This window comes from Eupeodes corollae, chromosome 2 (assembly GCF_945859685.1).
Source record: "Eupeodes corollae chromosome 2, idEupCoro1.1, whole genome shotgun sequence".
Classification (NCBI taxonomy): domain Eukaryota; kingdom Metazoa; phylum Arthropoda; class Insecta; order Diptera; family Syrphidae; genus Eupeodes; species Eupeodes corollae.
Genome location: NC_079148.1, coordinates 131495111 through 131565003, shown reverse-complemented (window position 1 = coordinate 131565003; position 69893 = coordinate 131495111). Strand labels below are relative to the sequence as shown.

The window sequence follows — 69893 nt, the reverse complement described above, 5'->3', positions numbered from 1 at the left end:
TTATGCGAGTGTCATCTTACCAATGAAACAGTCACTTTTTAATTCAAATTCTGAGCCATCGGTTTTCAATTTTTAGCAATTTTCGCTTACCATATGTATATGTTCCTACCACAACTTTCATAGTTCCTCCTGCTTATTATGCAGAATTATTATAACATTGAATATGCAAATTATTTGTAAGCGGTTATGATCGATCTAAAAAAGAACACATTTATAAAATTAGCATATTTCCAAAATTATATTTCAATTTATAAACCTTCTACCCACAGAGTGTGCCTCAATGCACTTGGCGTGAAGTTCGATTACATTATGTGCAACTTTGCGAACTCGTCGATGTTGTGGACGGGAAAATTTCCTGGATTATTTTACTCTCATCAGTGAACAATTTATACTTCATTTGCTACCAAATTTTGAATATTTTTAAGTAAGTCCTCAAAAAGAATTCGTCCTTACTTATTTCATAAAATAGATAAAATTGCACTCTATTTTGTTGTTTCATCTTTTTATGTTTTTATTTTTAGTAAATTACACTGGCCAATCAACTATGTATACTTTTGGTATTCCTTTTTATACCTATTAGGAAGGACAGCCTTTGTATTCCTGTGTGCATCTAAAATCCATGATGAATCTAAGGTTCCATTACTGGCATTGAGATCAGTGCCATCTGCTGGTTGGGGTGATGAGGTTGAAAAAAAATATGAAGAATTTTCCTTTTAGAAAATAAAATTTAATTTTACATAATTTTTTTTCTCTTTGTATTCCTAAATTTACATAGGTTGAAAGGTTTAGTATTCAAATATCAAGTGAATGTGTAGCACTATCAGGACGAAAATTGTTTTTTATCACACGAAAGCTTTTATTTGGGGTAAAATATTTGATTTTTTTTTGTTGTCTTTAACTTAATTTTTAAGTGACAAGTGACCTATTTTGTTGTTTCTTTTTTTCTTTCCTAGATGGCGGCTACAATTGTGACATATGAGTTGGTTCTTTTACAACTCGATGATTTAACTATGGGCCATAATCTAGGACCTTTGTGCGGATGAAACTAAAATTAAATTAATATTTATTTGCTTTAGTTTTTTAATAATCCCTATACAAATAAAAACATCAGAGAAATCTAAAAAACAAGCAACTACATGTTATTCATTGGACCAGATTGGGATTACAAGTCGTTTACGTTTACATTCGAAAAAAGTGTTGACCCGTTTTTGATACATGGAATATGAAAAAAAATTTGACATTTTTGATCATGAAATATTATTTAAACAATATAAGAGCTTGATCAAATTATAGACATGTGCATTCAAGAGGACACAACCGTCCACAGGTTTTTCTCAATACCCACCTCTGTCTATCAACTACTACCCTCACCTCCCCGCGGTGAACATCGAATGCCTAGTAACTCAACTGAAGATTGGGTTCCAACCCCAGTGGAAAGTTGTTGTGGGCAGCAAACGAGAGAGAGGATAAGGAGAGGCTCCTTGCCTTGATGGCAGCGGACGAATTCTCGAGATGGAATCAACGGTGGCGTCTACAGTTCCAGTACGGTTGAACTACTTAGTGAACACCTTATAGGGCTTCTACGACTTATTTGGAGCCCAGGCCTATAAGGAGCGGTTTTATCCGGCTCTCTTTGGAGTTACACTAAGGATCTGGCCCTCCAGGTTGGTGGTTGTGCCTTCGGGTTGACTTTTTGAGCACGTAAAAACTTCATAGTTGCGAAGTAGTAACAAGCCTCGGAAATGGACGGATTTACTGTTGACAACCCAAGCAAACGAAATAAGGACAACGAATTTTGGATCTGTACGTGGAATGTTACGTACCTTAACAGACCACGTGCAGCCGAACAATTAGCGGAAGCCCTAACCTGGACCGAGCAAACGCAAACTAAAAGACTACGGCAACTGCTTCCGAGAACAAAGAGAGCGTCTATTTTTTTGTTATTGGAACATGACTCAGGCAAAAAGTCTTGAGTTTCAACAGAGTGAGCGAGCGCATCACGACAATCCGCATCAAGGTTAAATTCGCCTAATATGTGCGCATGCCTCAACAGAGAAGAAAGATGAAGACACCAAAGACATATTCTAAAAGCTCTTGGACAAGACTTATGAGCAGTGCCCTGGCTATGACATTAAAATTATCTTAGGAGATTTCAACGCTAAGCTAGGAAGAGAAGACATCTTTGGTGGCACAATGGGGAGATACAGCCTGCACGACACCACCTCTGACAACGGATTCAGGCTGATCGATTTCACTGCGGGGCGAGACGTTCTGGTAGATAGTACGCAGTTCATACAGCCAGCAATCGCACGCAGCGAAACAAGAGGCATACAAAACGGGGCTGCACGGAAGGACCAGAACTGCCCGCGAGCTCTACGAGCAGAAGAGGAGAGAGGAACACCTGCTTCTTAGATGGAAAAAATGAGAGCACGAGAAGCGCGAACGAGGAGATAGAGGGATGTCACAACAGGAATGAGGTTCGTAAATTTTACCAAAAGGTAAAAAAAAAACTCTCAAGGACACCAATCACGAACCGAAGCCTGTAAAGACGATCAGTTGAACATCATAGTAGAACCGCAGTCCAAATTATATAACGGCGATGACGAACCGAATTCCGCCGTAAGGGAGATAAGACCACTCAACCTAGGCGACGCAGGTAAACAATTCCGACGACCCTACCTATACGAAGTGAAGATAGCAATATCTTAACCTTAGTCAAACAAAGCTGCTGGAGCTGACGGCTGCCAAACTAATCGATACCCACCATCTCTTTATCGATTTTAAAGCCGTGTATGACAGCTCTACAGAGCAATATCTAGTTTTGGCATCCCTGTCAAACTTATCCGTTTGTGCAGAATGACAATAGAGAATGCACAAACTCAACACTAGAGGCACAATCTTTCAAAGGTCCATCCAACTACTCGGATACGCAGATTTTATTGACATAATTGGAAGATCAAAGCGTGATGTAAGTGGAGCGTTTTTGAGCATTGCGACGGACAGCTATAACTTTGAGGTAGTTAAGAGGACTTTGTCTACCTAGGCACCGCTATTAACACAGACAACGACACCAGCGCTGAAATCAAACGAAGAATAACTCTTACAAATCGCTGCTTCTTTGGCAATTGAGAAGTAAAGTCCTCTCTTGAGCATCTAAAATCACCATCTATAAGACACTCGTCATCCCGGTTCTCATATATGGCGCTGAGGCCTGGACCCTATCAAAGAAAGATGAGAGCGTCTTAGGATGCTTCGAGAGAAAAATTCTTCGGGTTATTTTTGGTCCCGCATGCATAGATGGGGAATTGAGGAAAAAATATAACGTACAGCGACACTGACCTAGTAAACAGAATAAAAGTCCAACGGATTAGATGGCTAGGTCATGTAGAGCGAATGGACATCAACGTTCCAGCCCATAAGGTCTTCGAATCCAATCCCAAGGGACGGCGCAGTAGAGGTAGCGACACAGGTAGCGCACGCAGGCAAAATGTAATAATGAATAGTGAATTGTGTTTATATTTCATTCTTCTGCTCAGCCATCTGTCTGAGAAAATTTTCAGAAATCATAGAAATATAAACTGACAAATAATTTAACGAATACAAAAAGCATGCTTTTTGAATTGAGCTACTTTATCCATCTGGATAATGTGATACAATATTTGGTTATCCTTTTGCATAAATAAAATTCAGATCCATGTATGTCTACCATAATTTCTTTACTCTTTATTTGTATATTTTGTAATCTTGGCATCACTCATTACAAGCAGTTTGAGAAGCTTTGTTCAACTGACAGCCGCTTAAAGTGACATTTGTCACAAGCCGAAAAATAAAAAGAAAACAAATGTTCTTCATTCTTTAGAATAATTTCATTAGTTTTTCCGATTTAGTTTATTTTAAAACTTAAAACTAAAATGGATTTAACATCCGAAGAAAACTACATTATAACACAAGCTCAAAAAGTACGCGCAACTGATCCTTGTGCAGCGAAAGCGTGGATTATAACCGCCAAAACATTATTTCCCAATAATTTTAATGTTCAGGTAAACAAAACAAAACAAAATAAATTTTACGTTTCCACAAAAATTGACAAATAAATTGATTAAACTCGCAGTTCGAAGCTTATAAACTTGAAAAAGAAGCAAATAACTACGAAGAAGCTGCCAAATGTTTTAGTTATATGTAAGTTAAATAATTTGAAAATAAACAAAAAAGAAAACTTCGTCAAAACTTAAGAAACAACAAACAAAAGAACCCTTACATTCCAGAATCAAAGTGTCGACCTATGGAACGAGGTTGCGGAGCTAACTGCAGCTCTACGGGCTCCAGAAAATGAAATCACACCCGAACAAGAATTCTATGTGAAAATGTTCCAACATGTTTCCTATGATGTTCAACACAAGATTCTTTTACTCACTGTCAATCATACCGAAAACAATCTGGAGCAATGCAAGTTGCAGTTGTTGATTCTTAAGCGATTACCCGAAGCTGCTGTAACTCATTCAGTATGTAACCACTTAATATATAAACCTTTTTGAATAGAGTTATGATTTTTCTAAATACACTTAAATAGCCACGTCTCCTTGAAATGATAGCCGAAGGAATGAATTTAAATCCCCAGAAATATCAAGAAATGCTTGTAGAAGAAGCTCTTCCCTTGATATACCACAAGACACCAGATCTTCCAAGTCATCTTGTGTGCAGAATCTTTACGATTTCTTTAGAATATTACATCAGACAGATAATCGAAGAGGAGAATAAATGTGACGCCAGCGAGATTTGGAAAAAAATCTTCCAAGTACTCGGATTATGTGGGAAAATACTTCGTTGGGAAACTTTTCTGCCTTTCAATAAGACTTGGTTCGTAATATAAAAGAATTTGTAAATTTGATAAAATTGAAGATCCTGATTTTGTAGGAGTAAAAATGTCTATTGGGAAAAACTAATTGAGATAGCTTCTACAAGTCCTCCAGGAAGCAATCAGATTCTCTTCTATACTACCACCCTCTTTATTTACTCCCTGCAAGAGTACATAAAGAACTGCAGTGCTCGAGCTGAAGACAATGACGTTGACTATGTCCTTGTTGAAGGATATCGAGGTTAGTATTTGGGGTGTCCCATGATTTGAACAAACAACTTAATTGTTTGCTTTAGAATTGAAGTTAGACCGATCGAATGAACCACAAACAATGGATCCACCTCAGATTTCTGTAACTTCCAATCATAGTAAAGAAATTTCGAAAGCGTTTGTAAATGCTGCCCAGTGTTGGCAATTACTGAACACCGAACAGTTTCAGAGAGATTTCAGTCAGCTTTTGATCAAACTTCCTTTGGCTCCATGGATAAGTCGATTCCTGTTCGATTTAGCGGTTTATTTTGGCCATCAGGAGGAAGCTAAAAAGTTGATGGCTGAGATGCAAATTAAAAACAGTTTGCAACAAAATGTTCAGCTTTTGAGTTTGAATTTAATTCAAGGAGTTCTGACTGTAAGTAGATTCTTAATTTTGCTGTATCAATAAAGATTTGATTTGTTTGTTCTTTAAGATGCAAGGTTTCGAGTGTATTCTAAAGATTCTCGTCGACCTCCCAACGATTCCTGGACAGATAATCGAAAATATGACAATTGCCGGTAATCAACGTCATGTTCTCTTCCTCCCATTGACACAGAAGCCCATCGTCCAATATTGCGCTAGAGCCATTATAAACAGTTTAAGTGTAAGTATATTTTGTTCCAAAAGAGTTCAAAATTGGAGCTTCAAGATTTTCCTGATTTTTTCTTCCAGCGCAAACTCTTTGAATCCAATGTCTCTGATCTAGTTCTTGGTGATTTACTTGTTCTGTCTCAATTGGATTATCCTCGAGAAACCCTGCTAGCCGAGCAAATATTCTCCCTCATACGATCCAGAGGTCAATTCTGCTATCGACTCTTCCCCAACTACATTGTTATGATCGATTATATTGAAGAATTTATGCACATTTGGCGTTCACATAATGAGGAATTTAATTTTGAATTTTCACCTGCACAAGCTAATGCAGCTACACGTCGTATCGGTACTCGAGGGGCTGACAAAGGTGTGAGGGAAGACTTTAAGCAAATAATTAAACAACAAATTCTGAGAGCGAATGATAGTATACCAGCCTTGGTGGCGTCATTTATAGCACAAGAACGAATGCACTTAATGCAGACTATTTTTTAGCATGACAAACACAGAATAAAATTAATGTTGAACATTTTTCAAATTGATGATTATTGTATTGCTTTTATACAGAATTTTTTTGTTTTTTAATTGTATTATTTTCGTTGAAACATTTTAAATTGCGATGACAAATAATTAAGCAAACACAATCAGAGAAAAAGTTGTTTCAATTTTAAAGCAAAATTTGAATTGCTTCCTTCTATCATCGGATTCTGAAAATTCGGGAACTGGCGTAAAGACAACATCCAGCTGAGTTAGTTAATTTTATTGACTTCAAAAGATACAAGAACAAAACATTATATTCTTAATTGTAAGATTACACAAGTTTTTAAATGGTTTGGCCGAAGGCCGTCTACCACACTTACAATTTTTTTAAATGTTTATTTACCAAAAAAAAAATCTGATTAGATACAGTTCAAAATAATCTTTATAATTTTTTAAACTTTAAAACCTTAAAAATGTTCCTCAACTATTCTGATTCTATAGTGAAGAGCGTTCAATCAGTATTCATACAGAAGGTCCCAACCTAGTTCTCCATTCAAGATGTTGATCATTTCTTCTAAACAGAGTCTATCTATCCCAAAATAGCGCTTTCGGAACTCTTGAGTATTAACAAACTCCCTGGAATTATGAATTGGTCGATGAAAGATCTTTTCGAAGACGCTGCAATCAACCAAATATTCAACTTTGAAGCAAATATTTGGAAGCACCAGAATAATGAGGACTTCGTAAATAAAATTGGAAACGTGAATTATATCAAAACTATCCCTTGGAAATTATTTATATCACAGAACATATTTCTGGACATCTCACGAATTGTGAAAATTGGAGAGGAATTTACGTTCTTTCTGTAAAAGGCAAGGTTATAGCAAAAATAGTAGGTACTAGCAGGATTGCGCACTGGACCTTCCTGTATGGAACACATTAAAACAATGCGGGCTTGACTTGCTGTTCATAGGGGTCAATAGAGAATTTATTTAGCTTGCTTTGCGAAAAAAGGGCTTCTCGGACAAATTGATTGTTGTTATCAAGTCAACATATGATAAGTCCAAATGTTACGTTTTGCATAAAGGTTGGCAGAGGAATATAAAACACAAAATTGAGTAAGGCAAGGCTGTACATGCTGTACTTGACGTTCTGCAAGCAACTTTTTTGAATAATAGACTCTGCAAACTCACCTCAAACATAGGTCCGAGGACTTTAGTAAGCAGGATAGAACTCTTTGAGGAACCTGGACCCTTTTTTTGATTTTAAAAAGAATAAGAGGATGGGATGCGACCCACACTGATAACTTCCCATCATCCCGTCTGTCGATTTGTCTTGCTTAAAAGTTTGTACATTTTCGTGTTGGGGTTAAAAAAGTTGTTAGTTGTTATTGTTAAAAATTTTAAAATTACCGAAAACATTTTTCATATAAAGAAATTGTTTAGTTTCAAAATCTAGTTTTGTTTAATAGATTTTTAGTAGAAAACAAATTTTTACCAATTTTAGTAGTATTTCTTAAATTTTTACAAATTGGATGAATGAAATTAATTTGAGAGATATCAAGAACCGAACATCAATTTTTACCCAATTTGGGTACTTGTAGATTTCATTATTGTATGATTTTTTTTACTGAATGTTGACAACGATACTTTTTAAAAGATGAAAGTAGTTTAAAGTCAATACCTCAAAGTTTTGAAAAAGATATTTGAGCCGAGAATATTTTTTTTTAAAACTTTTATTAATTTTTTTGTTTTGATTTTTATTTTTTGTGAATAAAAACTGTCAATTCGATTTTTCTCAAATTTTTTTAGAATGTTGAAAACAGCTAAAATAGTTTATAGATAATATCTCAAAGTTTTGAAAAGATATTTGAGACGAAAATCACTTTTTACCAACTTTGGTTAAATTTTTTTTTAAGCTTCGAGAAATTTCAAAATTTAGAATTTGACAAATCGGACCTATTACAATAACTTCCTATGGGAAGTTCAAAATAGAAAATTATTTGAATTTCGTCGATGGACAAATTTATTCCAATTTCGTTCATATCGAATTATTTGTCCACTTTCGAGATTTTGTTGGCATCGTGAATTACGCAGAAATTAACTTCATTATTGTGGTATCCCGATACTAAATTCCAAGCATCATTTATGTACGTGGCCAGTCATCGATGAAAGTTAACTTTTCAATGAAAAATTGTATTGGGACCAAAAGAAGCTACATACGTTTTTAGAGTGAGTAACAGAATGACATGAGCTCGCCATTGAGGTACATTAGCTGAAGCTACCTCTTAAGTAGGATATGACCGGAATCCGGTTTATGCTCTAATTACGGTATTAAAGTTGTTGATTTGGAATGGATTGCTTTTGACCTCCATAACCACTTAATACAGTAGACGCTCGATATTGTGAAGTAATGAAAACCATTACACCGCATCCTTGATCGTGATTACTTTTACCGCTTCGAAAATATTTTCTATAGCAACATAAGAAAATTTAAAAAGAGGCTGGGATGGGACCCACACTGATAACTTCCTATCCCGTCTGTCGATTTGTCTTGCTTAAAAGTTTGTCTATATGTACTCGTATCAATTTTTACCAAATTTGCGTAATATTTTTTGTGGATTTTATTTTTTATGAAAAAACGGACTATTGGATTTTTATATAAAAATTACTGAATATCGAAAACAATATTTTCTGTGAAATAAAATAAGTTTCAAGCCAATATTTTTACGTTTTGAAAAGCTATTTGAGTCGAAAGTAAATTTTTACGAAGTTTTAGTATTGTTTTTTTTTAGAGTTTAATTTTTTGTAAAAAGAACTGTCAATTCGATTTTGTAAAAATTTTACCAAATGTTGAAAACAATATTTCTTATGAGATAAAATTACTTTGAAGCCAATATTTAAAATTTTTGAAAAGATATTTGAGTCGAAAATCAATTTTTACCAACTTTTATACATTTTTTTCAGGTTTTTATTTTTTGTAAAAAAACTGTCAATTCGATTTTTTTCAATCTTTAACTGAATGTTGACAACAAGATTTTTTGAAAGATAAAATTAAATTAAAGCCAATATCTCAAATTTTTGAAAAGATATTTGAGTCGAAAATCAATTTTTACCAACTTTTATAAGTTTTTTTTAGGTTTTTATTTTGTTTGTAAAAAAAACTGTCAATTCGATTTTTTTCAAACTTTAACTGAATGTTGAGAACAAGATTTTTTGAAAGATAAAAGTAAATTAAAGCCAATATCTCAAAGTTTTGAAAATATATTTGAGTCGAAAATCAATTTCTACCAACTTTTATAATTTTATTGTTTAGGTTTTTATTTTTTGTAAGAAAGCTGTCAATTCGATTTTTTTCAAACTTTAATTGCATGTTGACAACAAGATTTTTTGAAAGTTAAAAGTAAATTAAACCCAATATCTCAAATTTTTGAAAAGCTATTTGAGTCGAAAGTAAATTTTTACCAAGTTTTAGTATTGTTTTCTTTGGAGTTTTATTTTTGTAAGAAAACCGTCAATTCGATTTTCTTCAAAATTCTATCGAATGTTGAAAACAATATTTTCTATAAGATAAAATTAGTTTGAAGCCAATATTTTATAGTTTTGAAAAGATATTTGAGTCGAAAATCAATTTTTACCAACTTTTGTAAAATTTTTTTTAGGTATTTAATTGTTTGTACAAAAACTATTCAAAATTTTACTAAATGTTAACAACAATATTTTTTGAAAGATAAAAGTAGTTAAAAGCCAATATCTACAATTTTTGAAAAGATATTTGATTCGAAAATCAATTTTTACGAACTTTTATAAATTTTTTTTAAGGTTTTTATTTTTTGTAAAAAAACTGTCAATTCGATTTTTCTCAACATCTTTCAGAATGCTTAAAACAATATTTCTTATAAGATAAAATAAGTTTGAAGTCTAACTTTCAAGTTTTTGAAAAGATATTTGAATCGATATTTAATTTTTACGAACTTTGAGTAATGTTTTTTTTAGATTTTTATTTTTTATAAAAAAAACTGTCAATTCGATTTTTCTCAAAATTTTATCAGATTTCAAAAACATTATTCTTCGTTGCTCAAAATTGTTTTGGAGATGAAATCATATGTTAGTCGTTAAATTTTGGAGGTGACAAATTTTTTTTTCAGTTTTTTTGATTTTTTTCAAAAAATATATTTCTTTGAGATCACGTTACAGTTTACTATATAAAATTAAATTCAAGTCTCTAGCGTTTTTGGTTCGTAAGATATTTAGGGTTAACCAAAATTTTCACCTTTTTTTAAACTGCTATGGTAAAAAAACCACCCACGCAATTTTCCTGAGAGCCCTTTCTGCATCTTTCTGCCTTATTATCTGTATAACAAAATTTATTGGAAGTCGATATCTCTTCTGGTTCTTGAGCTATAGACGACGAAAAAAACGTCGCGAACGTACGGACGTACGGACGTACGAACGTACGTACACACGCACGCACAGACATCTTTCTAAAAATCTTTTATTTCGACTCTAGGGACCTTGAAACGTCTAGAAATGTCAAAATTTTCAATTTGACAAATCGGACCCATTACAATAACTTTCTATGGGAAGTTAAAAATCTTTGTTATCATTTCACTACCTACCTTTTTTAGCTGCAATAATTGACAATAACAAGCTTTTTCTATAAAAAAAAGTTTTGTTTGTCGGATTACGTTTTGGTCCATCGGTTGAATGAGTGGAGTAACATTTGGTGGCATATAGATGACTGTTATGCAGCCATCTGACGTTTTAAGCTGATTTTCCGAAGGGTGACTAGGAGCGTTATCCAAAATAAGAAGAGCTTTAAGTGGCAAATCATTATTTTTAGAAAGTTTTGAGCTTCTGGAGCAAATAAGTTACGAAACCAGTCTTTAAAGATAGCTCCTGTCATCCAAGCTAATTTGGAGTGTTGATAATGTATAGGCAAGCACACATTTCTAAATGGGCGAGGATTTTTGGCTTTTCCAATTACAAGAGGTTTTACTTTATGGCGACCTGAAGCATTGGTGCAAGCCATGAGAGTAAACCATTGTTTTTCGGCTTTTCTCTCCGGAGCAGTCTTCTCAGCCCACGAAACATATGTTTTTCCAGGAAGAAGCTTCCAATATAAACCTGACTCATCAGTGTTATATGTTATATATTTGATCTGGCTTGAGATCCATACTCTTTATTTTTTCTGAATAACTCGTTTAAAAGGGTAGACTAGTTATGGTTGAGAAGATAGCTTCTCTCCGGATATTTTTAGATATCGAACTGCATAATTTTTTTTTAATTTTTGAAGCCAACCATCGCTTGCAACAAAACCATATCTGTTACCATTTATTTTTCCAGTATGGAAATAGTAGTACCCGTGGCATGATGGTTTGTGCGTTGGACTGTCATGCAAGGGGTCTTGGGTTCAATCCCTGCCTGTGTCACCTTAATTTAAAAAAATTAATTTCGCGGGTACTGCCTCTTGCGAGGAATTGACAAATCCTTCAAGAGTAATTATTGTCATGAAAAAGTGCTTTCTCAAACTAGCCGTTCGGATTCGGCATAAAATTGTAGGTCCCTCCATTCCTGACAACATTACTCGCACACAGGAATGGTTGAGAGTTGTAAGTCACTAGGCCCTGGTTCACAACGGACTGTTGCGCCACCCCATTTGATTTGATTTGATGGAAATAGGTTTTTGTTTCAATATCAGTCCACTCATGGGTAGATATTTATTAGGGTGATTCATTTCCGCAAAAAAAAAAAATTTCTCGGCGCTCAAGCAAAATATTAATCTACCTGTAGAAAAAAAAATGTTCACCAAGGTAGAGCTCTTAATAATCTTAATATCAATTTTAAGTACTTGCAGTTTAAATTTAAAGTTTTCCCATTTAAAATACATATAAAAAAAATATTTTTTTTTCAAATTTCTAATGCTCGCCCGCTTTTTACAATATTGTGAATCGGTTTTATGGACCTTATAGGGAATTTCACGTTCTTTAAAATTGTCTTCATGTTTTTTTTATGTAACTCTTAGTGGTTCGCCAGTAGGAGTCATCAAAGTTCAATTTTTTGAATGAACATTTTTTTTGCAATTTTTTTTAACAATTCGCAAAAAATAGTGAAAAAAAAAACTGAATCGTAAAAAAAGTCTTTTAACAAATATTTGATGAATTTACGGCAATTATTCAAATAGCAATTTCTACTTATACAACATTGAAGCAAATAAAGTTGACAATAAAAACAATTTACTTTTTCGTTAATTTAAGAATTTTGCTCAAAAAATTGAATAACCTTCATTTATATTTGTTGCTATATAACGGGAATGTTGAAAAATTGCAGAATCTAAGTTGCAATTGTATATTTGTTGTTTTTTTATGAATTGATGTGATATGTTTATATTTATTTTTAGTCAGAAATCATAATAACTCTGGAAAAGTTATTGTTGTAGAGAATTATATCGATAGTAAATAAGAAAAATTAATTTAAATAGCATAATTGGTTAATATTTATCAATTACTTACGTTGAAAGATATAAAAATGGCCGTAAATTCATCAAATATTTGTTAAAAGACTTTTTTTTACGATTCAGCTCTTTTTTTTCACTATTTTTTGCGAATTGTTGAAAAAAATTGCAAAAAAAAAATGTTCATTCAAAAAATTGAACTTTGATGACTCCTACTGGCGAACCACTAAGAGTTACACAAAAAAACATGAAGACAATTTTAAAGAACGTGAAATTCCCTATAAGGTCCATAGAACCGATTCACAATATTGTAAAAAGCGGGCGAGCATTAGAAATTTAAAAAAAAAAATATTTTTTTTACATGTATTTTAAATGGGAAAACTTTAAATTTAAACTGCAAGTACTTAAAATTGATATTAAGAGCTCTACCTTGGTGAACATTTTTTTTTCTACATGTAGTTTAATATTTTGCTTGAGCGCCGAGAAAAAAAATTTTTTTTGCGGAAATGAATCACCCTAATATTTATACAGCCCTTTTTCTACATTTAGAAGTTCAGATGTTCTCAAAGTTTTTCTTTTTCCAGTTATATTATCCCTCTTATTATATATGGAACTTACGGTGGACCTAGCTATTCCATATTGTTTGATATGTGAATTAACCACTTATCATTTATTTTTAAAGTTAAGAAATTTATAATACCTGCTGACAGCTTCTTTAATACATCAGTTTTTTCAAGCAATGTGAAACGCTTTCGGACCATTCTTACTTAACAATGCACTAAAATTAACCGGATATATGTTTACGCACAGAAAGTCCAAACAAAAATGAGAATAATAAAAACATTTCAGCATTTGGTCCAATTTGTTTTCATAATTACAATGTTTTACAAAAGTAAAAACACAGCAAGAACTTCTGTTTAACTGAGTCAAGTGGTTACTTTCTTTTGTGATTCAGTGTAAAATATAAAATCAATTTCAACTAATACTCCAGTGAGCACAATAAATAAAGATGTTGCGATTGCGATTAATGGAAATTCTCTTTCTGCTGCATTTGATGCTAATGAGATTATTGCCATTGGTGATATCAATGCTGCTGTAGCTATTGTTGATGAAAATGTTGCTGTTGGAGATATTGCGGTTCATGATGCTGAAGTTTCGGATATTGCTGCTCCCGTGGATATAAATGTTATTTTTGCCCCTAATGATGCTGCTGGTCATAGAGGAAATATATTATCTATATTATTTATATTATATTATATTATATTATTAGGATTACCGATAAGACCCGTATTCCAAATAACGCGATTGGATTGTGTCTTTCTCGATGCCATGCAGAAGTCCAATTATTACCAGGAGATTTCCAACGTTGGACTATCGGCAGCTTGATCAAAGCCGGCGTAGATTGTTTGTTGTTTACCTGTGAAAAGTTTTGCCATTTCTGGACTACCGTTTTAAGAAGAACAGAATATAATTCATTACGATTTCTTATAGTTTTTATAAACATACAAAACAATATACAACTTACCCAGCGGTGTCTGGAAAGAGATCCTGAAAGAATCCTCTATCAGCTAGAGCCAAGTTACGTAGGGAAATACTTCTTCGGATATGATGAAGTCACTTTTTAGATCGATGAATTAGTTGACTCTGGATCATTTTGTATAAAATTATTTATATAATATAGATAAAACAGTTAATCAGGAGTACTATTAACAACTTTGTTTTATTAATTTTCACTTTTGTTTTGATTTATTTGTTTTGATTTATTTAATTTAATTTTCGCTGTCAAAATAATTACCTCGCTTTTGATCTGTCAAAACTGGGTACAACTCAAATTGCGCCACGTTCGCATTGCAGTTCTAGGGTGCGCCTATACTTTCGGCATGATTTATTCTGTTTTTAGCTAAACTTTTCATAAAAATGATAGAATTTGTTTGCCAAAAGCAGTTAAATATTATTTTTAGCACTGTTTTCACTAAAAAGAAGTTGCAAAATTAATTTTTTCATAAAATATTGCATTTATTTTTCAATTTTTGAATTCAACGGATCTCTTTTTTGAACGGCTGAGTTCACCTCATAGTTTTTTCCCCCGCGGTCGAGCAATGTGGGCACAAATTCCATAACAACTACATTCATAATGGCTTGGTCCCATAAGAAATGCACGGGACCACTAACACATGCTTATCCTTATGGACAAAATCCTCCCAATTTAGCTTGTAGGCCGAAAGAGAGCAAACCCATTAAGTCGGGACTCTAGATAATATATTTCCTCTATGCTGCTGGTGCTGATGTTGGTATGGAATTGAAACAAGTTATTCCTGATTCCTCAAAAGTTGCTGCCGATATTCATGCTGCTGTTGCTGAACATGTTGCTGCTATGTCTGTTTCTAATGATCTTACTACTGTTGCTGTTGATATGAGCGATGAGACCTTGGCGACACCTACTGCTACGTCCCTTGTAAGTAGTAAAATTATTTTGGGTACTAAACCACAATCCAGTGATCTTAAGATCGTAAGAAACACAAAATGGTTTCATATTGGAAGCTTTCACAGGTCCACTACAGCTGATGAAATTATAAATTTTGTGTCTACTAATCTTCCTATCAATCCAGATGAAATCTCTTGCTTCAAGCTCATTAAACACAATGAATCCAATATAAACTTAAAGTTTGTAAATTTTAAAATTGGGATTTCTGCCGAATGCGCAAAAAAAATATATGTTGATACTTTCTGGCCTCGCGGGGTGAAAATTCGTCCTTTTAAATTCATTTCAAAAAACTAAGTAGGATTGAGGAATCGTTGATTTCCTCACGATCAAATCTGCCAAAACCTAATTGCATGGAAAAAATATCCTGTAACTCATCGCTTAAAGTGTACTATCACAATGCTAGTGGCATCCGAACGAAAGTTTCAGAGCTTTTTATCAACTCAAGTCACCTTGATTATGATATAATCATAATTGTTGAAACCTGGCTCCATCCTGGTATATCTTCGTATGAACTTTTCGATTCAAAATATTTCATTGCCTACCGGCGTGACAGGTGTGACACCCTCTCTGAACGTGGAGGAGGTATTTTGGTTGCCGTGAGTACCAAGCTACGTTGTAAAGAAGTTTCACTACATCATTTGGATGTTGAGCAATTATGTATATCGATCAATTTATGTTCAACAAAAAATGTTACCTTATTTTTTATAGTAAGTTACATTCCACCTAAGAGTGATTTTGAAATTTATGAAAAACATGTTATGAATATTGAAAATATTAATAATTTATTATAATAAATATGATTTAAAATCATGAAAATAATATTTTTATTTTTAAAATCATTAAATGAAAATAAAAATAAAAATGAACCAGCATAGTGTTCAAATATGCGTTTCGCCCCGGTGCAATGGTTGGGCTCATCAGAAGATGACCATTGCACTTTGTCTTGACGCATATTTTCTCGAATAAATCGAGATTCCATATAATATGAGCTACAAAGAGCTACTGCGAATTATATGGTTGCTACAAGTCTTCATAGAAGATAAATTGTAGCTGTTTTTATTTCCTTGCTAAGGGATTTAAGAAGATGAAATGTTAACAGTCGAACTGTTTGTTCCGAACACCAATTATTTTAATAAATATGATTTAAAATCATGAAAATAATATTTTTATTTTTAAAATCATTAAATGAAAATAAAAATAAAAATGAACCAGCATAGTGTTCAAATATGCGTTTTGCCCCGGTGCAATGGTTGGGCTCATCAGAAGATGACCATTGCACTTTGTCTTGACGCATATTTTCTCGAATAAATCGAGATTCCATATAATATGAGCTACAAAGAGCTACTGCGAATTATATGGTTGCTACAAGTCTTCATAGAAGATAAATTGTAGCTGTTTTTATTTCCTTGCTAAGGGATTTAAAAAGATGAAATGTTAACAGTCGAACTGTTTGTTCCGAACACCAATTATTTTAATAAATATGATTTAAAATCATGAAAATAATATTTTTATTTTTAAAATCATTAAATGAAAATAAAAATAAAAATGAACCAGCATAGTGTTCAAATATGCGTTTCGCCCCGGTGCAATGGTTGGGCTCATCAGAAGATGACCATTGCACTTTGTCTTGACGCATATTTTCTCGAATAAATCGAGATTCCATATAATATGAGCTACAAAGAGCTACTGCGAATTATATGGTTGCTACAAGTCTTCATAGAAGATAAATTGTAGCTGTTATAATTCGCAGTAGCTCTTTGTAGCTCATATTATATGGAATCTCGATTTATTCGAGAAAATATGCGTCAAGACAAAGTGCAATGGTCATCTTCTGATGAACCCAACCATTGCACCGGGGCGAAACGCATATTTGAACACTATGCTGGTTCATTTTTATTTTCATTTAATGATTTCAAAAATAAAAATATTATTTTCATGATTTTAAATCATATTTATTAAAATAATTGGTGTTCGGAACAAACAGTTCGACTGTTAACATTTCATCTTCTTAATAATTTATGTTCTGATTTTGATAATGTTTGTTGTTTTGGTGATTTTAATTTATCTAACATTGTATGGAAGTGGTCTGAAGATGATAATGTATTCATTGCATGTAATTTGATGAAAGATTATGAATTCTATTTAATTGATTCTCTTTATTCACTTAATCTCAACCAAATTAATTGTATTCATAATTCTGTAAATAATTTGTTAGACTTAATTTTTGTATGTAATGACTTTCTTAATTCAAAAGTCACAATTGTTCCCTTTTCTTTACTTAATGAATCTCTTCATCATAAGGAACTATTTATTGAATTTAAACTGTACACGTATTTATCAAATGAATCAATGCAATGTTCTAGCTTCTTTAACTTTAAAAAGGCAAACTTCATTGAACTTTACAATTTTCTTGAAAATTATGATTGGTCAATTAATTTTGTCAATCTGGATCTTCAACAAAAGTATTCGCGTTTCGTGTCTATTATTTTCGACAGTTTTCGTAGATTCGTTCCGTCTTCGAGAAGATCCAAACATATTCAACAAAAGCTCCCGTGGAACAACAAGCAAATAATTAATCTGAAAAATTTAAAACGTAAAGCTTTTAACAAATTTAAGCGAACTAATGATAATTTAGACTACGCTAATTTTAGCAAACTGCGCAAAGATTTTTTTGTTCTTAATAAATTCCTTCACAAGCGTTATATAATGAATATTGAAACTAACATTAAGACAAATACTTCTTCGTTTTGGACATACATAAATGTGAAAAGAAATACGTCAGGCTACCCAAAGCAAATGACATTTGGAGACACTGAAGCATCAGACACATCATCAATACTTTGTCTATTTGCTGACTTTTTTCAATCCGTTTATTCACCTGCTAGAAATTACAGTACACTCTTAGATAATTCAACCTGTAGCGTTGATATCGGAGGATTACAACTCAGTTTAGAAGAAATATATTCAGGACTCCAGTCTATAAAGCCCAAAACTATAACTGGAGCTGATGGTATACCCGCTTTTTTCTTAAAAAATTGTGCTAAGTCACTATGCTATCCATTGTATTGCATATTTAATCAATCTCTATCTCAGGGTATATTTCTAAGTGAATGGAAAATATCTTATCTTGTGCCAATTCATAAATCTGGATCTAAAAATAAAATTGAGAACTATCGTGGTATTTCCAATTTGTCTGCCATCCCTAAATTGTTTGAGAACCTGGTAAAAAATAAATTGGAATTCATAACCCGAGAGCATATTTCTGACCGACAACATGGATTTGTTTCCGGTCGTTCTACAATAACTAATTTAGCTCTTTTCTCAAATTATGTGTTAAATTCGTTTGAAAGTAGGAATCAAGTAGATGCGATATATACCGATTTCAGTAAAGCTTTTGATTCGGTGGATCATTCCACTTTAATACACAAATTAAAACTTTATGGTTTACATTCTACCCTTCTTGATTGGCTGTCTTCTTATCTAATGGGAAGATCTCAACAAGTCATAATAAATAACACTTTTTCGAGATCTATTCAATGCAGCTCAGGTGTTCCTCAAGGAAGTCATTTGGGTCCGCTCCTCTTTAATATTTTTATAAATGATATAACTACAGTGATAAAATATTCTCAATACCTCCTTTACGCTGATGATTTGAAACTCTTCTTAAAAATCAATTGCCTCCATGATTGCAAGCTGCTACAGGACGACCTTAACCATGTCTCCGAATGGTGTAAATTAAATTGTTTAAAATTAAATATAAAAAAATGCAATGCTATCTCCTTCTATAGGTCCTATATCCACACTAGCTTTGACTACACGATCGATTCTAATGTATTATCTTGTGTAGAAAACATAAAAGATTTAGGTGTTATATTGGACAAAAATTATTCCTTTAAAAGTCACATCGATTATGTAATTGGAAGAGCTAACTCAACTGTAGGATTTATAAAACGTAATTGTGTTGATTTCAGTGATCCTTACGCATTACTATGCTTATATATATCTCTTGTGAGATCTATATTGGAATATGCAGATGTCATTTGGAATCCGGGTTTTAAGACCTGCTCTGATCGTTTAGAAAAGGTTCAGAGGCGGTTTACTAGATTCATATTTTATAAGATGAAGTGGATTTCTATCCCAGATTATAAAGCAAGATGCCTTTTTCTTGGCATCAAGTCTCTTGAATCAAGAAGAAAAATTCATGGTATAATGCTTGTGAGGGATATTTTATGTTACCACGTACGTTGTCCATCTTTGCTTTTAATTGTACCAATTTATGTTCCGTCAAGAGCTTTGCGTGGTAGAAAATTTCTGTTTGAATCTTTTCACAGAACAAGCTACGGTATTAATGAGCCGATTTGTAGATCGATAAGGCAATTCAATGAAGTTTGTCAATTTATTGAATTAAGTAATTCTGGGGATTTGTTTAAGGCCAATTTACTTTTATTATTTACTTTTTAATATAATTTTGTAATATTTTAATTTTTAAGATCAAATCTGTTAGCTTTAAGCTTGTAGATAAATAAATAAATAAATAAAATAAATAAATGAATGAACGGTAAAATTTACTCATAGGCAGTCGACATGCTGTAGACGCATTTTTATTGTTCACTATATCGAGCGTCTACTGTATCTCTTTAAAAGAGCTGTTTCGCTAAATCATTATTGTTTGGTTTATTCGAAATGTAAGTTATCCATCGCCATATTCTTCTTATCCCGACGACCACAGCATCCAATAAATTGTAATTGTAAATTGTAACGGATTCAAATCCATTTGTGGTTTTTTACCAACGAATATTTAAATCTTGCAAAAAACAGCGATTTCTAAGGTTCTTAAAATCGATGTCCACAGATATTTGGAGGAACGAACTTAACAAAAAACAATTTATTGTAGAGCTCACAACGGCATCTCAAATTGTAAAGAAAAGCCAAATTTGTCTCCAATTACAGAGCTTTAATATTTTGGATGGTCTTTGTTGAATTATATATCAAAACGGCGCACTACAGCGCTAATTTAATCTCAGGCTAGGTTGCCTTGAGGTCGCCATTTCTTTTTCTGCTGAATTATAAGATATGCAGTATCCAAGATGGATGCATCAACGGAGATGATAAATTCAAATTCAACGAAAATCTTAATCCAATTGAATAAAAACATTGAATTTATACAATATATATGTATGCATGTATATATAATTTTATTATTAAATTTTTTATACAATTATTATTAATTACTTTTATTTTTTATTTATATATAAATAAACAATAAAAAAACACACAAAAACTTCCAATGACTTTGATTTTGTTTTATTTGCATTTAAAATTAATAAAAAATAAAATCTTTACATAAAAAAATAAAACTATTTTTGTAGGAATAAAATAAGAACTAAAAAAAGAAATATATATCTAAACAAAAGAAACAAAAAACTACAAAATATTTCTTCTTTTTTTATTCTTTTAGTAGCCTAGCTAATAATAAAGCCACAGAAGTTAATGTTAAATTTATTGATACAATACAATTTGTTAATTTGTTCCTATTTACATTTATTATTTTTATTATCATTATTATTTATTAAACTATATAAATTTAAAAAGGGTATGTTTGCGCGGAAAGAAAGAAATGTGTAAAATAAAAAAAATATAATTTGCAAAATATAAAATTTAACAAACAAAAAAAATATATCTTTATAAACATATTACCACTGACTACGCCAGGGAATATATAAATACAAAAAGTTCCTACATAGAAATGTGTATGTTTTAGTTTTGAAATAGAAAAACAGAAATAAAAAATTAAAAACCATTTATGTGTCTGACAAAAGAGAGAAAGAAAGAGAGAGAGAAATAAAAAGACATAAATTAAAACAAAATAGAAAACATCAGACAAAGTAAAGTATGTGACGAATATTTTTATGTAAAATGGCAATGAAATGGGTTTTGATGGACTAAATTAATTTTTAAAAAAATTAACTATATTATCGTTATTATACTATTTAATTATACACATTTATGTATTTTTTGTTTAATATTTTCAAAAAATGTAAAGCAAATTATAACAAAAACAAGCTGCTGAAACGAAAAACATTACAAGCCAACTCGAGTGTACTCTCACTTTTTCGAAAAGAGAAAATTACTTAATAAAAATGTATCTAGATTCTTAGTTTTGTTTCTTGTTTTTTTTTTTTAAATATAATATAATTTAATTGTTATTTTGTTAATATTACATTTTTGTTAAGTATATGTATTTCTTTTCGAGAATTTGCATCGAATGTAAATATAAATACTTTTGTTTATGTTTTGTTTCTTAGTGTAAATGTAAAAATTGTATGAATCTGATTTGTTTGCTATCAGTTTTTTTTTTCTTTTCTTTTTTTCTGGTATGAAAATATTACAAAATATCATTTTATTCTTTCTTTTTTTGTTTGTTTATTTTAAATTTTACTTTTAAGATGATTTCTCTCTTTTCTAAGTTTTTGCCTACAATCTTTGTTTTAATCATTTCCCTATTAATTTGTTTTTGTTTATTTTACAGATAAATTATTTTACTTATATGGTTTTTCTTTTTGTTTCTATTTTTTTTTGTTGGGTTTAAACGTAATAAGTTTATTTTATCAGTTTTTTATTCTCTTTTTTATGATTTTCTTCTTTTTTGTTTGTTTTGTTTTAATTTCTGTTTGTTTGTAATGCTTTTTGTTTTTTTTTATTTGTTAAAATTTTGTTTAAATTTGTTCTTAATTGGTAAAAATATAATTACATAAAATAATATTCTTTTTGTTTTGTTTGTTGGATGTTTATTAAATAAATATCTCTTTTTTGTTTTTTAATATAACATATTCGCCCTTATCATAGGCCTAGTCAAAGAAGATATGTACTAGAAATGACAAAGATAAAGTATCACATCTTTATCGTTAAATTCTATAATACTTTGTTTGTTCTTTGTGGTACGAAAGGTCTCCGACGACGGTTCCTGTGATAAGGCCGAATATTAAGCAATCAATTGTACCTATCATTGAAACTCATCATTCTACCATTGAAAATTTTCAGATATTAAGGGAACAAAATTAGTAAATTATTTTGATGTCAATTTAAAGCTTATGAATAAGAGTTGTTTTATGATGATTGAGAAAATGTTAGGACCAAAAGTACATAACGAACAATAATTTTACATCAAAAAGAAAAGCTAATTTTCTTTTCAAAATATCACAAAATTAATAATCGCAATTTTTAACCATGAATTTCAATGAAAGCTTTAATTGAAGCCTAAAATCTAAGCTTTGATTTACTTTCTTAAATTTTTTTTTACAAATCTACTCTAGGCCTAAATTGAAGACGCAGCGGAGGTTCACGAAATCTCCACCGCGTTACGTAGACAAATTTTAAAGTGTGATCCTTTCCTAAGAGTTCTTCATTGCACAATATATCGATCTGAAATAAAACATTAAAATTCAATTATTTTCATAGCAAAGTTGGTACATTTTGAGGGAGTTAAGAGGGCAGAAGATGCTGAGAAGAAGGCGAAGTAGAAGTCACTCCCTCTGACAGACTGATAAAGTCGATAAATATTGATATTGATATTGATATTGATATTGATATTGATATTGATATTGATATTGATATTGATATTGATATTGATATTGATATTGATATTGATATTGATATTGATATTGATATTGATATTGATATTGATATTGATATTGATATTGATATTGATATTGATATTGATATTGATATTGATATTGATATTGATATTGATATTGATATTGATATTGATATTGATATTGATATTGATATTGATATTGATATTGATATTGATATTGATATTGATATTGATATTGATATTGATATTGATATTAATATTGATATTGATATTGATATTGATATTGATATTGATATTGATATTGATATTGATATTGATATTGATATTGATATTGATATTGATATTGATATTGATATTGATATTGATATTGATATTGATATTGATATTGATATTGATATTGATATTGATATTGATATTGATATTGATATTGATATTGATATTGATATTGATATTGATATTGATATTGATATTGATATTGATATTGATATTGATATTGATATTGATATTTATTTTGATACAAAAAAATTAAGTTCATTTAAGCCCAGGGGTCATACCCGTTGATGACAAAATAAAAAAGACAGAAAACAGACATTTTTGCTATTGAAACAATACCAGGGATGTTTTGTATGCTAAACTCCTATCGATTTCAGTTGACAGTCCCAATCGTTTGGTGCACACCTGATCCCGAGCGAAACGTGTCCTTGCTTTAATTGTTTACATGACTTTAATAATAAAACAACAAAATAAGGATTAGAGCCAACCCAATCTTGCCCAGCCATTCTCCCCACTTTTATGAAGGCTATGAGATATAAATTTGAAGAAGAATAAGACTACAAGTCATGGTCAAACGACAACCAAGAGCGGCTGCAAAATATTTAATTTCTAATTTAAGAAAAATCGAAATTTCAAGTTCAATGATAATATGAAATTCGAAGAATACGAAACTTATAAGTTAAACAAGGTGATAAAGAATATCCTTCTGTTTTACAGAATATAGCTAAATGATAAAATCAGTGCTGCATTTTTTAGTTTAAGAATTAAAAAACCATTAAAAGCATTTAAATTAAAACTTTTCTGTGTAATTGCAAGCCGTTTAGCATATTCTATTAAACAAAAATATCCTTACAAATCGTGGTCGAAGGATCCTATGTACTTATAAAATGTTTCTGTTAAGATGTTAGCAAGTCAATGAAACAAGTACGAAGAGTAGTCAAAATCACATTCAAATTAAAGCAAATTATCAATTTCTCCAGAATTATGAAATTATAAAATAAAAATTTCTATAATTGCTTTTGTTGAATTTCGTCATCATTTTTATAAAATTACTCTTAAGCAAATCGCGTCTGATTAGTTTGTTCTTTGTTCAACTTGGCCTTGATCTAACCAATGATTTTTTTCGAGGGTTCGATGACCGAGTGACAGGTGTTGTTTTTTTAATTTTTGTTTTTTAATTCTTCTTAATACGAAACGACGGCAAATGCAACAAAAATTCGATAAAGCCACACAAGGACAAAAGTTATATAAATAGCCATCGGCATCGTAGCGGCCTTCAGATAACAAGTCTGAAAATAACTTCGCCTTGTCTCTTCCATCTCCATTGATGTGCACTCTCACATCACATTACAAAACAGCAAAATTATATTCGAATTGAAAAATTCGTCAAAAAGATAAAGAAATACAACAAAATAAATTAAAACTCACCTCGCGATATTTTTCGATCCCATTGAGTATTTTTTTAGCTACCAACTTTTTGAGGTGCGTTATCGTCGCTTGCGAGCTGCACCGTATGAACCTGCGTTGCAGGTCTTTGAAGTTATTGCTCATACACTCCAGGCACACATTGACCTGTTCGTCTTGCCGATGGTAATCCGACTCGGCATGCGCCTCATTCACCTTCTCGTTGTCGTCGTCGTGATTCTGAGGCTGGTCTTTGGGACATTGCATATTACGACTCTTATAGAAGTCTCGCTCCCTTCGGGTTTCATCTTATAAAAAAAACACGGAGTATTAAAAAATTGAAAAAAACTTGAAGGAATTACAAACAAAAATCTTACCCTCTTGCAGATTTGGTACCAACTTATAAACAATATCCTGCATTGTCCTATCGAAACTGATGTACTGGAGTGGGTGAGACTGGTGGATTACATTTTCGCAAGTGGGACATGTCTTTTTCTCCTCCAGATGCTTCACCAGGCAACTTTTGCAAACTATGGACACAAATTTAATGATTTATCTTTCCCAATGAAACAAGGATCGAATTTAATTTTCACTTACAAGTATGTAAACATTCGGTTACTGTTGTGGCATCAATGAAATATCCTCCGCAAATTTTGCAGGTGATATGAGGGTTTATTGTTTTTAGTTTTACTCGACGCTCCATTGTGTGGCTGGCAGGCAGGTTATTGGGGCATTTCTCAGGGCACAGGGGCTTCGATCGAGGGCAATAGCAGTTGGATTTGGTTTAGCTATTTGTGTGGCTTGTGAATTTGTCTGTTTATCGTGTAAAAATTGCAAATTGGAAGGACAGACAAATAAAATAAACCCGAATGAAGCGAAAAGAAATTGACACGACCACGACGGGAGAAATTTTCTTTTTTTTTTTAGTTGTGTTTTGTTGGTACATCTGTATGCCAAAAAAATTATTATTTTGAAGGTTGTTGTAGTAGATTAGAGTGAGTTTAGGGATGTGATTGTTCTGGTACAATTTAGAGGGTGTATCGAAATAAATTAAATTTGAAGTTGAGAAGAATTGTTGATAGACTGCTTTAAAAAAATGCAATATTGATATTTCTGATTTTTAATAAAACTAAATCAACGTTTTTCGAAGATTATTATTGAGAACATATTTTGGTTTAACTGCCTTTAAGGGATAAAAATTATCATTTAGCTATCAGTTAATTATATAAGTAAACATTGAAACAGGAGGATATTGAGCGTTTATTCGCCAACCTTGATTAATATATCTTTAAGATGTGCCCACCAATCATAATTACGGGCTATGAAGGTAGCTGCGAACTTACTTAAAGAAGTTGGCTATTGGAATCACTTCTGCCAAACCATCAGAAGAAACATTAAAAAAAACATGGACTTTATGGTCGCTATAAGACCTTTAAAAAGTGCATCGGTGATTTACACTGCCTCTGTTTCCAAGATCATGAATTATAGTAGCTTTCCAGGAATTAAAAGTACAAATAACTACCAAAGAAAATGGAACCAAATTTGCTGAATTTTGGAGATATTTTGAAAACATTCGCTTAAGATAGTAGGGCCTATCTGTATTTTGCAAATGAGTACATTTTAAATCACACATCCCAATATTTCTGTTTTTAATGAAGAAATACGTATGTTGAGGCTTAAACACGGCAACTTCTTCAAATTTGTTAAACTGGACATACACGACCAAGTTAATTGACTCCAAGCTATTTAGACCCAGTCCAAAATTGTCCACTAGATTGATTATTTTTCATTTCGAGCTCAAGAATAATAATCAACATAAAAAGAGGTTTTTAAAGTAAATACAAAATGTCCAGGCATTTATTCGGAAAAATATATTAAAATTACGAAACTTGTAAGAAAAAAACATGACCGAAACAGTAACCCCACATAATAAAAGTTTTTAATTGACGAAGAATATGTAAACGAGATAAAGAGACATTAGGGATTTGATTCCTTCATTTTTTGTACGAGATAGACTGAAATAGATAGACAGTAAACGATAAGATTGTGTAAGCCGACAGAACTACTTGGCTTGTTGAGTCCCCACACACGTTGTAGCCGAGCTTTAGCTCTTTGGGTCGGGTGGTTAAGGTGGCGCTACAGTTAAGGGCGGACCTGGGCCTCAATCAACATGCGTCTCCAGACAGCTGGGTCCCTGGCTAGCTGTCTCCAGTTTCGCACGGCAAGTTGGTTGAGGTCTTCACCCACCTGAGTGCACCACCTAAGTCGCGGTCTTCCTCTACTGCACCGTCCCTCGGGATTGGATTCGAAGACCTTCCGGGTACATTCGCTCTACATGACCCAGCCATGTAAGCCGTTAGACTTTAATTCTGCTAACTAGGTCAGTGTCGCTGTACAGTCCGTACAGTTCGTCGTTATATCTTTTCCTCCATTCTCCATCTATGCGTACGGGACCAACAATCACTCGAAGGATTTTTCTCTCGAAGCATCCTAAGACTTTGATAGGGTTCAGTCCTCAGGGCCATAAATACCGGGATGATGAGTGTCTTATAGATGGTCATTTTAGATGCTCGAGAGAGGACTTTACTTTTCAATTGACTTCTAAGTCCAAAAAACAGGAATTTGCAAGAGTTATTCTTCGTATGATTTCAGAGCTGGTATCGTTGTCTGTGTTAATAGCGGTGCCTAAGTAGACAAAATCCTTAACTACCTCAAAGTTATAGCTGTCTATGGTGACGTTTTGTCCAAGACGTCGTTGTTCAATGTCTTTTTTTGATGACAGCATATACTTGGTCTGGCCCTCATTTACCACTAAACCCATCTTCATCACTTCCATCGCAATGCTTAAAAACACTCCACTGACATCAAGCTTTGATCTTCGAATTATGTCAATATATCTGCGTAGACCTTTAGAAGATTGTGCCTCTAATGTTGACGGTTGAGTTTTGCACAATTCTTTCCAGAACTATATTAATGAAGTCGCCTTGTCTTAAACCTTTTTTGACATCAAATGCATCGGTGAGATCTTTTGCAACCTGGATAAAGCGGCGTGCATTCTGCACAAACGGATAAGTTTGACAATGACGCAAAAACTAGACATTGCTCTGTAGAGCTCTTCCCTATAGATGCTGTCATACGCGGCTTTAAAATCGATAAAGAGATGGTGGGCATCGATTTGAAGTTCCTGGAGAGGGTCTCCTTTTTATGTATCGGGCAAACTATGCTGAGATTTCACTCATCGGGCATGCTTTCTTCCGACCATATTTTGCAGATGAGTTGGTGCATGATCACTACCAAGTCATCACCTGCTGCTTTAAATAGTTTGGCAGCCGTTAGCTCCAGCAGCTTTGTTTGACTTCAGCTTAGATATAGCTATCTTCACTTCGTCAAGGTTGGGTCGTCGGAATTGTGGACCTGCGTCGTCTAGGTTGAATGGTTCTATCTCCCTTACAGCAGAATTTGGTTCGTCATCGCCGTTATATAATTTGGAGAAGTGGTCTTTCCATATTCTGAACATAGACTGCTGTTGTACTACGATGTTTCCCTGATCGCTTTTACAGGCTTCGGTTCGTGGGTGGTACCCTTGGGAGGTTTTTTTACCTTTTGGTAAAATTTACAAACCTCATTCCTGTTGTGACATCCCTCTACCTCCTCGATCACGCGCTTCTCTCTCTTTTTTTAAATCTAAGAAGCCGGTATTCCTCTCTCCCTTGCTCGTAGAGCTTGCGAGCAGCTCTTGTCCTTTTGTGCAGTGCCGTTTTGTATGCCTGTTGTTTCACTACATGCGCTTGCCGGCATTCGTCGTCAAACCAGGGTTTTCGCTTTGGTGGCCGTGTGAAACCTATCACTTCAGAGGCGGCATCTCTGATGGCTCACACTCTTGCACACAACTCTTTTTTAAAGTTATACCACATCTTTAGCTGCACTTGCCCTCTTGTAGGTTTTGCGAACAAAATTATAATTACTTTTTAAACATCATCTGTTGTTTCTTTGCTTTCAAAATATTTTGTGTCAAAGAATCTAAGGACGGGCATATATTATTATAAAGTTTTACAAAATAAACAAATTATATTAATCAAGTTCAAAAGTTTCTTCATTTTTCCGCTGAACCTACAAACAGGCTAGTTACATCGAGAAATACAGCACACCACGTGAAGTTGGCTGCTAACAGTCCATATTAAAGATCAAATATATCCTTTTCATGAAATTTCAAAGTCAAGGGGTGTTGAATCACCTCGCTCCATTTCTGATCCCCTATTAGGATTTTCTTGCAAAGCAAAACGTTCGCCATTTTTTAGTGAATTTAAAAAATTATATTGCTTTCTTAAATCGTGTTGAAAAAAAATGATTATTTAACTAAAACAGTAGGCCCTCACCCTTATAAAAAGCTTGAGTTTTGTATACCACTGTACCGAAAAACAAACTCATTTTACAAACGTCAAAATCAATTGAGTGGCATTTCGATAAAATTGGAGTTGGAATTAGATTTTTGAGTTATTCTCGAAGTACTTCTTGAATTCTTGAATACCAAATTTTCGCAATCGATTCAACTTTCAATAAAAAGAAATAATCAATTAAAATCAAATTATCATAACTGCATTTTAATATCAACTCAAAGCTCAGGTATGCATCTACTTATAAATTTCTTCTCTTCTTCAGCATTTCAAAAAAATCATTGTCAATTTCTTGAATAAGACAAATCAAAGTTTGGTCCATTGCTCATAACCTTTTTTAGTTGTGGGGTTTTCTGGCCAAACGCATTATAAACATTTTAACGCCTCATTAATTTCCAAGAACAAGTTAAACTTAAAAAATTTCACCTGATTGCAATGACTCACCTCCTCAAAGCCGGTTTCAATGACCAGCGTAGAGGGGCTTTGGGTGAGAGTTGATTTGCAACAGTTGGTTGTGTTTTTATTTTGCAATCTCATTGTTCCCTTTTTACATTTTATGGCTGAGGGCAATTAAATCTTTAAAATTAAATCAAAATTCAATCAACCTGCACGAAGCTCGCTTGATAACAATCTTATTAGCACGAGTTTAACTTGAAGGTAGTTTCTCTTTCGACAGCACAACTGTTCTTCAGTTACTTTTACTGCCTCGAGCCGTACACATTCGCGAGAAGAAAAACAGAAACTGGCAAAGAATCTAATGATGTCTGTGGGACGAGTTCTAGTTTATGGTGGTCGAGGAGCGCTCGGTGCTGCTTGCGTTTCTCATTTCAAGGCCAACAACTATGTAAGTGTTTTTTAATTTGAATTTTGTGAAAGTCGAGAAATAATAAATGTGATCCTTGACAGTGGGTTGGAAGCATTGACCTTAGTGAGAACGAGAATGCGGATTTGAGCATTGTAGTGCCACGTGATGGATCTTGGGCTGACCAAGAAACAGAGGTGATTAAGAAAGTCGGCGATGCCCTCAGTGGGGAGAAATTAGATGCTGTCATTTGTGTAGCTGGAGGATGGGCTGGAGGAAATGCCAAAAAAGGTTTGACTATAGCTTTTAGACTTTCATTACACCCAAGATTAAATTATGATTTTTTCTTCCCCTAGATTTGGCAAAGAATTCCGACTTAATGTGGCGCCAAAGTGTCTGGACGTCGATTATTTCTGCCGCCGTTGCTGCTCAACACTTGAAAGATGGTGGAGTATTGGCTCTGACAGGCGCCAAGCCAGCCCTCAAGGGAACACCAGGCATGATTGGTTATGGTATGGCTAAGGCAGCTGTCCATCAGCTTACCAAATCCCTTGCAGGAGCAGACTCCGGCCTACCTGCTGATTCTCTTGTGTTGTCCATTCTACCTGTTACATTGGACACTCCAATGAACCGAAAATGGATGCCAAAAGCAGACTTCACCACATGGACACCTCTCACTGAAGTTGCTGAGTAAGTTAAATAAACAAATTCTGAGAACGTTTCATTTAATAATCAATTCTGTTTAGACTCTTCCACAATTGGACACAAGGCAAAGATCGTCCAGCCAATGGTTCACTGCTGCAACTTATCACAAAGGATTCCATAACCTCATTGATTCCAGCTGAATAAATGCTCAAAAGATTCAACATTTACAAAACATTCACAATAAACTGGATTTCGAATCCAACTCATTAACTTAGGGACCCATTTTAAACCAGAACAAGGAAAATTTAACTAAAAAAAAGGAAAACGAATTGCTTTGTGTTTTTGTGTTGCTTGATTAATGTTTATACAAATTTACGATAATTGTAATAAATGTTTTAGTTATTAAGTAAAACTAATTTAATGCTTTTTAAGAACAATAATCAATTGTTAATTCAATGTTTGTTGATAGTGGTAGCTAAAACAAGATAAGGTTCTATTGAATAAAAATAAAATATTTATGAGCAAAAGAAAATGTGTGACTTATTATTTAGCAGAAGATGATAACCTTCTATGACCTTTAAATGGCCATTTATCTCTTTTTAATTGACGTTTTAATATATTTTTAATGTGTTGGGTTTTGCTGAGGAAGAAAAAAACTTCGTGTGAGGCAGGGAAAATTGTTATTTTGGGATTGCAAGAACCGATCGTTAAATTGAATTTTCTTTATAAAAATTGAGCAAAATGTCGGGTAAAATTTTTATAAATCTTGAAAATTCCATGAAGGGTGAAATATTTTGGTTAACGGTTTTTGCTAACAAACAATTACAATATTAATTGAAGTATAAAGCATTTGAAAACATCACCCAACAGAAATATTTATCGTTAATGTTGAAATGATTTCAACCCTAGGATAGTCTATTCATTTACATCATAACAAACGTAAAATACTGAAATTCTGATCAAGACAACATTAGGGTTCCCCACAAAATGGTTTCATGACTTAAAGTTTTTCAACTTTCTGAAATTTCAAAAAAGTTCTATACATGGGAAAAATTTGAAAGTTTTGACTTTTTTCTCGCAATCGAAAAAAAATCTTTAATTAGGATGTTTCAGTTCTCTTGTCTATATTTTGCGTACGATAAAAAAAAATACTAAACTCTGCTAGGATTTAAAAAGAGATTTTCAAAACACATTGGTGATTTGCGAAGAAATACATAGAAGTAGAAGACTGTTCCATCGATAGAAAAGGTAATTTCCCTAATTTTTTGATAGAATTTTATATGATGTACCAAAAAAATACCAAATTTGTTTTTAGAAATTGTCTATCCTTTTGATACTTGTGTATGTGAACTGTGTTAAGGCTATGCCTTCGAAATCAGTTTTTGGAGGAACAAAGCTCTGATTTTAAAATATTAGATTTGAGTCTCAAAAGTGTTCTACGTTTAAAATGTACCATAAGAAATATTGCAACACTATCATGCTTGCAGCTCCCCTTCCTATAGCCCTATTCAAATGTGTCTGGATAAAAGTCAGTAGGGGGATTTTGAAAGCCTTTGAATGCACTTATTCAGGGGAGTCATTCCGTAATTTCCGAAACGATAATCGTCAAAACGATTATCATTAACGGTATCGTCAATAATTTACTTCACGTAACTTTATCGCTATGGTTTCGGTATAAGATCGTTCAGTACGACTGAAATGTCAAAATTAACTCAAAGAAAGATAATGCTTGTTCAATAACCTGAAACTGTTATTAAACTTGGTTTTTCTCTATGAAAAATTTTGAAAATTTGTAAAAATAATGTCATATCGAATCAAGTCAATCCAAACATGCTAACTACCTTGTGCAAGTGAAGTAAGACTATCGTCGAAACGATATCGTCTGACGATATTCGTTTTACGGAATGATCCCCAGGAAGTGTCAATGTCGTGAAAATAAAGAATCCCAAAAAACTGTTACCAAATCCTTTCATTTATTTTTGAAACGCGGTAAAAAACCGATACCCAAAAAATCGATATCCAGGACATGGAACTATAATAAATAAGAATAAATTACGAAAATGCATTCACGCTCATTGCCTACCTGCGATAACGTAGTAATACGTAAGAGTATTGTTAAAAAAAAAAACAATCGCAACTTACCGATAACGGTTTTTTGACGATTATCGTATTTCTTAATAAGGACTGGGACCCTAAGCCTTATACGTCTTTGTTCTAGTTGTAAGTTAATCCTGACGTTTGCTTGACAGTCCCTGATTTGTCAAATGCTAAACCAACGCCGCCACGCCGGCCGTCTCGAAGTCAGTGGCCTACAATTTTCTTAACGAAATCTAAGTTTATGTTTAATGATGCCCCCGATCTCAATTAAGAAAATCCTACCACTTTTTTATTTGTTTTTAATATTGGGTCAGTTGGGGTAATTGGGGACAGTTTTTGCAAATTCCAAAAGACACAATTTTGAAATTAAAAAAAAGATTAATACAAGCAATTTTGAACTTCTAAAAGTGTTAAACTTATAAAATAATGAGAAGAGTTAATAATCTAATAGCTAAAACACGTTACCTTGAATATTTAGTGCAATACTTTGGTGTTTTCATTTCCCCTCGAAGCTTTCCCATTTACACCATTTTATTTTAAAATCAGGTGTAAATGAAACGTCTTTCTGTTTTCTCTTGCTCTTGCTTGCTATAGACTTCGGAATGGGACAAATGTGAACACTAATGATTCTTCTATAGAATGCAACCAGTCTTGTTCATTTTAATCAAATGTTTGCATTTACCCCATGATTAAAAATGAATTCAGTTTATGAAAAGTGTTCTTATAGTTGAAAAACTGTGAAAAAGGTAATGAAAACAATATTTGTACATTTATAAAAGTTAAACTTATTTATTTGTAGATCAATTAAGTGCATTTTTCAATGATTTTAACGCTTACTGTGACTGCAATGTCCATCATATTTAAGCAAAGCTGACTGATTAAGGCTGGAAGTCCACCTGGCTTGTACAGGAACACCTTTGAAAATTATCAATGGTGGCAATACTGGACCATCCACAGACACGCATACCAGCACAGTTGTTGATTCACGTCCAGATCCTCCAGAAATTCTGCTCAAAGCTTTTCCTGTTACGCCAGTTGCACGAATACGACTAGGATCGTGATGAAAGCCACTTTCGTCTGCGTTGAAAACAAACTGTGGTTAATCGGCTAATTGATCTTCTTCTATTACTTTTTGGAGTTAATCATAGGAATCATAAACTACAAAGGGATTCCTTGCATCCTTCCTAACCTTTTATAATTGTACGGGTTTTTTAATCAAAGTTGGGGATTGGGCTTCATAAACCTTAAGTACCAATCTTCCCGCTTTCTTTAATATATTCCCCGACTAATTACCGCATTCCTTTTTTATCAGAAGGAATGTCCATTTCTGAGCGTGTTATAAGACACCGAACTATTTCATCCTCATATTATCTAGGAATGGCAAGTATTCTCCCATTATTATGAGGGGTGTTTTTTGGCCTTTTATTTTTTTGAAAATAAAAATTTTTGGAATATGATAATATTCCTCACCCTGCCGGAATGTCATTTTTTTGTTGACAACCTAAAAAGCTGCCTTTTTATGATCAGTAATGTCGTATTGGGCAGGGGATCTCTTTTTTGATATGTGCGGGGCATTTCTTTACACTGTATCGAATAATTAAAATACAATTTTAGTATAAAAACTGTTCTCATTTACCCCAAATTTATATTTTCATTTACCCTCGACGTTAATTCTACTGGAGTAAATGAAAATACTTTAAATATGGGAACTTAACTACTTATTACGATAAACTGTTTAAACAGATTACATAAGTAAATAATTACACAATATTAATCACGTATTTATTTAAACACACTATACACAAAAATAATTAAAGACTTAATTAATTGACTTACTTTTTTTGAGACACATTAACTTTGAAACAGAAATTTCAACTAAAAACAGAAAGAAAGGAACACGAGGTATAATGCATCTGTTGCACGACAATTCAAAATGTATTGCTAATATGTTTCTGGAATTTAAATTATAATTTTAACGGCAGAAAAAAACTGATGCTTCCATTTACCCCAATCGACCCCATATTTTGTATTCAGAAACTCAACCCCTCCCCTCCCCAGTACACTTAACCCGTTAAAAACCAACTTATATTCAGAATCAAACCAAACGACTTATAACATTTTGTATTTGTTTTCTCTAACCAACATTTATTTTGTTTGATTGCAATTTTTGTTTGGCATTTCTTTTTGTGTTTTCTTATTCTTACAACAGTGAATTGGGTATTTTTGTTTCTAAATATATCTCTAAAATACAAATATACTACATTTAATGTAAATTTCGATTTTGTTAACCAAAACCATGCTATGGATTATCACACAAATAAAGCAATGTCAAGGCAACTAAAAACAGAAACTATAAGAAAGCTATGAAAAGACAAAAAATAAACCATGCGATGATGTGTTTGGCTGTTGAGTTCTTTAAAACTAACATTAACATTTTGTATGTTTTTTTATTTAATTATTTTTTATTTCATGTATTTTTAATTACATTAACATATCTTTTAACATTTACAATAGAGTGAGTTTTTTGTTTGTATTGTTTAATAAATGTTTAGTTGTTTTTTTCTTTTGTTTCTATTCATAATTATAGAATTTGGTGCGAGTAACAATTCTAAAAATAATAAATTAACCTAGCGCAAGAATTATTTAATTGTGGTTGTTCTTTTTGTAGTTTTCTTTCTTCCAGTCATACACAGTTTATCTTATTTTGGACTATAATTCTCTTTTGGTGGCGTTATTGGTAGTATAAGAGCACCCCTTGGCAGTTGAATTTTGGAAAACAATTTGAGGATAACTTTTTATTGTTGTTCATTTTTCGAATGGCTTGTGACTTTTTTGTGGTTATTTGTATTTTTGTTTTCTTCTTTTAAACAAAAACAAAACAGAATAGAGCGAAGGTATTTTTTCTTGTTTATAATTTAAATATCATGAAAAAGTTGAATATTAATATTTGGATAGAGGTTGGGACATATTTATAATAATATACCAATGAAATGTTTTACATTTATTGAAGAAAAATGTAAGAGAGTGGCAAAAGGAAAATTTACATAGTATTTCAAGCCAATTCCAAACGTTTCATTTCTTTGAAAAGTTCCTTGCCCATTTGAGCGGGACTCCTAGTTACAATGACACCAGCCTTCTCCAAAGCTGCAATCTTATCGCCAGCTCCACCCTTTCCACCAGAAATAATGGCACCAGCATGACCCATTCTACGACCGGGTGGTGCTGTTAGACCAGCAATGAATGATACAACTGGTTTAGCTTTAACACCCTATATTTGGTTTAAATTAGAGAGATAGAGAGAAAGGCAAACAAAAATTAATAACCAAGTATTAACAAAAATCAAAATTTAAAACTTACACAATTGTGTTCGATGAGATATTCAGCAGCTTTCTCTTCAGCAACACCACCAATTTCACCAATAAGAATAATTCCCTTGGTATCGGGATCCTTAAGGAACACTTCTAAGCAATCAATGAAATCAGTTCCATTGAATGGATCACCACCAATGCCCACGCACAAAGTTTGACCAAGACCAACCTATTAAAAAAAAAAAAAAAACATAAAAGACAAATAAATAAATCGAAATAATAAGAATTTTTAGAAATGTTTTACCTGAGTTGTTTGGTTAACGGCTTCGTATGTCAAAGTACCAGACCTAGAGACAACACCAATTTTGCCGCGTTTGTGGATGTGACCAGGCATGATTCCGATCTTGCACTAAAATGGAAAAAAAAACAAAAGTTGTTTTTAATGAATATAATGTGATGTTTTTGGATAAGAATACAAAATTTGAAAGGTGATTCATTTTCCTATTCGATATTTCTAGCTGCACATTAGTCGAATTCTCAATTTTTTTTTTGAAGAAGAAAAGATGGCCTGAGATCCTGATTTCTACGGCAAGCAGCAGCGTAGTAGACCATGCTAACACAAAAGAGATAGCACAGAATCTCTGCTAACGATGGGAATAAGTGCAAAGAGGCCAGAAACAGTATGTCAAGCGGATGATGTGTTAGTTGATGAACAAGCAAAACAATTCACAAGTTTTGGACTAATCTACAATTTGTTTACAATTATTATTGACTGGTTTCGTACGGTTTACGACAAAGAAGAAGGCAAGGTATAGAGCGAAATTAAACGTCTTTTCGTCTTTTTGTGAACACATCGAAACCACACACAGATGGTTCTGAAGCAACCTAGAGTTCCACACTGGAGACCGAGACGCTCTTACTAAATATCGAACTAGGGGCAAGAGCTTTTAGATTGTGTGTAAGTTACTTCCTGTAATGTAGCAAACAACTTCGAACTACATAAATGTCATACTAAAGGCCAAAAGGTAAAAGTTATTAGGGAGACACGGCCACTGACTCATTTCTATACGATCACTGCGAACATGAGACTTGACATTACTTGAATATTTTCTCTGATGTTACGTCAAGTTCTTGGACTACGAGAATAAGTTAACGACTTTGGATGGGCTAGATGCCAACATTCGAGACAGACGCTAACACCTATCAGAGTGGTCCACGGTGCTATTTGAATTAATTGCTTTTCTATACGTTACATTATAAGATCGTCTCAAAATAAAACGATATTTACAGTACTGTGCAAAACATTGCAACTATCACCACTATCAAAAAAATCGAACATTCGTGTACATAAAAGTTGTTCCAATCACCTTATTGTTCATAATCTTAAAGGACTGATCCATAGGCAAATTCTACAAATGCACTGCTTTTACAAAAATAATAATGATTTCATTTTGATAACGGTTAATCTGATTTATTTTGAAGTTGGTAAGTTTATACATGTAGCTTGATTTGTTTAGTTAGTTTTAGCCGAGACTTTGATCGATAAAAATGTTTTTTAAGATTAATTCTTTTTAAATTGAAAAAAAAAAAGATTTTGTTTTGAAAATGGTGGGAAACAAATATTATAAAAAATAAAATCCAGAATTTTGAGTGATTTCAAAAAATTAGCATCACAAAAAGAAATTTCAAAGAAATATTCCAGCAAAAAATAAACTACTTGTAGAACCATCAAACGTGAAAAAGTTATATGCCATCATAGAGAAGGAATTCCTCGAAGCACCACAGCAAAAGATGATTGAAAAATAAGATATTTCCTCAGAAGAAAACCCACGGAATCATCCAGGGAAGCAAAAATTGATCTTAGGTTACCCATCAGACGCCACGCACTGCAGGCCGGATTAAGTTGATTTCAAATAGCAAAGGAGCCATTTATTTTTAAAAAAAATGTGAAAGCTCGTTTGGCTTTTGCAAAAATTCATCTCAATTGGAGTCCCCAAAAATGGGAAACAGTCTTCTTTTCTGACGAATCAAAGTTCAATATATGTGAGGATCGGGTGAAAACAACATGTAAGAAGGCCAAGAGGTGAGAAGCTAAATCCAAAATACACGAAAGGTACAGTCAAACATGGAGGTGGTTCAATTTTGTTCTCGGGCCAATTCGACAAGTGGAAAGCATAATGAAGTCTTGAAGACTATGTAGACATGCTTTGTAACACCAAGCTGAAATGGAAATGGACGTTCCAACACGACAATGATCCCAAACACAAGTCGAAGTTGGCCACAAAGTAGATTGGAGAAAAAAAGATCAGAGGTTTTACTATGACCAGCCCAATCTTCAGAACTAAACCCAATAGAGAACCTGTGGGAAATTGTGAAGAGACGAATTGGATGCAACATTTTTAAGCACAAAAGTGACCTATTCGCTAGAATTCAGAGTCAGTGGAATGACATTGCAAAAACGGTTATTAATAACCCCATAGCTTCAATGCCCAGAAGATATACAGCCGTTGCCTTGAAGTAAGAAAATAGTTTGAAATTTAGCTGTAGATCTAAGTTGCAAATGTTTTGCAAAGCAATGTATTGGTGTATTCATAAACGTCAGCCTAACTAAGAACTGCATTATCTGCATACATAAAGTCAGATTTCCGATCGAACTAACCTAGTCGAACTGCAGTACCTACCGTTCATAAACGTCAGACTGTCGTCAGCGTCGGACAGATTGTGCAGCTGAATTTGTTTGGCTGCAGAAAGAGTGGGAATTATTAAAATAATTTTTTAATTTTTTGGTAAAAATAATTAAAATTTGTTTGGCAGCCGTTTTTTTCTGACGTTTATGAACTCTGTTTACATACAAAGTCAGACCTTTTTGTTTACTGCATTGGGAGTGCGTTCACAAATGCATCAGAAAAGAAATGCGATTGTACTAACTCAGATTTTCTGCGATTATGAATACACCCTATTTAGTTATTTATTTTTTGTTTAAGTGAAGAGTGTTCATTTTTTCCAACAATTATAACATAATATCAAAAAAGTTTAGAAAACTAAAGAAAGAATTTTGCTGTTTGAATTTCTAAGAAAAATGTTGGAGGTTCTAGTTGCAAATGTTTTGCACAGTACTGTATATTACAATATTTCTATTGTAATTTGTCTATGTTCTAAATTTTTGAACGTGAATAATTTTTAAAGATTTCATTAGAACTAATTGAAAAAGGGTGATTTTTATAAGGTAAACGCAGAAAACAACACCAGCGCTGAGATCAAACGCAGAATAACTCTTACTAACCGCTGTTTCTTTGGACTAAGAAAGCAATTGAGTGGTAAAGTCCTCTCTCGAGGGACCAAAGTGTTGCTATATAAGACCCTTATCATCCCCGTCCTGCTATACGGTGCAGAAGCATGGACCATGACAAAAGCGGATGAAAGCACCTTGGGTCGCTTCGAAAGAAAAGTTCTTCGTGTGATCTACGGTCCCGTATGCATCGAAGGGGAGTGGAGGAGAAGATGGAACGACGAACTGTACGGGCTGTACAGTCTTCGAATCCGCACCCACAGGACAGCGCAGTAGAGGAAGACCGCAGATTAGGTGGCGCGCACAAGTGGAAGGTGACCTCACCCAACTTGGACCGCGAAACTGGAGACATCTAGCTAGGGCCGGTCTAGATGGAGAAGTTTGTTGGTTGAGGCCCTAGTTCACACAGGACTGTAGCGCCACCTTAAGTAAGTAAGTAAGATTGTTATAAGGTATACCAAAAGACTCAATTAAGTAGGTTGGGTTAAGACATGAGAAAAATCAGCGGTAGCTAAAAACAAATTTAATTTAACAGACAAATTAAAAAAAAAAAATAACGTTATATACCTACAAAATCATGCTATAGCATTTGGAGAAGACGAGAAACTTAACTTTAAAATAGTTTGAGTGAATAGTTTTTTAAAAATTAATTTTTAAACTTAAAATACAGATATGGACATTAAATAGAAATACCAAACAGAGTTTTAAAAATTAAATTTTGTATTGACTTAAAAAGTTTTCAAGTTTGGTCTTCATTTTCTTATTTTCTTTCTTTCAAATTAAAATTACCCATTAAAAATTGTAACATACAATATTTTAAATTCATAAATGTAAAAAAAGGAACAAATTTTGTGGACATTAAAATAGATACAGAGATTTAGAAAAATTAAATTAAATGCAAAGCTATTCTGGATTTCAAAATTATTTTAATATCTAGTAGCCTGCACTTTAGCTTTAATTTCAGTGTGCAATCTGTTGGATATTGAGTCAAATAAATAATAGGCGTCGTCTGTCAATTGAAATATTGTACCACTCCTGTTATACCCTCCTCACAGTGCGGTTTAATTCTTTGTTAAATGTTTCCCAACAGCGCATTTTAAATCTCCCGCAAAATGTTCTATGAGATTTAAGTCAGGCGATTGGGATGTCCACTCCAATACGCTCATTTTTTGGTCTTTAAAATACTTTTGAGCAGATTGGGATGTGAGCTTAAGGTCGTTGTCCTGCTGTAGACAACATTTGAGAGGCATGTTATCGTCCGGATAAGGCAGCATTGTATACTTCATGATATTCACTTTCCATTTTACCCTCAATCAAATATAGTGGTCCAACGCCATACCAAGAACATTAACCCCAAACTATGATACTGCCGCCACCATTCTTGATCGTTTTCTAGATGTATTTGGGATTTAATTCTTTCAAAAGAAACCTTCTATCGGATGTTCTACCATTACTTTCGAAAAAATGTATCTTTGTTTCGTCCTTCCACAGAACATTCCTCCACTTTTTGCCTCCTTTTGGTCCACTCCAATCATAATGATCGTGGGCGACTTTAAACCGCATTGTTATATTTTTTGTTTATCTAAGAAAGGGCACTATTCTTTCGACACTTTTGACCAAGTAAGCTTCAACAAGTCTTCTACGAACAGTTCTGGAAGTTATTGCAACCTGTAGTTTGTTTTTATTTCGCTTATGGCTGAAACACATACACGCTTCAGCTTCGGCTTCGCCTGCGTTACGTTAGGCCTGCTTCGAGGTTGCTTTGAATGACATTTCTATTATTTCATCCCTCCAAAGAGCAAATATTTCGTTTGTTGACATTTTTTTACAGCTGGTGAGCTGTCAGACAAAGCAAATGTTCAGATAATTGAACTAGAGCTTCCGTTTGGAGTCACATTACATTACATTACGTTCTTTTCCTTACAATTGTCAAACGAAACGTGAGGTCGAAGCTCCATTGTGATAGCATGCATTGAATTCCTATGGCTGAACTCGTAAACGTCAGGCGAAGCCGAAGCTGAAGCGTGTTTGTGTTTCAGCCATAAAGACTTGTAAGTATCTTTTTTTGAGGCGCAAATGATCTTTCTTTTCTTGGGGTTGTTTTGCTTCGTTTTCTCAGCTGTTTTTTTGCCTCAACTAGTCAAATAACTTTTGCAATCAACTTGAGGGATTTGCTCATTATTCTGGCTATTTCCCCCAAAGATTTTCCCAAGCCTAGTAAAACTAAAATGACAGCTTTCTCTTCTAGGGAACAATGCTTACCGCGACCCATGTTTTCCTTACAATTTTTTTGTTATATTATTAAAATAATTTTAATTTACTTACTAGAGTAAAATTGTTGTCTTATAAAAGTAAAATAAAATATTAAAAACTAAGGTCTGTGTTCCAATGTGTTTCTAGTTTAATGTCCACCAAAAACACAGTCTCACCTAAGAAAAGGATCATCTCCAAACAATCAACAAGCAAAAAAAATGAAATAAATGTTATTTTGCATAAGTCCCATTTTTGTTTTGATAACGGTTAAAACTACTCCTAATGCATGTTGTTGTTTTGATTTTACTCCTAGCAACTATCTCTGTGTCTATTTTCATGTCCATATCTACATATATTAATTGAAATTGAAAAAAAAAAACTTAAAAACAAAACTGCATTTCAACGAATGGCGAAAAAAGAGAACAAGTCCCCAACCTGATCATTCTCAATATAAAAGGCTAAGCATATGCTATAGAAACCCCTTTAAATAATTATTTGATTCATGTTAAATGGAGAATCTGTTTTGCGATAATTAGTTTTGAGCAGGAACGTCCATCTTATAAATTGTAGATAGATTCACTATACCATAAAATATACTAGAAATATTTTAAGAAAAAAGAAATTGATACAATCCAAGGAGCAGCGGAAATATCAACTCTATCACGAAATCCATCGAATTGGAATCCCGGAAAAAAACTATAACCAAATACATTCGTAGTGAAAAGTCTCATATAATTTTGCATTACGAACGGATTTCATGAAGGACATGCCCCGTCCATGGGTAAATTTTGTTTACGACAATTGCCCTTAATCAGTCCAACAGATTTACAAAATATTTGTGGCTAACGTTATCATCGACTTATAGTTCCATGCGTTTAGTTCAAAGATCAAGATATCGCGGGTGAGATAAAAAGTTGTAATAGAGTAAATTTAATAAGTTTTTGACAAGAATTTTCTTTTTATCATTTTTAAGGTGATGCATCAAATTTAAAAAAAGATAACGGGAAGTAAAGATTACTAAAATTATTACATTCATTTAGCCCGTTCTGAAATAGAATTTTAAAGAAAAGAAAAACACATATAAGAAATTTATCAGTGACGTTACTTTGCCTTACACTGATAATTCTTTAGTTAGGAGAAATTCAGTATCAAAATAAAATAACCTTCCTCTACATTTTTAGAAAATATTTTGTTCCACAATATTTTCATTTAAATAAATCAAGAAAAATTCACCCAAAATGAACAAAACACAACAAATGACATGCAAAAGGTTATCAACAATAATAATTAATTTAAAATTCTTGAATAAAACAAAACAAACAAAAAAAACTGCAACCGACTTGCAACGGCGCGAAACGAAGTGGAGCAAACCGAGACCGGTGACGACGGCGCTAAATACAATTGAATACTTTTTCTAGGCCAAACAATATACATCCACATGAGCATACCTATATTGACGTTACTATTGGCGCTAATTGGATCATGGCCAGTTATCTAAAAGAACAAAAATATTGCTACACATAACAATTTATGTACTAATTAACCAGACAAACGTCTATATAGTGTAGATACATAATATATTGCATAAACTGCCCACGGTTGCGCGTGGTCTTCCACCATTAGGAGGATGAAACAATAATAATAATTATAATTTTGCATCGACTGATGTTAGATAGGTGAATATTTTTAAAAGTGCTAAAGTTCACGATACCGTTTCGAAGACTTTGACCTCTAAATCGATTGAGCAAAAACAAAAAAAATGTGTTGATTTGTTATTGATTTTTTGAAACATTGTATAGCCCGCTCGCTCTCATTTCCTGATAAGAGATTCTAATTATAGATTATACGAGTAGGTATATGACAGCAGCAGAACACAATAAGCTTCTTAAACTTACCCTCTCTGGAGCGATGATTCCAGGGCAGTTTGGTCCTACCAAACGGGATTTCTCTTGAGCCAAAAGCGCGTGCTTAACACGAACCATGTCGTGCTGTGGCACACCCTCGGTGATACAGACAATAAGTGGAATTTCAGCTTCAAGAGCTTCCATGATTGCCTTGGCTGCACCAGGTGGGGGAACATAGATGACCGAAGCATGGCAGTCAGTTGCCTTCTTGGCTTCAGCGACCTGTTAGTCAAAGAAAATAATCCAATCAATAGATCTCCCTAGACTTCATTCCGACCAATAATAACTTACAGTTGCGAAAACAGGTTGATTTAAATGTGTGGTGCCTCCTTTCTTTGGTGAAACTCCACCGACCAGCTTGGTACCATAGTCAAGAGCTTGCTGACTGTGGAAGGTACCCTGTTTGCCAGTGAACCCTTGACAAATAACTTTGGAGTCGGCGGTCAGTTGAAGATTCTTACGGGTTTTTGTATAATCACATTTGCCCCGTACACCGGCAATCAGCACATCTTAAAGAAATAATCAATAGTCTTTTTTAAAGGTTCTCAATCTCAATTATTCTTATCGTATCACGGGGAGAGAGCCACTGTCCGAAGACTTTGTCACTCCCCGTTGTCGTCGTCTTCGTCTTCTTCTTTTATTGAAAAATTCTTAATCATTTCAATTCGTTTAAAAAAAAGTTATATAATTTTGTGATTTTTATCTTTCTTACTTTGAATGCGGCCCAGTACTCTTACAGAAGTCATTGCAGATTTTTCTTTTTATTTCGAAAATCGAAGGTCGATCTTTGAACAGTCTGGAATTAGAAAACAACACAGTCTTTTTTCTGATTAGAAAAGCAAATATATGTATCAAGTATTGGTTAGGAGTGACGAAACGTTGAATTGAAAAAATATATAAATGAACAAGTATTGGAAGTAAGAAAATTGGATGAGAAAAATTTTCTACGAACCGTGAGGAATGGTGAATAAATATCCACTGGCTAATGACAGATGAGCATGGGGAAATTTTATTACTGTTCTTTTCTTTTTTAAATTCTGAGATGTGGGGAGTTATTTTGTGCGTGAATAGTAATAGATTTTTAAATGTAGAAGATTAAGGAATAGGGTGGTGTCTTTTGTGAATTGTGAATTTGGTCGGAAAAAAAAATTGCATGGAAAATTCTTAAGAGATTGTTTATGGATTGATTGAAATTGACTTATTGATTGAAAACCATAGTGAACATTTTGACAGTTCAGCTGTGTTCTTTTGTTTATCAAATTTTATTTTAAAAAGAGGCCCTGACAGGAGTTTTTTCGGTGAAACATTTCTGTGACTGCGAACTGGAAAATTATATTAAGACGTCTTAATTTTATATTTCAACTGCATGAATAATTTGTGTCCAATAATTTTCCCAGTCTAACCTTTAAATTTTAAAACATTTACCTCAAAGGAGTTTAAGTAATCATGCAATGCGATTCATTTCCATTTTGAAGAAAAGTACAATTTTCCGCCACTAGTTTGTATGAACGGCACCATGATACACGTAACTGCACCCACATTCAAGTAAATAGTTTCTTTGGTATGCACGTATTAGTGCATTTCAGTCGAATGATTCTTTAAAGTGTGACGGGGTTAGTAGGATACTTCCAGACGCGCAGAATAATATATCATAAGTTTGCCTTGAACAGTATACCTACTCTTTTCTTTCATAAGACAAAGAATAGGACAAATTTATAGTTACACAGTAATATATTTTGTTCATCTAGTCTCAATAGTACTTCTTCTCTGGGTTACCAATCAAAACAACCATTCAAAACTTCAACAACTTAATCAAACAAAGCTCAAATTTCTATTTCTTCAATAGACAAAACGACAAACTAACCATAAAAACATTCATGAGTAAGAGTATTTAAAAATAAATAAACTCACGGCCAAATGACACTATAAAATAAAACACGAAAAGGCAGAAATATCGGCCTTTGCATTAATTAAGAAGCACCCTGTGAGCAAGATAAGCCACATTTTAAACTACCTTACCTGCTCTGGAGGTAAACCGTCCAGAGTTAAACCGGTGGTGGTAAACTGTCCAGAGGTAAACTGGCAGAGGTAAACCGGCGGAGGTAAACTGGCAGAGGTAAACTGTCGGTGGTAAACTGGCAGAGGTAAACCGGCGGAGGTAAACAGTCATGTACCGATCTCGTAATGTAAGACATTTAGACCTTTTTAGGGCCGGTACATGACTGTTTACCTCCGCCGGTTTACCTCTGCCAGTTTACCACCGCCAGTTTACCTCTTATTTGGGGTATTCAAAATTGTTTACCTCTTATAATGCTTCTAAATGTGACGCTATATGTTTAGCGGATTACATTAAATAAACTGATTTTGATAGATCTGACACAAATTTTCTCGACAACTCCATTACTTACCATACAAATCTGTTAAAATGAAGATAAACTTCAAATAAATCTCACTGAAATCTTTTTGAACACTTTATTTTGTCAAATCAAACAAACTTTCTTTGTCGGAGAATACTTTTGGAACCCACCGATTAAATCATTATTTTTCTTCTTTGACAGATAGAAAAGGAAAAACTTGATTCAAATTAACAACTTAATACTTGTAGAATTAATAATAATAATTTAAAAAGTACTAATTTAACAATTAATAAAGACAGAACATTTTCATCCTTATTTATTAAAGGAAATAAATTGACGTTTGGTTGATATGACATTTTTTGTGAAAACACATTCTGATTTATTTGAAACCCTTTTGCTTAAATCTCGAATCTTTTTGGTAGAAACAAAAATTAAAACAAATACTGAATAACGTAAACAAACAAACCGAGCGACTCAGACAAAATTTATACTTGGCAGCATTGTTTTCCTTTGCCATCTCCTTTTCACACTTGCATTCGTATTTTCTTGTCAGTCAGCTTTATTTTTATTTTTAGAAGCTTAGGAAGTGATGTAAAGGCAAATGTTAAAAAAATAATTCTCCGACTCCGATTGCGTTGCGTGTGTAACAAAATTTTTGAATATATTTTAAATTTTCTCATTATTTTGGGTTGTTTTTTTTCTAATTTTCCAACTGCATTCAGAGGTTATGGAAACGTGCTACAAATTTTGATTCATAATTTAAAGTTATTCTCACAAAAAGTCCAGAAATTTGCCTGCCGGTTCTTTTTACATGGCCTTATACTTAGTCATCCCACTAACCGTTCGGAAATTCATAATTTATTTATAATTAATTGTTCCAAGTTCAACATCTTCAACTTTGAGAAATGAATCTTCTTGTGGTATTTGTCATTCTTTTGGCAGTTCGTCTGGCTTCGGTGTTTCTAGTACAAACTTATTATGTTCCTGATGAGTATTGGCAGAGTTTGGAAGTTGCCCATAAGATTACATTTGGGTAAAGTATCAATTGGAAGTTTTGTGTCTGTTATTCCTTTCTTACGTTTTGTACCTGTCTCAGGTATGGTTACTTGACTTGGGAGTGGGTGCAGGGAATTCGTAGCTACATCTATCCGTTGGTCTTTGCTGGCCTCTATAAGGTTCTAGCTCTGTGTAGTTTGGACCACGTCAACTATTTGGTAGGTTTTCGTTTACCATTTTATCCGATCTATTATATAATTTTGTGGGTCTAGATTCTACTACCTCGAATTTTGCAAGCAGCACTTTCTGCCTTTTCGGATTATCGCTTTTTTGTGTGGACGGGGAAAAAGAAATGGGCGCTGTTTTTAATTACAGTCCCATGGTTCTGGTTCTACACGGGATCTAGAACACTGACCAACACTTTAGAGGCTTCATTAACAACCATTGCCCTGAGTTACTTCCCCTGGCAGAAAGAGGGAACCAGTTATTTATGGTTGGCTGCGTTATCGTGTTTCATTCGACCGACTGCGGCTATTATTTGGATACCATTGTGCATTTATCATTTGACGAAGACTCGACTTTCGGTTGTAGAACTGATTTTGAAGAGATTCCTCTTGATTGGGTATGTTATTGAGATTGCATTTGCAAGACGAGATTCATGACTTTCGCTTAAAGACTTCTTGTAGCTGGAGCTGGTGTAATGTTGGATACCTACATCCATGGATCTCTCATAGTGACACCCTATGAATTTTTAAAGTATAACCTGCTTCAAGGTATCGGAAGTTTCTACGGAACTCAACCTTGGTTTGTTTTTCTCATTCGTTTTAAATCAATTAGATAAAAGAACGTTATTTGTTTGGTCTTTTTTAGGTACTGGTATTTTACTATTGGCCTACCCACCGTTCTCGGCATCAACACCCTGCCCTTTATGTTTGGTGTGATTGAAACAATCCGACACCGTGAAGTGTTTCCCATTCGTAAACAACTTCTCATCACCATAAGCGTCTCGTTGGTGGCCTTGAGCTTTGTTGAACACAAGGAATTCCGATTTGTGTCGTCGCTTTTGCCATTGTGTTTGTATATCGTGGCAGATACCCTTACCCGATGGAGTTACAAGGCATCTCGGTCGTTGTTGTGGTTCATTGCGGCGGTTATTCTTGTTGGAAATGCTTACCCTGCCTGGTATTTGAGTACGGTGCATCAGAGAGGTCCAATCGATGTTATGTCTAAGCTGCAGGAGGTCTCCAAAGATTATCGTGATGAGGCTAATCACAGGGCTTCCATTCTATTCCTCATGCCATGTCATTCAACTCCGTATTTTAGGTTTGTATCAATTTATTTGACTCACATTGAGTATGATCTTAAAATTTCATTTTTGTTTTGCAGTCACATTCACGAAAACGTCACTTTACGGTTTCTTACGTGTGAACCTAACTTGAAGAACACTCAATCCTACCTCGATGAAGCTGATCAATTCTATGAAAAACCTGATGGATGGCTGAGATCTCATATACCAAGTTATCCGAGAACTGCAATGCCCTCGCATGTTGTTCTTTTTGAGCCTTTAACATCGAAAATCAGTGAATTCCTATTGAACTACAGGGTTCTGCACAAGATCCCTAATGGAGAGGTACTTTTTTTTCTTTGACTGAATTCAAATATTTTACAATAAATTCTTTAATACTCTTTTGCAGTACGTTCAACCTAGAACTGGAAAAAATATCATAGTCTATCAACGAATTAAGGCTGGCGAGGAGAATCTCTTCAATCAGAAGAATAAAGCTAAAGAAAATGGCCCCACTGGAGGCGGCGGAGGTGGTCGTGTAGTTGTAGATGAGGACATTGCTAATTTTGAGCGAGGCAGTTATCCAGGTGATGGAGCTGGTGGTTTTAGTGATTACGAAACGGAGACAAATCTATTCAACTAATTAAGAGACTTATGGTACCAACAAAAAGTACCATCGAGAGAGCATATTGTGTGGCCAGTGGAGAGACTAAACCGACCAACCAACCGACCAACCTTTCAATGACAAAAATAAGGAAAACTTATTTAAGACTCAAAGTAATTTTTTTTTGTATTTAAGAAAATAATTCTCTATGTGTGCTATTTTCGAATATTATTAAAAAAAAAAAACAATTTGTAGAAAATTCGAATCAAATTTATAAAAGAACTTTATTCTTTTTAATATGATTAAATATCAAAATTTATATTCGTTATAATGTATGTAGGTATATAATGAAGTCCTTTTTCGGTTCTGGTGTTTTTAGTTCTAATTTATAAAAAAAGAATAAAATGTTAACGTTTATATTTTTTACAACGCAAAAGCAATAAACAAATGTCGTGCCCGTTTTTAATGAATACCTACATACATAGTTTTTTTGGAGTTCCATAAGGTTGCATTTTAACATCTCTACTTTTTGCATTATACAGTGTGAGTGTAGATTATTTTGAAACTGACAGACAGTCTGTATCATAACTTCGAGGAACCAAACGAGTGGCTTTATGCTGGAACGACAATTAGAGTATTGTGTTTTTTTTTTTGGAAAAGAAGTTTTGGCCAAAATGATGCAATTTCTATACGAAACTTTGCACAAAAAGTCCGTGAAACTGTCATGAAAGTGGACAACAATCATCAAGGTTAAGTGGTTCCTAAAGCGAAGAGTACGAGACTTAATTTACAAAACTCAATCATGCTCTAGTTTGAGGGGAATTCTGCACAAATTTTTCAGATTATTCACTTACAAGGTCCAAATTTTACTCAGTATTTTAAAGCCTTTGGGCATTGAATTGGACAACGACATTGGAAGATAAATAATGTTTTCTGACTAGGCGCATTTTCATCTTGGCATCGCTTAATTTAACAAACAAAATATATATACAAAGCACGAGCCTTTGTATATTAATTTGAATAGTACTATCATGAAGAGGTACGCTCGACCTGACATCTTTTTACGACTTCCTAAACAGTTCGTTTTGCGTGTGGAATGTATTGGGGTGGGGGTAAAGATGAGGGAGACTTCCAATATAAAATAATACATTTCCAGATTATTAAAAACAAAAGATAGAGAAGAATGTATACATACTCAGTGAAAGTTCGAGGGAGGCAATGAAAAGACATTTGTGTAATAATTTATTATTTATATTTTGCGTAATGTGGTTTTTTGATTGGTTGATTGAGAATGAAGAAAATTTAAAAAAAAATTAGAATATACACTTTTTGTGGTTGCCAATTAGAAAAATTAAGGTCTTACCTACTTTTTCGAATCATTTTCAAATGAGACAGATATTTTTAAACCATGCTAATAATAGTAGCATGGTTTCCCATAGGAAGTTATTGTAATTGGTCCGATTTGTCGAATTGAAAATGTTGACATTTCAAGGCCCCAAGAGTCGAAATAAAAGATTTTTAGAGAGATGTCTGTGCGTGTGTGTGAACATATGTGTGTCAAGAATCAATGGTGATATTGACTTCAAATAATTTTGTTTATACAGATAATAATGGACTTTCAAACAAATTGAGTGGGTAGTTTTTTACCATAGCAATAACAAAAAAAGGTGAACCAATGACGCTAATGGTTTGAGTTAAATTTTGTATTATTTATTGGACGCCAAGTAGGTTGAGGTCTTCACCCACCTGAGTGCGCCACCTAAGTCTTCTCCTCCATTCTCCATCTATGCGTACGGGACCAAAAATTACCCGTAGAATTTTTCTCTGGAAGTATCCTAAGACGCTCTCATCTTTTTTCGACAGGGTCCAGGCCTCAGCGCCATAAATGAGAACCGGGGTGATGGTGTCTATGCTTATAGCGGTGCCTAGGTAGACAAAGCCGTTTTGTCCAAGACGTCGTTGTTCAGTGTCCTTTTTTGATGACAGCATAAACTTGGTCTTGCCCTCATTGACCACTAAACCCATCTTCTTCGCTTCCGTCGCAATGCTTAAAAACACTCCACTGACATCACGCTTTGATCTTCCAATTATGTCAATATCATCTGCGTATCCAAGTAATTGTATGGACCTTTGGAAGATTGTGCCTCTAGTGTTGACGGTTGAGTTTTGCACAATTCTTTCCATAACGATGTTGAAGAAGTCGCATGACAGTGCATCGCCTTGTCTAAAACCTTTTTTGACATCAAATGCATCGGTGAGATCTTTCCAACCTTGATAAAGCAGCGTGCATTCTGCATCGTCATTTTGCACAAACGGATAAGTTTGACAGGGATGCCAAGACTAGACATTGGTCTGTAGAGCTCTTCAATATGGATGTTGTCATACGCGGCTTTAAAATCGATAAAGAGATGGTGGGTATCGATTTGAAGCTGCTGGGTTTTTTTCCAAGATATGCCGTAGTGTGAATATTTGGTCGATAGGGGACTTTCCTGGTCTGAAGCCACACTGATAAGGACCAATCAGGTTGTTGACGAATGGCTTCAAACGTTCACATAATACGGCAGAGAGGATCTTATATGCAATGTTAAGGAGACTGATGCCTCTGTAGTTGGCGCAGTTTAGAGGGTCTCCTTTCTTATGTATCGGGCACACTATGCTGAGATTCTACTTATCGGGCATGCTGTTTTTGACCATACATACAAAAATAATATCTGATAAAATTATGAGAAAAATCGAATTGACTGTTTTTGTACAAAAAACAAAAACCTCAAAACAACAATACTAAAACTTGGTAAAAATTAACTTTCAACTCAAATATCAAAAATTAAAAACATTGGCTTCGAAATAATTTTATCTCACAACAAAAAATATTGTTTTCGACATTCAGCTAATTATTATAAAAATCCAACGGTTAGTTTTTTTATAAAAAATTAAAATCTACAAAAAAAGTACGCAAATAGTACTAAAATTGGTAAAAATTGTTTTTTTTACTAAAATCTCGTTTAAAAAATAGATTTTGGAATCATATTTTTTTGGAATAATTAAACGGAGTGGGAAGTTATCAATTAAGTTAAGGTTTTTTGAACTTAATTCCTTAAAATTAGAATGTCATTTTTTATAACGTTATCACTTTAATAATTAATTACACCTGACAAATATAAAAAACCATTTGCCCTTTTTCCTATGAACGCAAGAAGCTACTACACTATCCTTAGACATTTGCCCGTTTTTTGAAACAACCAAACGAGGATGAGAGAATAGTAGGTTCTTAAATTAATTTGACAAAATTATTCCCTAGAAAATTCCTTCTATTTTTATCTACGCAACAACCTGCCAACCGAAACAGATACTGTTGTACTTATTCATGTACCTATATTTAAACTCTGGACCTATCTGCTTCCAAAAAGATAATTATAGAAAATATGTTTCCAATTTTAACACAGTTGTTTCGCACTGCAAAATTTTAAAGAAAAAAGTCTGCAGCTACTATTAGAAGGTTAAAGTAAACGGTCAACGCGTTGACTCTTTGACGTTAAAATGACTTCAATTGTAGACCTACAATTAAAAACTACACAATAATTATGTTGTATCCTTACATTATTGGCTTAGATAAATATTATTTTGTCTAATCGTGCGATAGTCAACGTCCTAAGCATTGACGCTGTGATCGTAAACGGTTCTTTGACACAGATTATTTAGGTGTTTTTATGACGCCAGAGAGTAAACGCGTTGGCCCTTTAAGTTGATTGTTTAATTCTAGCTTGAGTTAATCCCAAAACGATTTAAGTCCTTACAATTCTGCTTAATACACACTATTCTTCCCTACTTAATACTTGCTTTTCTACATACCTACCCACCCACTACCCACATTACAATACAAATTTAAAAAAAATACCTACATCGAATGTATTTGCTATGGAAAAATTCAAAATATGGCAACGAAGCATTGTATCAAAACTTTAAATTTGAAAACGTTGCTTTTAAATTTTCTGATTTCATAAAAATAGAAAATCTACAATCAAATGAATACAATTTTCTGCTAACAAACCTAAAACACATACAATTAAATGTATTGTAGTATATGCATACCTTCTATACATTGATAGGTATGAATGAAAAAATCGTAGGTAACGTTGGCAACGACTGAAACTTTTGTTTACATTTGAGTAATTTATTTTATTTATTTATTTCAATATTTTTATACTTCCAGTCGCTCTTAGATTCCACACTTAATTTTCGTACAAGCAGCGCCCCCATGGTCCGCCTTCCTTAACAAAATTTTGTGTTTCATGAGTACTATTCAAAAATATGCCAAAGCTTGTCATTTTTTTCATCCCTTTCCTCTTTTGTAAAAATCATCCGTTCCCTTTTGTGAATTAATTCTTTTTTGAGCTCGCACTAGATTTAAACAAAAACGAGCCTGGAATTGTTTTCATTGTTAAAAAACAAACTTCAAATTCAATCGCCAAGAAAATAGTTTTTTTTTAATTTCAATTAAGCTGACATCCTAAGATCGAGACTCGTTCGAAGGTGTTAAGAAAATAGATTGGGTTTACTCAAATTTGATTCAAATTCAATATATAGTACCAAATAAAAGTAGAATCGCAAATAGTTTAAACTCTTGAACACGCTTACCTTTTTTGAAACCAATTCAGATAAAAAAAAAAACAACAAAATTGTTTTAATTTAAAAACTACATTCATTTCTTAATTAGACCCATCGTCGCGATCGGTACGGTTTGCTTGCGTTCTTTAAGACTCTAGCATACCAACAACCTTTTATTTTATCTTAATATCTAGGACGAAAATTCCCTCTTTGAAATCCATTTGGCATAAAAAATCGTGGTGGATGGAAATGTCTCGGCATAAAAGGAACCGGCGCTGGGATCGGTGGCCTTATCATATAAGGAAACCTCGGTTGTGGTGGCATTATTGGTGGTCCCCATGCTGGTGGCATCTATTTTTAGAAAAGAAATTTTTTTTTATTCATAACAAAAAATCCCATTCTTTATACATAAGGGTACTCAACGGGTACAGGAACCGGAATAAAATGTGGTGCTGGGAGTAGTGATCTTTCATTGCTTAATTCATCTCGATATCTTTTTGCTCTTCGTCTTTCTCTCGATCTCGATCGACTTCGACTGTATTCGGAACGATGACGATGTCGTGATCGATAACGCTCACGACTTGGTGATCTTCTTCTATTACGGTTGGCGTAAAATTGTACTCTTCCCCTAATAGTTGTGGGCACTGGTGTAGATGACCTACTTCGATTGCGAGAACTTTTGAATGTGGACGATCTTCTTCTATCTACAGGACTCAAACTACGTGATCTTCTTCGTCCGTAGAGTTTTTTTATGCGATCAACTTCACGTTTTTCATCTAGAAAATATGGAACTTTTTCGGGGGATTTTCTCTTTGTAGGTTGTACTGCCTTTGATGGTTCCTTGGTGGTGGTTCGGCAACGATTTTCTGGACTACTTGAACGCTTCAAAAAAAAAGAAGGAACTTTAAATTTCAGTGTTTTAAAATATTGTATTGTAGGTACCGAAGAAGAAGATGATGAACTTGATGTTCTTTTGGATTTAGGACTTGTAGATCGCTTCGAACGAAATTCATTACGTGAAAACAAAGGTTTCGAACCTTCACCTAGATTAAGGATATAAAAGAAATTTGTTTTTTTAAAAGAAAAACTAACAGCACACTGCTTCAGTTTTTTTTTTAATTTAAAACATTAATTTTGAATTGTATTGATTTGGCTAAAATTTAATGGGAAGAATTACTTTTTTATTTTTTTTTTGAGACAAAATAAATAAGGTATTCATTTTCGAGTTAAAATTTTGAAATTTTTTTTTTTTCTAAAAACAAATTACTTCCAATTTTTATCAAAAAATTAAACTACAATAAACCAAAATCGATTAATTAAATGTTTATAGTCTCAATTATTTTAAAATTATATCTATAAAGCTGTTGATGAGTGTTGATTGTTGTTTAAAGGTTCCTTGGGGTGGTTGTTGTTGATTGAAGATAAATTGATTGTTCTCTTGTTGTTGATTGATTGAAGAGAAGGCATTCACGTTGCAATGTAGATTGTTATTTCATACCCGCCAGCTATATTAAAATCAATGCTGAAAAAATCTATTGTCTACAAACAAAAAAACACCTATTTCTAAAGTTGCAAGCCAACTGTGTTAAGTATGTTATTTTCATTAATCAAACACTCTAAATGTTCCTAGAAATGTTTGCTCTAAACCATAACGTTTTTTGTATTAACCGACAACTGAAGGACTGTTTAAAAAAGAGAGTGTGATTTTTAACTGATAGTTATTCGATTAAAGGTATTTTATTGGCGTTCTGAAGGTAAACCTCATGCTTCAACAAATAGAGACTCATTTTTTAATCTATGAAATTTCCTATTTTTCGGAATATATTGCCATTGAATTATATGCCGGGCTATTACCTCTAAAAGCCTATTTGTCAGTTAAAGAGTCTTACCTATAAACTGACATTATTAGCCAATATTAGCGAAAATAAAGAACCGACGTTTACAAGTCTTATTTTTTACGAAACAGGAAATAATAAAAAGTACAAAGTAAATCATATGTAAGTACCTCCAAAGAGCTTTTTGATTAAAATATTAGTAAAACTCTAAAATTGATTTTTTTATAATAAGCACACATTCAAGGGGATGTTACTACCCTTATTATGCAGAGGCACAGTTTGAGCACTAGGAAGAGGAGAGAGGGTTTAAAAGGAGGTGTCGGTGCACATTGGTTTTGAATTCCTGAATATTGCAATGACTAGGAAAGACAGAGTGTGGTAAGGTATTCCACATTCGCGTAGTACGGTTAAGGAACGAATCTCTGTTGTATTTGACAGTAATGCCGAAGTTGGGCTCGAGGGTATATTGATGATCACTCCTAGAAGCGCGAATATTACGGTGGAACTTTTTAAGGGGAGGAATGCAACTGGGTATTTTACTAGAGCATAAGCCGTTAAAAAAACGGTAAAAAGAGTCATACAAGAGACCTTACGACGATGTTCAAGCGAAGTAAATGAACTTATGATGATATTATCATCCATCAATTTAAATGCTCTACGTTCAATACTATCCAAGAGGCTTAAGTAAGTTGCAGGAGCACCATTCCAGAGATGGGAGTTATACTCAAGCTTTGGATGCATGTAAGTCTTGTAGATAATAGCCAGATCAGAAGGGGTGAAATATTTCTTGCATCGCCTAAGGAAACCCAAACACCTATGTGATCATTCCACAAGAGGTGGTTGGTGATACACATACCGAGAATATCGAGGTGTTCAGTCTCATTGATGCAAGTGCCATCCATAGATAATGGCAAAGGGGCTTTATCACACTTTAACGATACAAGACAGCATTGCCTTTTCGATGCATTAAATTCCACGCAGTTTTTTAATCCCCATTGAACAATGCTGTTGCAGTTCCACATCCGAAGAAGAAGGATGTGAGTATGTACTATCGTCAGCGAAACAATGTATTGGATTAGATGTTGCAGACAGGAGATCATTAATAAAAATTAGAAAGAGTGTTGGAGATAGAACAGTGCCCTGGGGAACAACAGCATTTATTTTAAGGTTTTCTGACTTGAATCAATCCAATACTACTTGTATTGAACGATCGGAAAGGTACTTACTAATCCAATGAAGCAGGGATTCATGCAAACCGTAAGCACGCATTTTCGATAAGAGAACCTGATGCCAACCTCTATCAAATTCTTTTAAAATATTAAGTGCAATAATCTTACTTTCTCCAAAGCGATGTAAAGATTTGCTCCACTGTTCGGTGAGATGAACCATGAGATCACCAGGGGACCTATTGCATCAAAAACTACTAAATAAATAAATAAATTGGGTGGCGCAACAGTCCATGAAGAACCAGGGCCTAGTGACTTACAACTCTCAACCATTCCTGTGTGCGAGTAATGTTGTCAGGAATGGAGGGGACCTACAGTTTATATGCCGATTCCGAACGGCTAATTCGAGAAAGCACTTTTTCATGACAAGAGGTACTCTCGGAGAATTTGTCAATTCCTCGCAAGAGGCAGTAGCCGTGAAAAGACTTTAGATGGCATAGGCAGGGATCGAACCCAAGACCTCTGGCATGACAGTCCAACGCACTAACCATCATGCCACGGGTACTACTATCGAAAGCCGTACTGCCGGTCATTAAGAAGCTTTCGATCTTCAAGATATTTCTTGAGTTGATAATTATTAAGCGTTTTCATGACATTGGAAAGAAGGGAGGTAAGTGCAATCGGTCGGTAATTAGAGGGTGCGGAAGATTCGCCTTTTTTGGGGATGGGCTGGACAAATGCAGTTTTCCATCCTCTCGAAACGAGACCTGAGGAGTAGGACAGATGAAAAAGCTTACGCAGTGGTTTTACCAGCTTTGAAGAACACCTCTTCAGAACAATAGCGGGTATACCATCCGGACCAGCGGCTTTTTGTGTGTTTAGATCTCAAAGGAATCTTGCCACAGTACGAGTGCGAAAAAAATTGGTCCCATAGAATCACTAACTCGGTCTTCCGGTTTTCCTCAACGGAAACTTACCTCTTTGGTTTTAATAACCTCTTTACAGCACGCATCGAACCATGCGTTTTCCTTGGGTCTTATACTTTTAACCCAGTTCGGTATAAAAGTTCTCGTTCCCATGAGAATTAAACTTGTGATCATATCAGCGCTGGCGTCAACGTCACTATTTATTGAGACCGTCCCAGTTGGCTTTCTTGTATTGTCAAACGGAGAGTTTTTACACGAGAAATTTGCACTTATCAGGGTCAGAGGTAAGAAACAAGTCAAGAGTGTTTTCTGCTCGACCTTCAACGTCCGATATTCGGGTGGGCTAGTTGACCAGATGAGTTAGGTGGTAGGTGGTTCAACTCAGCAAAGATTTCTGTACCCACTCCATCGGGTGTTGTCTGGCACGAATGTTAAAGCCATAAAGAATTGTGTACATTGAAATCGTCCGTAACAACGACTTCAGTGCGAGGATAGAACGAAACAATTCTTTGGATGGAATCAGACAAAGCATCAAAGTCACGAGAAGTTGATACTCTGTCTAAATTTGGGCTTCGATGAAGGAAGCAGAAGTGAATGATTTTAATAAAAAAAATGAAATTCTAAAGAAAACTATTTAAGCACAAATGTAGTACAATAATGGAAAATGTGAAGGAAATGGTGAGGATATTAGTAGGCCTACAACTAACATTCAGACAGTCAATCTGCACTTAATTTCTACTCTATGAACTTAAAAATAGTTTGGGAATGTATTGAAGCACTAAACTAACTAGTTCCTCCTTAGGTACTTCATTGAAAGGTCCTAAATCCTACTGTGGAATAGGAAGAAGCATAAGAATAAATAATATTAAAAAATATAAGAAAGGGAGATAGTAAAAATCAGGACAAAAAATTCTTAGAACGAGTCAGGGAGGTTATAACCGAAAACGCTTCAAAGTTTGCAAAATTTTAAGCAGAAATACCGTACAAATATTGGCAGGTCTTCTTAACGCCTAATGTTTACTATTGGGGAATCAAATTTTATAGGCAGGTTCTATAACAACTGTGAGGAAGACTCTACTAACATATTAGACAAATGCGAGAAATGTAAAGAAAAAACACCTGGGACATTACCAGATAAAAGATCTGGTTATATTCTTTTTCTGTCGGAATCCCAAATTTTCATGTTAAGAGTCAAATAAGAGTAACAGGCATTATCCATGAAAAAAACTTTAGGTGGCTCATGCAGGGATTAAACTATGTTAAAGTTTAAAAACTGTGTTAATAAAAACTATTTTTACTTTACTTTTATCAAATGATGAACTTTCTGATTTTATTGAAGCATATTCCATTGCACGCAATAAGTGCATTTATATTTATTGACTGGACGCATACCCTTATCAATTTATTTTTACATGGTATGTATAACAGCTAAATTCATATATTCTTGGTTTAAAAAAGTTTCAATGGTCAAACGGCAACAAAGTTCTAATGATCTAAAAAAAATGTTACTGACTTTTTTCTCAAGTTTTTAAAACCTGCTTATCAGAAATAAAACCTATCTATAGCCCATGTTAATATTTAAATTTGTTAAAATTGAACTTCGGCTTGCAATTTCAGTTCTCTTAAAGTTTTCTTCATTAAAACCAGTGTCCAAGGACTTACAATTCTGAGCCATTCCTGTGTGCGAGTAATATTAGGAATGGACGGCACCTATCTAACATTGATGGCCTTGAGAATCTCAAGCCATTCAAACACAACCGAGCCATTTTTAAAGACATTTGTTGAGCTCTGTTTTGATTCGGACAAACTTGACCGTAAAATGACTCAAAGCCAGATGGCTCGTTCGTATCGACTTTAAAAACTCTTTCAAAACGGAATTTAAAATAAATGAAATCGAATCAAAAATAAAATATTTTTATTTTTATACTTACAATTATTTGTGATTGATTCCAGAACTTCTCATGCTTCTGTGGTCCTGTTGATTGTAGAAAGTTGGTTCTTGCCGTCTCCAAAAAATGATTGAATCTCCTTCATGGAATGGCAGGTTCTTTTATGGTTTTTACTCTTTACATTTTACGAGCTGATTGATGCATTTTTCTCAATTTATAATTTTCATATTGTAACACAACGAATAATCTTTAATTTTAGGAACTTTTAGTTAATATTTATCAAAAATTATGTAGATTAAACAAAAAATATAAAGAATAAAAGACAACAAGGCTTACGAGACTCAATCAACCCCACAAAGAGTTAGATAATTACCAATTCTTCTTTTTATAAAAACTTCATTTGGATCAACAGTTCTTTTAACTGAATATGGTCCTTTTTTTGGTGCAGTTCCTGATGGAACTTTTTGTTGAATTGTGAATTTAGTTGCTGTCGAAGTTGATGATGATGTTGTTGGTGCTGCTGCTGCTTTAGACGTCGTCGTTGCCTCATTAGAAGAAGTTGCTGGATGAGCTCTAGTGGGTGTTGATGTTTTGCGATTTCTTCGGAATTTATCTGTCCATATGAAGACGAAGATGATAATGATTGTTATTGATTTATGTTTGTATTTTTATTTACCCATTTTGTTATTTTTTTCTTTTTAGAGAACCATTGTTATTTGTTAACGAATTTTGTTCGAAATTATGCTGCAAGTTCAATTGAAAACCAATAAAACTTATTGTAGGAGATGCAAAAATGCAGACGACAGAAGACAGACAGACGCTTAAATTTTTCTGACATTTCAATAAAAATGCCAAAATAAACAGGGTGGTTCCTCGTAATTGCGCACATAAGCAAAAAAGTGATGCCAAAATAGATGTTTTCGTATAAAAAATATTTGGATGCGGTTAGTGAAAAAATGTCTGATAAACTCAGAATGATCATTTGTAACTTTAAACTGACATTTCTAAACCAAAGCAAATCTAAATTTCAAGAAGGAAACAAATCGAAAGCTAATATAAATAAAGTAAAACAGACCGTACATACATAACTATTTCTTTAGAAAAATAGAGAAGACATTGTTGAAGAATGTAAAAACATTGTGAAAAAGTTACAACCTTTCTCTTCTATCAATTCTTAGCAGGTATGCATTTTCACAGCATGTTGCTTGTCATTTTAAGCTTATGTGTGAATCAAAAAGAACAACATTTTATTTCTACAAACTTGTCTAAAATTGAGGAAAAATTTTAGTTTTGAGAGATAAATATACAACTCCTGTTTTTAATGCTCGTACATACAAATACCGTGGCATGATGGTTAGTAAATTGGACTGTCATGCGATAGGTCTTGGGTTCGATTCCTGCCTATGCCACCTAAAGTTTTTTTCACGGGTGCTCCCCTTACGAGGAATTGACAAATTCTCCAAGAGTAATTCTTGTCATGAAAAGTGTTTTCTCAAGTTTGCCGTTTGGATTTGGCTTAAAACTGTAGGTCCCTTCCATCCATGACAACATTACTCGTACACAGGAATGGTTGAAAGTTGTCAGTCACTAGGCCCTAGTTCTCAAACGGACTGTTGCGCCACCCAATTTATTTATTTTATTTAGATACATATACGCACTAATAGTCAATCGTATTTTTTTGTTCAATGTGTCAGAATTTCATCCGGAAAATAATAAGTTTTGAACATATGTACATTTTACGGCAACAGTAAGTGGAGACAATTATGCATGACTTTTTAAGTCTAGTTTTGCTAGTGAGCTACAAACGGTCTGTACAAAAGGATAGCCGTTTGGACCCTTTCCAATTGGACATATTTTGTTTAATCGAATTTTTGTATGAGGTAAATAGACATAGTTAGAAAGTTGTTAAGTGACGAGATAATACTGTGTAAACGGTAGGAATTACTTGGCTCATTGATTCCTCGCACAAGGCAGACTTTCTGAAAAATGGATCGACAGGGCCAAACCCAGCCATCTCAGTTTTTTCACACAATGTCGATTATGATTCGCCTCGAGTCCATTTGAACCTTCTTGAGTAAGGCTAGCTTAAGGATTTGTTTCCTTGAATCGAGCCACCTCAGTTTCCACACACACGGTTTATTTTGGATCGGCTAAGTGAATCCATTTTGAGGTCTTCAAGTCGCTAAAGATAGGCGCACACATGCAACTTTTTGTTTCAAAAATGTTTGGTTTCTAAACTGAGCACCATAAACTGAGCCGAGAGTCCGGGCACATGCAGAAACCATGTTTTGGCAACTAACTATCGAACTATTTGGTTTCGAAAAAGTTGCATGTGCGTGCCTAGCCTAAGGTTATTTTTCACATAATCCCGAAAAAAGATATCAATAATTAATTTAATCACGTTTTCAAAAAATAACACAATCAGGAAATTTTCCGGGATGGCACGAACCTCGATTCTGTGTTTAATGTTCTCTAGCAACTTTAAGTAAAGCCAAATAAACTCAGTTACATCAATGAAGTTCATTAATTTCGAAGAGAAAACCTAGAATCCCCATACTATTTCTAGAAATAAAACAATTATGGGAAGAATTCTTTATTAAAACTAAAGGCTCAACTATAATAGACCTATCCGAGCTTAAGCCAGCGAACCAATACGCAGCCTTATATGTCACTAGCCATAATAGACGTTCTGTTCAGTTTAGTTAAATTTCGCTTACTTTCGCGCAATTATGCAAGAGCAATTTAAATGCCTCGAGCTAAAGCAAATGTCAAATTTGAAACGCATTTGTTTAAGTTACTTGAATCCATTATGGTTAACTTTTGTTTTGACGATAACTTCTTATAACTTTTCGTTCGGTTTTGACATTAGCTTACTTTCGGTTAAGTCTATTACAGTTGGGCCTTCAGAAGATTACTTGGGTCTCCATTGAACATTTCCAATGACAGAACTATCAGCCTGTCATCAGATAATCCAATAGAGACCAACAATCCCACATCCAGATCCGGACATTGTAGTTAGGATTTTTCGAGTGGATCAAAATCCTGTTATTAAATTTGACGTTTGTGTTGTATGTAATGGTGATCGTCCATTTTCCGCAGTCTTTTTGAAATTAAAATTTCATTTCGTTTAAATTGTCGTCGAGAAAAGTGAAATATATTTAATTTGTGTTGTGGTTTAATACATATTAATTTCAGCTAGCTGTCAACCGACATAATACAAAAATTCTTATAGTCTGCACCATCCTCTCGTAAGTCCTTGAGTAGGTACGCCTTCAAATCATGCAACTTCCTTACTTCGAAAAAAGGATTCACCCAAAACCTGTGTTTTCTTTTATCCTCTTGAATAGTTAGCTGTTGTACTTCCTCCAGCTTCTTAACCAGCATTAATTTGTTTAAAAGGGATAATTTTTGTTTACTCAAATGCATTTTTTTTTATAATTTGTTTGAAATTTAATTTTGTAAAAAAACTACCGATACAAAAGGTAAATCAACAAAAAACTAAACAACAGATTAACCGTTGTGTCAAATGTGACATTTGAGGTTGCTCATGCCAAGATGTAATGTGCCCAGTCAAAAAAAAAACACTGGATTGCGGATGAGATTGCTTAAGTGAAGTTGGATTGGATTTTACTCTTGTAGAGCCTCAGGGTTAGCTTCGTTTTCACTGAACACACGTTTGCTTTTAGTTATGCCAGAAATTATTAGAAGCAGAAATTTAAAAGGTATTTACTTTAATTTTTAAGACAAAAACACTAAATTATGTCATACAAAAACTAATATCATATTTAACTTTAAAGCACAAACTCTGAAATCTCATATATTTCGAACCTCACAAATTCATGAACTAAAATGATGTTTTTTAAATTAGTTCTTTACTTCAAAGATTGAGAATTGACCCTATGAGACTCCACGAGTGAAAAATGGCAAGCAAGTTTCTGTTGCGTTTGAAAACACATCACAAGTGTAGGCAGGGTCTTATACAATCTTGGCAGCACTATTTTTTAAAGTATATAGAACTTCCTATAAAAAAAAAACAGTTTACCGTTATTATCTATATTTTGATTTATTTTATAAAAAAAATAAAAATTGTACAGTTTCTATATACCTACACGTTAGTTGTATTTAATAAACTAATGTACATTTAAAATCAAAACAAGCGGAGGCCTCAAGCATTTTATTAAAATTAATAAAATATTCGTTGGGGAAAATAAAGGAAATCTTAAAAATCGACATAATTATGTCAATGTCTTCTGAAAAAGTCGAGTTTAGTCACTCCCAATCCTTGTTGACTCCTAAAATTTGTGCAAATACATCTTTTGAGTCCTTCCACTCTTCGCTTAATGCCAACAAATATTACAGCAATCAAGTTGGTCCCTACAAAAATTAAATAAATAAACAATAACTTTTCGTGGTGAAAAATAATTTTTAATATTTGTATCTTTTTTTTTTAGAAATCAGAAAACGCTATTTGGTGCGATGAATACTTAAAAGAGATTTTGGTTTCCTTAAAAGAGTCGGAAAAACGCCGACGAAAAATTGATTATAAATCACGCCAGATTCCACACAGGGCTATTCTGTTGATGCTCATGGAAATTACAGCCATCCGGATCCCATTGAATCGGACAACGCTCCATCTAGGTAAGGAGAGTGAACTCAAAGCCGCTGCAAGATTATTTTTAAAATTAAATTCTAGCTGTTTACCTTTTGGATGGTTTCATGGACACCTATACTATTTCCCATGACAAATTGAATGCATCTGCATTGATGTGCCTCCTATTAGCTGCCAAAATCGAAGAAGCCGATCAGAATATTCCCAAATTTGCCCAACTTAACGAAATAGTTGAAAATGCCTACACAAATCAAGATTTCAAAGTTGTCGAAAAGAAGATCATAACGACATTTCAATTTGATTTGATTCATCCGACTGCGGCGACTTTTGTCGAAAGTTACTCCAATCAGTTGGTTTCCTATCAGGACTATCTGTTCCATCAAATTCATCATTCAAATACACGATCAAGTGTATTTTCTACATACGAATCGATGATAAAGGACAGTACTGAACTTCTTTTTAACATATTAGATGTAACCTTACATGGTAAACTTACAACTTAACCTCAAATCGTTGTGTACTTATATCCTTTCATTTCTAGACAATAGGCTTGTAAATTATACCCCTTCGGTTGTGGGTGCAGCTTGTTTGGCTCTAACGCGTTCCCTCAAAAAAATCCAGCCGGTCTGGACGGAGAGGCTTGTCGAATTAACTGGATATAATTATGAGAAAATCGAGCCAATAGTTGAAGCTTTGGAAATACTTTATGCGTCACATGCTCCGAAGGCAGACAAGATATGTGACAGTCCCGAATCTGGAATTGCTTCCGGTTCTGATTGTAAATCAGAATCTGAATCCGAATCAGATTCAGATGATGAGTATGATTTGGTTGATTACCATCCAGCCATAAAGAGAAGGAGGATATTTCATTGAAATATTTTTAAATACCCATTAATTTCTCATTAATTGTAAAATTTAAAATTTTGCCGTTAAAAAATTGTTAATTTTTGTTCAAAAAATGTTATATGAAATTTGTTACTTGGAGGGGAAGCTAAATAAAAAGTTTATTTATTTAAATTGAATTGAGAAATGTATGTACATAATATGGAGATAAAAAAAAGGAATCGACTCAAGGGTATTCTGTTGGGCATAGTTTATTAAAGATCTGTTATAAGGTGTGACACATAAAACGTTACGACGATTTTCGAGTGACGAAAATAGTAAAATGATGCTATTGCCGCCAATAATTTCAAAAGCTCTTCTTTGAATTCTGTTCAACAGGACAAATTAAGTTGCTAGAACATCAGTTTAGATTCTTAAGAGATTTTTAAGTTAAACATCAAATTAAGCTCCAGTTTAATTAGTTTTTCAGAGCCCAATTGGGGCTGGAAATAACTGAGAAACAAGTTTAAAAACAAAGATGTAAGCTCATGTCGATGTTCAAATGGCAGACATTTACATTCAAGAGGACACAAGCGTCCACAGGTTTTTCTCAAAACCCACCTCTGTCTATCAACTCTTACTCTCACCTCCCCGCGGTGAACATCGGGTGCCTAGTACCTCAACTGGAGATTGGGTTCTAACCCCAGTGGAAAAATGTTGGGGCAGAAAGCGAGAGAGGGAGGAGAGGCACCTCTCCTTATCCAGACGGCAGCGGACTAATTCTCGAGATGGAATCAACGGTGGTGTCTACAGTTGCAGTAAGGTTGAACTACTTAGTGAACACTTTATAGGGCTTCTTCGACGTATTCGGAGCCCAGGCCTGTAAGCAGCGGTTTATCCGGCTCCCCTCCTTGGAGTTATACTAAGGATCTGGCCCTCCAGGTAGGGGGTTGTGCCATCTGGGTGACTTCCTGACCACGTAAAAAAAAAACATTAGTTGCGAAACAGCAACAAGCCTCAGAAACGGACAGATTTACTGTTGACAACCCAAGCAAACGAAATAAGGACAACGAACTTCGGATCTGTACGTGGAATGTTAGGTCCCTTAACAGACCACGTGCAGCCGAACAATTAGCGGAAGCCCTAAACTGCTGCAAGGCAGATATTACCGCCATCCAAACGCAAACTAAAAGACTGCAATTTATACCACGGCGACTGCTGCCGAGAACAAAGACAGCGTCTATTTGGGTGTGGCTTTGTTGTTGGAACTAGACTCAGGCAAAAAGTCTTAAGTTTCAACAGTGTAAGCGAGCGCATCACGACAGTCCGCATCAAGGCTAAATTCGCCAACATAAGCCTAATATGCCCCAACAGAGGAGAAAGTCTTCATCTTTCATCTTCCAAAGACATATTCTTCGAGCTCTTGGACAAGACTTATGAGCAGTGCCCTGGCTATGACATTAAAATTATCTTAGGAGATTTTAACGCCAAGCTAGGAAGAGAAGCCAAGGCTACCAGCCTGAATAACACCACCTCCGACAACGGATTCAGGCTAATCGATTTCGCTGCGGGGCGAGACGTCCTGGTAACTGGTACGCAGTTCATACAGCCGGCAAGCGCATGCAGCGAAACAAGAGACATACAAAACGGCGCTGCACAGAACAACCAGAGCTGCTCGAGAGCTCTACGAGCAGAAGAGGAGAGAGGAACACCGGCTTCTTAGATGAAAAAAAAGAGCGCATGAGAAGCGCGCAATAGAAGATAGAGGGATGTCACAACAGGAATGAGGTTCGTAAATTTTACCAAAAGGTAAAAAAAACTCCCAAGGGTACCAGCCACGAACCCTGTAAAGACGATCAGGGTAAAATTGTAGTAGAACCGCAGTCGATGCTGAGAATATGGAAAGATCACTTCTCCAAATTATATAACGGTGACGAATCGAATTCCGCTGTAAAGGAGATAGAACCACTCAACCTAGGCGACGCAGATCAACAATTCCGACTACCCGACTTCGACGAAGTGAAGATAGCTATATCTAAACTGAAGTCAAACAAAACTGCTGGAGCTGACGGCATCGCTGCCGAACTATTCAAAGCAGCAGGCAATGACTTGGTAGGGACCAAGCACCAACTCATCTGCAAAATATGGTCGGAAGAAAACATGTCTGATGAGTGGAATCTCAGCATAGTTTGCCCTATACATAAAAAAGGAGACCGTTTAAATTGCGCCAACTACAGAGGCATCAGTCTCCTTAACATTGCATATAAGATCTTCTCTGCCGTATTATATGAACGTCTGAAGCCATTCGTCAACAACCTAATAGCACAGATAATAAATTTAATATATTTATTATCTGTGCTAATAGGTCCTTATCAGTGTTGCTTCAGATCAGGAAAGTCTACTATCGAACAAATATTCACACTACGGCAGATCTAGGAAAAGAACCCAGGAGCTTCAAATCAATACCCACCACCTCTTTATCGATTTTAAAGCCGCGAATGACAGCATCCATAGGGAAGAGCTCTACAGAACAATCTCTAGTTTTGGCATCCCTGTCAAACTTATCCGTTTGTGCACAACGACGATGGAGAATGCACGCTGCTTTATCAAGGTCGGAAAATATCTCACCGATGCATTTGATGTCAAAAAAAGTTTTAGACAAGGCGATGCACTGTCATGCAACTTCTTCAACATCGTTCTCGAAAGAAAAACTCTACCGTCAACACTAGAGGCACAATCTTCCAAAGGTCCATCCAACTACTTGGATACGCTGTTGATATTGACATAATTGGAAGATCAAAGCGTGATGTCTGTGGAGCGTTTTTGAGCATTGCAACGGAAGCGAAGAAGATGGGTTTGGTGGTCAATGCGGGCAAAGCCAAGTATATGCTGTCATAAAAAAGGACATTGAACAATGACGTCTTGGACAAAACATCACCATGGACAGCTATAAATTTGAGGTAGTTGAAGACTTTGTCTGCCTAGGCACCGCTATAAACGCAGACAACGACACCAGCGCTGAAATCAAACGAAGAAGAGCTCTTGCAAATCGCTGCTTCTTTGGACTTAGAAGGCAATTGAGTAGTAAAGTGCTCTCTCGAGCATCTAAAATCACCATCTATAAGACACTCATCATCCCGATTCTTATTTATGGCGTTGAGCCCTGGACCCTGTCAAAGAAAGATGAAAGCGTCTTAGGTTCTTTGAGAGAAAAATTCTTCGGGTGATTTTTGGTCCCGTACGCATAGATGGAGAATGGAGGAGCTGATACAACGACAAACTGTACGGGGTGTACAGCGACACTGACCTAGTTAGCAGAATTAAAGTCCAACGGCTTAGATGGCTAGGTCATGTAGAGCGAATGGACGTCAACGCTCCAGCATGGAAGGTCTTCGAATCCAATCCCGGGGGACGGCGCAGTAGAGGAAAACCACGACTCAGGTGGCGCACTCAGATGGGTGGAGACCTCAACAAACTTGGCGTGCGAAACTGGAGGCAGCTAGCTAGGGACCGAGCTGGCTGGAGACACATGCTGGTTGAGGGTCAGGTCCGCCCCGGACTATAGTGCCACCTTATGTTCCGTTTACCATTTAACTATATCTACGATTAATCATCATTGCTTGGTCACCTTTTGCACTTAACTTCCTCGCAATTATGTCCAAACTACAATTTGAATTTCGAAAAAGCAACGTGAAAACGATTAGAATCTTGAGTAAGTTTTCACACCTTAGCTGGCTTCATCTGCGATCCATTCCACAGTCATGTTGTTATTTTCAATTTTTTTTGTGTGTTTTCTGATGATCAAAGTTATCCCTCATCCGCATTTTGTTTCTTGTTTCTTCTGCGGTTTTAACAGGCTAAAATATGTACCTAACCTATTGAATTGCAACAAAGTTGCAAATCTCATTTCTTGCAGTTCATACTTTGTTGCAAACATGTTACTGTTCAGACCTCATCAAGGAAGCCGGATTCTTCCTCAACTGACTTCTGACATGATTTAAGAATTCGAATTGGCATAATTATGCCTAAAGGAATGATGGAAAAATTGTACCTACCATAAATCAATCATTTTGTTTTTTTTTTTTTTGTTGTGTTCAAGCTACCTTTGAGTATGAAAAAACAAAGGTCATAGAGAAGATTGTTTGGAGGTATTATTACATTATTATTTTTGATTATTGTTTTGTACTCACTTATTGTGGTCTTGAATAAAAAACGTACAAATTCATAAGTGCTGGGTGTACGTGTCGTGTCGTTGGTAGAGTAAGGAATTAAGGGAACTTGAATTTTAAGACTGAAAACCTCAGATCTTGTTTTTACATACATAATGTACCCAAATATAAAAATAATTATCGTTGGAACACTGAAATCTCGTCCTTCCTAAGTCAACTGAGGAAGCTTTTAGTATGGCTTTTCTATTGTAGGTAGATAGTTTGGTATTTGTGTCTTGTCATTAAATTCTAATTCCAAAAGGAGACTTTTTCTGCACAACATAGATAGATAGATAGTCCTTTCCTCCACTAGGGATGCTCAGGTACTCACCGGTAAAATTATCATCATCCAGGATTCAAAATGATACCTACACAACAATAGCAACAACAAAATTAACAAAACAAAAAAAAAACTTATTCGACAAAGTGAATTGCCAGCAATCAAATGTCTGAGTGTGCAGTGGTTTGCAGCGTCTAGTCATAGTCTAGACGCTTGCATACCACTACCATAGGACCACCACGCGCACCGACCGTAGCCATAGCCGTACCGTACACCTCGGCCAAACGGAGCGCGCACTGAGCAGAGAACTGACTGTTTTGGCTATACTAGATGGTAGTAGGTATATGGAATGTTCCAAAAGGAATGATAAACAGAATGCTTGTACCTATTATTATGTGCGCTTTCCACCCACGACGACAATGCTTGTGTTGTACGTTTAAGCCTTTTTTGTAAGTCGATGGCGGGCGGTGCGGAGTGATGGGGTATGGGCTTTGGGTATTTCGAATTTTGTATGATTTTACAACCCAAAAGAGAACACAACAATAACCAGTGTACCACAGAGTAGCAGCATCCTGTTGTTATCATTTTCCATTTTCCTCTGTAGTATTTTCTATTTATGTTTGTAAATAGGTAGGTACTAGGAATTTTCGCCGTCAAATAAATGATTCAACTCGCTTGGTATCTATCTTCGTTGTGGGAACAAAAAGAAGAGCTTTACAATATACAGCTTCCAACAAATCATGGTAGATGCGATTTGGAGGTGTGTTTTCTTTTGTAACAATTATAGTTTATAGTTGGTCTGGTTAAATTCTTTTCAAAATTATTAACAGTTTTCTTTACTTCCAAATTGTTATCCTACAGATAAATTGCATCATTTGATATTTTATTGATGAGTGGAATGTGATAATCTTAAGAAAAATTACGAATGATGTGTGTGCTGCAAAGTGCTTTCTTTTCTTCAAGCTAAATGGGCGACGTCTTCCAACCGAAGATTGGGTATTAAATATTTCAAATTTTATAGTTTTCTGAAAAAGTGTTCATTGTCCTAAAGAAAATGTTCACAAAAGCTTGTTTTTTTGTAAACAACCATATTTTTCAAAATCTCAGTTCGATTTTTTACAAATGCAGAATATATTTTGTTCAAGTTTTTAAATCACTCCCGAGTTCCAATACGCAAGATCAAATTCTTGGGTAAATGCCACCTATAATATTAGTAAGAAGGCCGATGACG

At 34.2% G+C, this 69893-nt stretch overlaps 8 protein-coding genes across 12 annotated transcripts in view; 5 read left to right on the top strand and 3 right to left on the bottom strand.

The window, feature by feature from the left end:
• Positions 1-1188, top strand: part of LOC129944289 (gustatory receptor for sugar taste 64a-like) — a 5426-nt gene extending 4238 nt beyond the window's left edge. Inside the window, exons 6-9 of the mRNA XM_056053635.1 lie at positions 270-424; positions 522-684; positions 776-865; positions 954-1188. Of these exons, the coding sequence (XP_055909610.1) occupies positions 270-424; positions 522-684; positions 776-865; positions 954-1043 (498 nt within the window). The 3' untranslated portion in view covers positions 1044-1188. The remainder of the gene's footprint in view (positions 1-269; positions 425-521; positions 685-775; positions 866-953) is intronic.
• Positions 1189-3819: 2631 nt separating this feature from the next.
• Positions 3820-6348, top strand: LOC129944285 (integrator complex subunit 10). 2 transcript variants are annotated; one of them, XM_056053630.1, is made up of 8 exons: positions 3820-4040; positions 4112-4179; positions 4250-4502; positions 4571-4857; positions 4915-5096; positions 5152-5483; positions 5542-5712; positions 5781-6348. In XM_056053630.1, exons 1-8 carry the CDS (start codon positions 3912-3914, stop codon positions 6192-6194), a joined length of 1836 nt encoding a protein of 611 aa, XP_055909605.1. In that variant the 5' UTR covers positions 3820-3911; the 3' UTR covers positions 6195-6348. The 2 variants fall into 2 exon arrangements, with proteins under 2 accessions (XP_055909605.1, XP_055909606.1); XM_056053631.1 differs by having other exon boundaries at positions 4024-4040; positions 4266-4502.
• Positions 6349-20276: 13928 nt separating this feature from the next.
• Positions 20277-25326, bottom strand: LOC129946933 (polycomb group RING finger protein 3). Its single transcript, XM_056057316.1, has 4 exons — positions 24986-25326; positions 24766-24918; positions 24413-24696; positions 20277-22539 (listed from the first exon to the last, which is right to left on the bottom strand). The coding sequence occupies exons 1-4, from the start codon at positions 25089-25091 to the stop codon at positions 22414-22416; spliced, it is 669 nt and encodes a 222-aa protein (XP_055913291.1). The 5' UTR covers positions 25092-25326; the 3' UTR covers positions 20277-22413.
• Positions 25327-28859: 3533 nt separating this feature from the next.
• On the top strand, positions 28860-30761 carry LOC129947607 (dihydropteridine reductase). Of its 2 annotated transcripts, none has more exons than XM_056058237.1 (5): positions 28860-29011; positions 29459-29626; positions 29689-29875; positions 29941-30274; positions 30331-30761. In XM_056058237.1, the coding sequence occupies exons 2-5, from the start codon at positions 29540-29542 to the stop codon at positions 30431-30433; spliced, it is 711 nt and encodes a 236-aa protein (XP_055914212.1). In that variant the 5' UTR covers positions 28860-29011; positions 29459-29539; the 3' UTR covers positions 30434-30761. The 2 variants fall into 2 exon arrangements, with proteins under 2 accessions (XP_055914212.1, XP_055914213.1); XM_056058238.1 differs by having other exon boundaries at positions 28892-29011; positions 29444-29626.
• Positions 30762-35210: 4449 nt separating this feature from the next.
• LOC129946345 (succinate--CoA ligase [ADP/GDP-forming] subunit alpha, mitochondrial) lies at positions 35211-44102 on the bottom strand. Of its 2 annotated transcripts, XM_056056492.1 has the most exons (7): positions 44033-44102; positions 43793-43876; positions 43372-43589; positions 43072-43302; positions 35939-36043; positions 35684-35863; positions 35211-35594 (listed from the first exon to the last, which is right to left on the bottom strand). In XM_056056492.1, exons 2-7 carry the CDS (start codon positions 43824-43826, stop codon positions 35379-35381), a joined length of 984 nt encoding a protein of 327 aa, XP_055912467.1. In that variant the 5' UTR covers positions 43827-43876; positions 44033-44102; the 3' UTR covers positions 35211-35378. The 2 variants fall into 2 exon arrangements, with proteins under 2 accessions (XP_055912467.1, XP_055912466.1); XM_056056491.1 differs by lacking the exon at positions 44033-44102 and having other exon boundaries at positions 43793-43997.
• Positions 44103-46000: 1898 nt separating this feature from the next.
• LOC129946891 (GPI mannosyltransferase 3) lies at positions 46001-48792 on the top strand. Its single transcript, XM_056057259.1, has 7 exons — positions 46001-46470; positions 46534-46651; positions 46706-47055; positions 47109-47237; positions 47304-47756; positions 47820-48063; positions 48128-48792. Exons 1-7 carry the CDS (start codon positions 46343-46345, stop codon positions 48359-48361), a joined length of 1656 nt encoding a protein of 551 aa, XP_055913234.1. The 5' UTR covers positions 46001-46342; the 3' UTR covers positions 48362-48792.
• A 4206-nt stretch (positions 48793-52998) lies between these two features.
• On the bottom strand, positions 52999-59577 carry LOC129947198 (female-specific protein transformer). Of its 2 annotated transcripts, none has more exons than XM_056057649.1 (5): positions 59420-59577; positions 59117-59356; positions 53870-53970; positions 53336-53809; positions 52999-53278 (listed from the first exon to the last, which is right to left on the bottom strand). In XM_056057649.1, the coding sequence occupies exons 1-5, from the start codon at positions 59421-59423 to the stop codon at positions 53111-53113; spliced, it is 987 nt and encodes a 328-aa protein (XP_055913624.1). In that variant the 5' UTR covers positions 59424-59577; the 3' UTR covers positions 52999-53110. The 2 variants fall into 2 exon arrangements, with proteins under 2 accessions (XP_055913624.1, XP_055913625.1); XM_056057650.1 differs by having other exon boundaries at positions 53351-53809.
• Positions 59578-62798: 3221 nt separating this feature from the next.
• On the top strand, positions 62799-64374 carry LOC129947086 (cyclin-J). Its single transcript, XM_056057521.1, has 4 exons — positions 62799-63109; positions 63195-63381; positions 63437-63838; positions 63894-64374. The coding sequence occupies exons 1-4, from the start codon at positions 62981-62983 to the stop codon at positions 64223-64225; spliced, it is 1050 nt and encodes a 349-aa protein (XP_055913496.1). The 5' UTR covers positions 62799-62980; the 3' UTR covers positions 64226-64374.
• The last annotated feature ends 5519 nt before the right edge of the window (positions 64375-69893 follow it).

Excerpts from the sequence above, each read along its gene's own strand:
- LOC129947607 (XM_056058237.1), top strand. The coding sequence starts at position 29,540 with ATGATGTCTGTGGGACGAGTTCTAGTTTATGGTGGTCGAGGAGCGCTC. Across the intron at positions 29,627-29,688 it reads ATTTCAAGGCCAACAACTAT|TGGGTTGGAAGCATTGACCT; the intron begins GTAAGTGTTTTT and ends GATCCTTGACAG. Across the intron at positions 29,876-29,940 it reads TGGAGGAAATGCCAAAAAAG|ATTTGGCAAAGAATTCCGAC; the intron begins GTTTGACTATAG and ends TTCTTCCCCTAG.
- LOC129946933 (XM_056057316.1), bottom strand. The coding sequence starts at position 25,091 with ATGGAGCGTCGAGTAAAACTAAAAACAATAAACCCTCATATCACCTGC. Across the intron at positions 24,919-24,985 it reads AACCGAATGTTTACATACTT|TTTGCAAAAGTTGCCTGGTG; the intron begins GTAAGTGAAAAT and ends TTGTGTCCATAG. Across the intron at positions 22,540-24,412 it reads GGATCGAAAAATATCGCGAG|ATCGATATATTGTGCAATGA; the intron begins GTGAGTTTTAAT and ends GTTTTATTTCAG.
- LOC129947198 (XM_056057649.1), bottom strand. Across the intron at positions 53,971-59,116 it reads TTTTATAAAAAGAAGAATTG|GTGAAGGTTCGAAACCTTTG; the intron begins GTAATTATCTAA and ends TCCTTAATCTAG. Across the intron at positions 53,810-53,869 it reads GTTCATCATCTTCTTCTTCG|CGTTCAAGTAGTCCAGAAAA; the intron begins GTACCTACAATA and ends TTTTTTTTGAAG.
- LOC129946891 (XM_056057259.1), top strand. The coding sequence starts at position 46,343 with ATGAATCTTCTTGTGGTATTTGTCATTCTTTTGGCAGTTCGTCTGGCT. Across the intron at positions 46,471-46,533 it reads GCCCATAAGATTACATTTGG|GTATGGTTACTTGACTTGGG; the intron begins GTAAAGTATCAA and ends TACCTGTCTCAG. Across the intron at positions 48,064-48,127 it reads ACAAGATCCCTAATGGAGAG|TACGTTCAACCTAGAACTGG; the intron begins GTACTTTTTTTT and ends ACTCTTTTGCAG.
- LOC129944285 (XM_056053630.1), top strand. The coding sequence starts at position 3,912 with ATGGATTTAACATCCGAAGAAAACTACATTATAACACAAGCTCAAAAA. Across the intron at positions 4,503-4,570 it reads AAGCTGCTGTAACTCATTCA|CCACGTCTCCTTGAAATGAT; the intron begins GTATGTAACCAC and ends ACACTTAAATAG. Across the intron at positions 5,097-5,151 it reads CCTTGTTGAAGGATATCGAG|AATTGAAGTTAGACCGATCG; the intron begins GTTAGTATTTGG and ends TGTTTGCTTTAG.
- LOC129947086 (XM_056057521.1), top strand. The coding sequence starts at position 62,981 with ATGTCAATGTCTTCTGAAAAAGTCGAGTTTAGTCACTCCCAATCCTTG. Across the intron at positions 63,110-63,194 it reads ACAAATATTACAGCAATCAA|AAATCAGAAAACGCTATTTG; the intron begins GTTGGTCCCTAC and ends TTTTTTTTTTAG. Across the intron at positions 63,839-63,893 it reads ATTAGATGTAACCTTACATG|ACAATAGGCTTGTAAATTAT; the intron begins GTAAACTTACAA and ends TTTCATTTCTAG.
- LOC129946345 (XM_056056492.1), bottom strand. The coding sequence starts at position 43,826 with ATGACTTCTGTAAGAGTACTGGGCCGCATTCAAA. Across the intron at positions 43,303-43,371 it reads ATCAACCTGTTTTCGCAACT|GTCGCTGAAGCCAAGAAGGC; the intron begins GTAAGTTATTAT and ends TTTGACTAACAG. Across the intron at positions 35,864-35,938 it reads CCGTTAACCAAACAACTCAG|GTTGGTCTTGGTCAAACTTT; the intron begins GTAAAACATTTC and ends TTTTTTTAATAG.